This window comes from Anoplopoma fimbria, chromosome 3 (genome assembly GCF_027596085.1).
Source record: "Anoplopoma fimbria isolate UVic2021 breed Golden Eagle Sablefish chromosome 3, Afim_UVic_2022, whole genome shotgun sequence".
In the NCBI taxonomy this organism is placed as follows: domain Eukaryota; kingdom Metazoa; phylum Chordata; class Actinopteri; order Perciformes; family Anoplopomatidae; genus Anoplopoma; species Anoplopoma fimbria.
Window position 1 is genome coordinate 78,114 of NC_072451.1, and position 56,346 is coordinate 134,459.

The 56,346-nt window shown below is 42.5% G+C and overlaps 2 protein-coding genes across 3 annotated transcripts; both read left to right on the top strand.

The window, feature by feature from the left end:
* Positions 1-7,847: 7,847 nt before the first annotated feature.
* On the top strand, positions 7,848-20,979 carry LOC129115995 (cadherin-7-like). The gene is made up of 11 exons (XM_054627143.1): positions 7,848-8,081; positions 8,382-8,676; positions 9,487-9,606; positions 10,634-10,801; positions 12,295-12,482; positions 13,530-13,780; positions 13,866-14,002; positions 14,339-14,460; positions 15,525-15,642; positions 16,190-16,435; positions 20,441-20,979. Exons 1-11 carry the CDS (start codon positions 7,848-7,850, stop codon positions 20,977-20,979), a joined length of 2,418 nt encoding a protein of 805 aa, XP_054483118.1.
* An 11,453-nt stretch (positions 20,980-32,432) lies between these two features.
* Positions 32,433-50,933, top strand: dnajc1 (DnaJ (Hsp40) homolog, subfamily C, member 1). Of its 2 annotated transcripts, XM_054596425.1 has the most exons (13): positions 32,433-32,634; positions 33,854-33,955; positions 34,981-35,027; positions 36,253-36,418; positions 36,515-36,612; positions 36,689-36,782; positions 42,302-42,386; positions 43,162-43,325; positions 43,471-43,590; positions 44,477-44,525; positions 46,548-46,954; positions 50,573-50,647; positions 50,724-50,933. In XM_054596425.1, the coding sequence occupies exons 1-12, from the start codon at positions 32,485-32,487 to the stop codon at positions 50,639-50,641; spliced, it is 1,551 nt and encodes a 516-aa protein (XP_054452400.1). In that variant the 5' UTR covers positions 32,433-32,484; the 3' UTR covers positions 50,642-50,647; positions 50,724-50,933. The 2 variants fall into 2 exon arrangements, with proteins under 2 accessions (XP_054452400.1, XP_054452399.1); XM_054596424.1 differs by having other exon boundaries at positions 50,573-50,933.
* Positions 50,934-56,346: the final 5,413 nt, after the last annotated feature.

The following is a 56,346-nucleotide window of genomic DNA, read 5'->3' on the forward strand; positions in this document are numbered from 1 at the left end:
AAAGCTAGAGTAGGAGTCCTCTGTTATATGGAGACAGACTAAAGTTAGAGTAGGAGTCCTCTGTTATATGGAGACAGACTAAAGTTAGAGTAGGAGTCCTCTGTTATATGGAGACAGACTAAAGTTAGAGTAGGAGTCCTCTGTTATATGGAGACAGACTAAAGCTAGAGTAGGAGTCCTCTGTTATATGGAGACAGACTAAAGCTAGAGTAGGAGTCCTCTGTTATATGTTTATAGTTTGACATGATTGGACTGTGATCAATAATCTATGTCACCACTAGATGTCAGTGTAACACATGTTAACCAAATTTAGTTTAGATTATGTAATGACGCCTGTGGCCTGCAGGAGGCGCCAGATTATACCTACGACTGATTTAAATCAACACAAGGTTTGTTTTAATGCTGATGAGAGAAAATAACATCAGATGATTCACTTCAGTCTGCATCTGTTAAATAGAGCAGAAACCGCACACACACACACACACACACACACACACACACACACACACACACACACACACACACACACACACACACACACACACACACACACACATTATATTACACAGACACACACTTTTCTGTTTCTAGACAAACAACATTAATGTCTAATTAACCCTGAAAACACTTCTGATGACACATCTGTGGTTCAACTTGAGCCTGCAGGTGTGTTAGTGTGTTAGTGTGTGGGTGTGGGTGTGTGTGTTTGTGTGTGCACGTGTGGGTGTGTGTGTGCTTGTGTGTGTGCTTGCCTGCAGCTGTAGATGATTCACTTCCTGTTAACACCTGAGATCAGATCTGCTGCAGGCTGTCAGAGCCCAGAACACCTGAGACTCATCAGCCTGAACTCTCGGTGGATCTGATCTCTGATGTTCTGCCCAACAACACAACTGAGACTGAGAGAGGCTTTGAACAACACACCCTCAGATGATCACAACCAATCAGCTGTCTCATGATCCACAACATGGATCAGGTCACAGATCTGATCAGATGTATGTCCCACAGTGGGAGTTCAGTAAACTTATCACTACCTTTCTCTGCTTATGATTGTTTTAGATATCAAAACATTTGTGTGCTGGACTCTAGTGTCTCTGGTGGATTCTCTGTTTCTGGTGGCCTCGGGGTCTCTGGCGGCCTGAGGTTTATTTGTTATCTCTCGTGTCTCAGGTAGACTCTCTGGTGGACTATCTGGTAGACTCTGGTGTCTCTGGAGGTCTCTCTGGTGGACTCTCTGGTGATCTCTCTGTTGGTCTCTCTCGTGGACTCTGGAGTCTCTGGTGGTCTCTGGTGATCTCTCTTGTGGACTCTCTGGTGGTCTCTCTGGTGGACTCTCTGTTGGTCTCTCTGGTGGACTCTCTGGTGTTCTCTCTGGTGGACTCTGGGGTCTCTGGTGGTCTCTCTGGTGGACTCTGTGGTGGACTCTGGTGTCTCTGGTGGTCTCTGGTGGACTCTGGTGTCTCTGGTGTCTTTGATGTATCTGGAGGTCTCTCTGGTGGTCTCTCTGGTGGACTCTCTGGTGGTCTCTCTGGTGGTCTCTCTGGTGTTCTCTCTGGTGGTCTCTGGTGGTCACTCTGGTGACTCTGATCTACAGCAGCACAGAGGACGTCCCGGTCCTTCAGCCTCAGGTGAGTCCGATCTGGTATCTGGTTTAACATCTTGTGAAACAGCAGCTCTCAGTCAGATAACCACTAGAACAGTTCTTCACCTTGACTTATTTTAAAAAGAGTGAACATGGTGGATCTGATTCAACAGAGAATAAAAACAACAGCAGCAGTTTGTTTCCAATAATTGATCAGCTGACTCTCTTCACAGATCAATAATTCAGTAAGATAAGATAAGATAAGATAATCCTTTATTAGTCCCGCAGCGGGGAAATTTGCAGGCTTACAGCAGCATAGGGTAAAGTAACGGTAAAGGGAAAGAAGTTAATCAATGGCCTTGATGATCATCGTTGTCCTTTCACTTTAAAAGGTCAGTGACAGTCGGACCGAAGCTGTCTAGAAGAAGATCCCTGTGAAGGTCTTCTTCTCCTCTCTCGTGTTGGAGCTGAACCTCCTGCAGCTCGTCTGGTATTTGTCCGTCTGTCGGTCTGTCCAGTTAAAGGTCAGGATCTCGTCTCACACTGAGTCCTGCTGAGTCAAGTCCTCCTTCAGGTTCTCAGCCCAGGATGTGAGCTAATACGACCTGGTCTGGAATCTGAAGTGATTCTATCCGTTTTAAATGTCCTCATAGAGACAGGAGACATGTTTAAATATGGAGATTTTAGATAATAATAATAATAACAAAAATAATAATAATAATAATAATAATAATAATAAAAGAAGAAATGAGACCAATCACATGCTTTGTTTCCTCACCAGCACGTGTGCAGCCGTCACTCACTCTCACTCAGAGTCCCTCCAGTCACATGTCCAGCTGTTTCAACAGCCTCATTCAAAATGTCCAGCAGGTTTGGTGAAGTTTGGACAAACATTGATTTATGGACACATTCTCCCCGGGCTCATGCACACGCTGACATCTGTCTAGTGTTTTTAAAATGTTCTACACATGTGGTTCAACATCGTCATCAATCATATCCTGAGTTTGTACTGATCAGAAGAACTGTTTAGGAGATAGATTTGCATTTGTGGTTCCCTTAGTGGTGGCTTCAGGTCATCAAATCTTCAAATCCTGATGATTGTTCACACTGGTGTTGGACCAGATCAGTATAACAACAAATCAAAGTTCAGGACAGAACCAGTTACTGACATTGGGTTTTTTTTTTTGGTTTTTTTTTTAATTATATTTTTATTGGAAAATCACATTACAATACTACAGTCAGGGAAATACAATTTACCTTTTTCCTTCTTTTTTTTTTAAACATATGCATATGCACACGGCCACATATACACACATAAACAACCAAAATACCCCCAAAAAAAAAAAAAAAAAAAAAAACACTCTGATAGGAATATAGAAGAAAACAATTAAATTGAATTACAGAGTACCGTGTAATAAATAAAGAACAACCACCCACCCCCGCCCCCACTCAGCTCAACATGACCAACACACATATTACTGGTTATTTATGCAATACAAAAGATACAACAATAACAGACACCCAATCAATTAGGTAGTACCTTTAAATTAGTGAAATAGGAAATAAAGGGTTGCCATTTGGAGAAAAATTTGACTGTACATCCTCTTAACGTGTACTTAATTTTCTCAAGTCTCAAAAAAAACATGACATCTTTGAGCCACTGGGAGATAGAAGGATATTTAACAGACTTCCAATGTAACAATAAGGAACGTCTTGCTAGTAAGGATGTGAAAGCTATAATGTCCTTTTGTGTAGGGTTAAGTGCAAGTGTAGGGTCAGGAATCCCAAATATAGCAATCAGAGGACAAGGTTGGAGATTAACCCCAAGAATAGAGGACATAATAGCAAAATAACCCACCCAGAAACCATTCAGATCAGGACAAAAAAAAAACATGTGGCTAAGATGACAAGGAGAGCCATGGCATTTATCACATTTGTCTTCCACTTCCGGAAATATTTCAGATAGTCTAGACTTGGAAAAATGTACCCTGTGTAAGACCTTAAATTGAATAAGTCCAAGCCGAGCACAAGAGGTGGTAGATCGTATCCTCTCTATGGCCTGTTCCCAGGACTCCTCATGTATTTGTATTCCCAGCTCCCTTTCCCATGTACACTTAAGTTTAACATTGGTTTTAATGCAGACTCTGAATCCGTGGCTGGAGCAGATCCCGTGCAGATCCCAGAGCTAATCCCAGAGCAGATCCCAGATCAAATCCCGTGCAGATCCCAGATCAGATCCCAGATCAGATCCCAGAGCAGACCCTGTGCAGATCCCAGAGCAGATCCCAGGGCAGATCCCAGAGACTGAAGTTGCTATAAAATAAATAATGTTTTTAAATAAAACATGATTTTTATAAAGTAATGAAGAGAACTATACTTTAGGATCCTGACGAGACTGGATGATCACCCCCCTCCCTCCCTCCCTCCCCCAGTGAGTAGGGTCTTTGTAACAGCGACAGCAGAATACTAGCAGAGAGAGAGACGAGTCCTCTGTTTTCCTCGGAGCTGCTGCTGGACTTCTTCTTCCTTTTAGTAGAAAGTCTGAGTGATTACTGATCAATAATCAGGAACCTGCTGATCAACAAAAGCAAAAGACGGTAATAATCCTCTTTTTCACAATAATCCTGTTATTTATGGGATGATTTTCACCAAAAGAAATGCTGTGTTTCAGTTGTGTTTATTATGTTATTAAAGTTTCTGATGATTTATTCTATTATTGTCTACAAACAAAAGTTAGTTAGTTGGTTAGTTAGTCCTGATGGATGGTAGCCTCTGCAATCAGTGTATGAATGGGTGTGAATACATGAATGACATGTGTAACTAACTGCTTTAACAAAACGATTGGTTACAAAGTTGGTCAGTTGGTTAGTTGGTTAGTTGGTTAGTTGGTTAGTTAGTTGTTTGGTTAGTTGGTCTGTTGGTTAGTGTTGTAGCAGAAAACCAATGAAGAGACGAAGTTCTTGGAGTTTGCAACCAGCGGGGATATTTTATTGCAGACGAGCTTACAACTAAATTCAACACGTTAGTCCTTACATTATCTCTTATATACCTTTAATCTCCCCTCCCTTCCATCACTTTCAGCCAATCACGTCTCGTCAATTGGACCATGACAAAGCACATCTGGCCTTTCACTCACGTACTGTTTTTCTTCGTTAATTGTCAATCAATCATATATGCTTCATTACATACCAATACAGAACATTTGAATTCATGAAACATTTCGGATAACATCACGCAATACTAAGGTTCACTTTCATATAAGGGCGAAAAACCTGCAGGTTGCTTTACAGGAAAAACTCCCCTATGGTCCTTCCCCGCCGAGCGAACCACCTTTCTGGCATGATGTGAACCTGTTTTTGCTTACAAACATGCATTAACTGATACATCACACATTTTAGTTCATGCAAAATATTGACCATATACCGACTCGTTAAGTGCAGAATACATGACAAAACTCAGTTAAATGTGTATAGGCTATAACACTGGTCTATTGACTATATGAATCATGAATATGAATTGTGAATTATGAATATATTTTGTAGAGATACAGCGGGTAAAATAAGTATTGAACTCAGTAAATCTATTTCTAAAGGTGCTATTGACATGACATTTTCACCAGATGTCGGTAACAACCCAAGTAATCCATACATACAAAGAAAACCAAACAAATAAGTTCATAAATTAAGTTATGTGTAATAAAATGGAATGACACAGGGAAAAAGTATTGAACACGCTTACTGAAATGTATTTAATACTTGGTACAGAAGCCTTTGTTGGTAATGACAGCTTCAAGACGCCTCCTGTGTGGAGAAACTAGTGGCATGCATTGCTCAGGTGTGATTTTGGCCCATTCTTCCACACAAACAGTCTTCAGATCTTGAAGGTTCCGTGGGCCTCTTCTATGAACTCTGATCTTTAGTTCTTTCCATAGAGTTTCTATTGGATTCAAGTCAGGTGATTGGCTGTGCCATTCTAGCAGCTTTATTTCTTTTCTCTGAAATTGAGAGTTTCCTTGGCTGTGTGTTTGGGATCATTGTCTTGCTTCATCATCCTGGTAGATGGCAGCAGATTTGTATCCTTCCTTCAATTATATTAAGTTTGCCAGGGCCGTATGCTGAAAAATAGCCCCACACCATGATGTTCCCACCTCCAAACTTCACTGTTGGTATGGTGTTTTTGGGGTGAGTGCATTACTTATTGTTTTCTTTGAAACAATTGTACCTGCTAATTCCAGGTCTTTCTGAAGCTCTGCACAAGTGGTCCTTGGCTCTTGGACAACTCTTCTGATAATTCTTTTCACTCCTCTGTCAGAAATCTTGCGAGGAGCACCTGGTCGTGGCCGGTTTATGGTGAAATGATGTTCTTTCCACTTCCGGATTATGGCCCCAACAGTGCTCACTGGAACATTCAGAAGTTTAGAAATCCTTCTGTAACCAATGCCATCAGTATGTTCTGCAACAATAAGGTTGTGAAGGTCTTGAGAGAGCTCTTTGCTTTTACCCATCATGAGATGTTTCTTGTGTGACACCTTGGTAATGAGACACCTTTTTATAGGCCATCAGTTGGGACTGAACCAGCTGATATTAATGCACTGACAAGGGGCAGGATTGCTTTCTAATTACTGATAGATTTCAGCTGGTGTCTTGGCTTTCCATGCCTTTTTGCACCTCCCTTTCTTCATGTGTTCAATACTTTTTCCCTGTGTCATTCCATTTTATTACACATAACTTAATTTCTGAACATATTTGTTTGGTTTTCTTTGTATGTATGGATTACTTGTGTTGTTACCAACATCTGGTGAAAATGTCATGTCAATAGCACCTTTAGAAATATATTTACTGAGAAAAATGGTGACGTGTTCAATACTTATTTTACCCGCTGTATCTGATTACCTGTTATTCAATCTATAGTGACACAGTTTTACACAGCCTTGATCTATGTTGTACTGCTGTGTCTCTTTTCAAATGTTCACTTCATCCTCCCGGACAGATAATAAAACATGTGACGTGGTGATCTTGGACATGTATGTTCCTTCAACAAAGTTCAGGCTCCTGTCTTTATGCTAAGATGCCTCCTGGTCCTGTTTCCTCCATCTCATCTGAGTCCTCCAAACAGGTCCGGTTGTCCAATCACCATTAGAGCGACTGGGCCTTAGTCCCTCACTCACTCGTCGTCATCATGTTCATCATCTGAGCCAGTTGGAGATTAATCATGACACCCATCTGTCTTTCCACACTCCTCTGGCACTGCCTCCTCAGGATGGGTACGGTGCAACATGCCAATAGAAAAACTAGAATCAAAACTATTAATACACTAATGCCTGCTTTTACCAATACGGCTCTCCATTTTCCCAACATTTGGTCTAGCCAATCCCATAACCATCCCAGTTAGTTGGTTGTTTGGGTTAGTTAGTTAGTTAGTTAGTTAGTTAGTTAGTTAGTTAGTTAGTTAGTTAGTTAGTTAGTTAGTTAGTTAGTTAGTTAGTTAGTTAGTTGGGTGGGTGGGTGGGTGGGTGGGTTGGTTGGTTGGTAACCTTCAATCAGTGTATGAATGGGTGTGAATATGTGAATGACACAGTAAAATAACTATATTTCTCCTTTTTCTTCTGTTTCTCTCTAACTCCTTTATCACCTCCTCCTGTGTCCACCATTATTGTTCTTCCTCCTGGATCTGGAAGGTCTCATTTGCTTTTTTAGGTGGAACTGTTTCTTTCCTCAAATCGGACTCCTTGTTGGACAGTTTTAACATCTCTTCGTTGGACAGTTTTAACGTCTCTTCGTTGGACAGTTTGACGTCTCTTCGTTGGACAGTTTGACATCTCTTCGTTGGACAGTTTTAATGTCTCTTCGTTGGACAGTTTGACATCTCTTCGTTGGACAGTTTGACGTCTCTTCGTTGGACAGTTTGACGTCTCTTCGTTGGACAGTTTTAACATCTCTTCATTGGACAGTTTTAACGTCTCTTCATTGGACAGTTTGACGTCTCTTCATTGGACAGTTTTAACGTCTCTTCGTTGGACAATTTGACATCTCTTCGTTGGACAGTTTGACGTCTCTTCATTGGACAGTTTGACGTCTCTTCGTTGGGCAGTTTTAACGTCTCTTAATTGGACAGTTTGACGTCTCTTCGTTGGGCAGTTTTAACGTCTCTTCATTGGACAGTTTGACGTCTCTTCATTGGACAGTTTTAACGTCTCTTCGTTGGACAGTTTGACATATCTTCGTTGGTGTCTGTCTCTACAAAGATGATCTCTCTCTGGTGTCTGAGCATGCTCAGTGTGTTAGTGCTGTCACTATGGGAGGAGCCAGGCTGTGAGGCGATGACCCTGAACTCCGTCCTCCTTCGTCAGGTGTCAGGAAGAGGATGTGATATAGGACAAAGACGAGGAAAAGGAGCAGCAGGAGGTGTCCACTGCTACCAGAGGAGGAGGAGGAGCTGGGTGTGGAACCAGTTCTTCGTCCTGGAGGAGTACACCGGAGATGAGCCGCTGTATGTTGGGAAGGTACAAAAACACTCTAACATTGATTCTAAAAGTCTCTGATGGTTAACTTGGTTATATCTTATGATTCTAAAAGTCTCTGATGGTTTACTTGGTTATTTCCTATGGTTTACTTGGTTATTTCCTATGGTTCTAAAGGTCTCTGGTGGTTTACTTGGTTATTTCCTATGGTGCTAAAGGTCTCTGGTGGTTTACCTGGTTATTTCCTATGGTTCTAAAGGTCTCTGGTGGTTTACTTGGTTATCTCTGACAGTTTACAATGTTTTTGTTGACGATTTCCATGGTTGCCTCTGGTCCCTGCAGATCCACTCCGACATGGATAAAGGTGACGGCCAGGTGAGGTACGTCCTGAATGGTGAAGGAGCGATGTCAATCTTCACCATCGATGAGAACACAGGAGACATTCATGCCACCAAGAGGCTGGACCGGGAACAGCAGGCATACTACACCCTGAGAGCGCAAGCTCGAGACCAAAATACCAACCTGCCTGTCGAACCTGAGTCCCAGTTTGTCATCAAAGTCCAGGACATCAATGACAATGAGCCCAGGTTCTTGGACGGACCATACACCGCCAGAGTGGCTGAGAGGTCTCCAGTAGGTGAGTCTGAACACCTGCAGACTAAATGTGTGGTTTTGTTTGGCAGAGTTAACCTGTTGACACTGATCTAGAACTTTATCAGATGAGAAGATATGAAGTGATCAGGCACTCAACTGTTCCCAATATAAACATTTCTGTAATGTAGGTGAAAGGAAACAAGAACACAAACATCTTCAGTAGATTTTCTAGAACCTTTACAACAATGACTTCAGTTGACTAAATGTCCAATGGATTGTTTACTTTTATCTTATTTAGAGATGTTTCCAGCCTGCATGGCATTATGGTCGAGGTCCTCCAGAAATGCTCTCATCTCAAGTTTTCTGCATGCAGTATAAATGTGTTGTTTCCACCTATTCTAAATGGTTTGTGCACGATGGGCTCCCTTAACAGTCTTAAGATTGGATTAATGTGTAAACCCATGATTTCCCCATAGCAGACATTTCATTGTAGTGAGACCATTTTTTAAAACTTGATGTCACTGAATAAAATGTGTCGGTGTTGAAGAGGGTGGAGCAGAACATGAATCCTCTATTGTGACGGCGTACAGCAAACATACAGCAAAAACTGACAGAAGAGATGAAACTGGATTCATTTGAGAAAGATTGGCTTCTCATATTAAAGAAGAAACATTGTAGTCTGTTCATGAAATAGAATTGACTTACTTGAACTTAGTGGAAGCTTGTGGAGGACTCTGAATGAGTGCACAGGCAGAGTATGCGTGGGCTTTAAATGAGATGCTTCCATGTTTTTAAGGAGGTACTTTGTAAGTTAAATAATTTTATTTTTACTGATGAAGATGTTTCTCTGCAGGTACGTCGGTGGTGACGGTGATGGCAACAGATGCTGATGATCCCACTTATGGAAACTCTGCCAGACTGGTTTACAGCATCCAGCAGGGTCAGCCATACTTCTCTGTGGAGCCAAAGACCGGTTAGCACAGCACCTGAACACAACAGCTGAACACACCTGAGCGCACCTTAACACACCTTAACACAACACCTGAGTACAACACCTGAACATACCTGAACACACCTGAAAACAACACCTGAACACACCTGAACACAACACCTGAACACCTGTGTGTGTGTGTGTGTGTGTGTGTGTGTGTGTGTGTGTGTGTGCGTGTGCGTGTGTCTGTATGCGTGTGCGCGCGTGTGTGTGTGTCTGTCTGTGTCTGTCTGTGTGTGTGTGTGTGTGTGTGTGTGTGTCTGTGTGCATGTGTGTGTGTCTGTGTCTGTGTCTGTCTGTGTGTGTGTGTGTGTGTGTGCGTGTCTGTGTGTCTGTCTGTGTGTGTGTGTGTGTGTGTGTCGCGTGTCGGTGTGTGTGTCTGTGTGTGTCTGTGTCTGTGTGTGTGTGTGTGTCTGTGTGTGTGTGTGTGTGTGTCTGTGTGTGTGTGTGTCTGTGTCTGTGTGTGTGTGTGTGTGTGTCTGTGTGTGTGTGTGTGTGTCTGTGTGTGTGTGTGTGTGTGTGTGTGTGTGTGTGTGTGTCTGTCTGTCTGTCTGTGTGTGTGTGTGTGTGTGTGTGTGTGTGTGTGTGTGTGTGTGTGTGTGTGTGTGTGTGTGTGTGTGTGTCTGTGTGTGAGCTTTAGGCTCAGTCTCCTTCACTCTAAATGCTCCTTTTATTTTAGCTCACAGTTTCATTAGTCAGAGGTCACATGATGTTTTCCAGCTCACTGAAAGACATGTTAGAGATCAACCTTCAGTTGAGGAATGATGTATAAAATCACTGTGTGTGTATATATATATATATATATGTATATGTATATATATACATATATATATGTATATATATACATATATATATGTATATATATATATATATATATGTATATATATACATATATATATGTATATATATATGTATATATATACATATATATATATATATATATATAGAGAGAGAGAGAGATAGATGTACATAAAACATGTATTGAACCTGAGTCTCATCTGTCCTGCAGGTGTAGTGCGGACGGCTCTACCTGACATGGACCGGGAGATGCGGGACCGTTACCTGCTGGTCATCCAGGCCAAAGACATGAAAGGTCAGATGGGCGGTCTGTCAGGAACCACTTCGGTCACGGTGATGCTGACCGACGTCAACGACAACCCGCCTCGCTTCCCCCGCAGTGAGTCTGACCTTTACATATGACATCGTAGAAACCCGGACAGGTGACGCGTTACACCTCTGTGTCTCCCCACATTGACTTTATGTGGACGGGCCACAGAGGCATATTAATTCAGTTTTCAAATGTATTTATTCAGCCCAATATCACAAATGACAAATTTGCCTCAGAAGGCTCTACAATCTGTCCAACATATGATATCCTCTGTACCAGGACCCTCACATCGGCACAGGAAAAACTCCCCCAAAAAAGGAAGAAACCTGAGGTAGAGCAACAGAGGAGGGACCCTCCTATCAGGAATACAATATAATATAAATGTAGAATAGATGTCATGTGACCAGGATGAACAAGGACTCAAGGATCATTTACTGTCATTATGCAGCGCAGGGAAGCACACAAAATGCAATTGAAGCCCATTTTCAACACAAGAACAACATGACAAACCAAACCAAAACAGTAGAACATTCCTGGACTACATTTTTTAATTTGTGTCGTAATAAATGTAAACAGCAGCAATAAAAACACTTCTCTGTGCAGATAATATGGCCGACATCTGAAGCATTAAAAACATGAAAGCTACCGGCTGCCGCACATACATGCAAGTCATTCATATGATATAAATGATTATAATAAATATAATAATGGTGCCAGTCTGTATACGTGTGTACCTGTATACACCTGTGTACCTGTGTGTTTACCTGTGTATACCTGTATGTACCTGTATAAACCTGTGTACCTCTGTTTAACTGTGTACCTCTGTGTGTACCTGTGTGTTTACCTCTGTACCTGCGTGTGAGCCTGTGTACCTGTGTGTTTACCTGTGTATACCTGTATACACCTGTGTGAGCCTGTGTTTTTACCTGTGTATACCAGTGTGTACCTGTATACACCTGTTAACCTGTGTGTTTACCTGTGTATACCTGTTTGTACCTGTCTACACCTGTGTACCTGTGTGGGAGCCTGTATACCTCTGTGTTTACCTGTGTGGGAGCCTGTGTACCTGTGTTTTTACCTGTGTATACTTGTATGTACCTGTTTACACCTGTCAACCTGTGTGTTTACCTGTGTATACCTGTGTGTACCTGTATACACCTGTGTGTTTACCTGTGTATAGCTGTGTGTACCTGTATACACCTGTTAACCTGTGTGTGTACCTGTATGTACCTGTGTGTTTACCTGTGTGTACCTGTATACACCTGTGTGTACCTGTATGTACCTGTGTGTGACCCTGTGTACATATGTGTATACTTTTATTTACCTGTGTATACCTGTGTATAACTCTGTGTACCTGTGTATCCCTGTGTGTATACTTGTGTGTATACTTGTGTACCTGTGTGTATACTTGTGTGTATACTTGTGTACCTGTGTGTATACTTGTGTATAACTGTGTGTACCTGTGTGTATAACTGTGTATACCTGTATGTATAACTGTGTATACCTGTGTGTATACCTGTGTATAACAGTGTGTGCCTGTGCATGTACCTGTGTCCCTACAGAGAGCTACCAGTTCAGGGTTCCAGAGTCGGTTCTGGTTTCAACAGTGGTCGCAAAGATCAAAGCTCTGGATCTGGATGTTGGTCCAAATGCTGAGATGGACTACAGGATCCTGGATGGAGATGGACTGGGAACGTTCAGGATCATCTCTGATCCAAACACACAAGAAGGACTGGTCACACTGCACAAGGTACTGGTCCATTTCCAGCGTTGGCTGGTCACACTGCACAAGGTACTGGTACATTGGGAGAAGTTTCTGTGTTTCCTTTAAGAAGATACTGGTTTCCTTTTTGCAGGTACTGGTTTTCTTGTAGCGGGTATTGGTTTTCTTGTAGCAGGCGCTAGTTTTCTTGTAGGATGTACTGGTTTTCTAATTGGAGCAACTGGTTTCCTTGTAAAAGGTATTTGTTTCCCTGTAGGAGGTACTGTTCCCTTGTACCAGGTACTGGTTTCCTTGCGGAAGATACTGGTTCCCTCCAAGCAGGTACTGGTTTTCTTGTTGCAGGTACTGGTTTCTTTGTAGGAATTACTGGTTTCCTTGCATAAGATACTAGTTTTTGTTGCAACAGGTACAGGTTTACATGTAACATACTGTTTTTTTCTTGTAGGATGTATTTGTCTCCTCGTTGGAGGTACTGGTTTCCCTAGGAGATGGTATTTGCCACATTATAGAAGGAACTGGTTTCCTTATAGCAGGTACTGGGCATGTTGCAGAAGTGACCGGTGATCAGTTTCTTAATGTCCACTTCTTCTTAAGGACGATCATTCTCGTTTTGGTTTGATGTGCTTTTACTCCATGGATTTCAACAAGCAACCCTCTGATTCCAGCTCTCAGAACATCCAAACATCAGAACATCTGAGCTCTGAGCTCTCTGCCTGTTTGATCATTGCGTTAGTCTGCACACTGCTCCAGCAGCTTCCTGGATTATTTTGGTGTTTTCTGTGACGGTCCCAGTGGAGAGTCCTCTTCTGTGAACAGCTGCTGTTTGTTTTACATTTAGAGTTATGTCAGGGATGCATTGAACACAACATCTGTTTTCCCAATTCAAAAGCAGAATCCTCTCTACTCTGTTTGGTTAAGAATCGTTAGACATATTTTAGTTGTGTAAGTCATGTCCTTTTAAATCACACTTGAAGAACTCTGTATGAGACGTTTTATCTCCACATGTTGAGATAATCAGAGAATAGAACATCTACAAGCTTTGTTCTTTTGCCCTCCCCTCTCTCCTTCCTCCAGACTCTGGATTTTGAAACCAAGTCAAGCTTCACGCTGTGCATCGAGGCGTCCAATCGTTACGTGGACACTCGTTTCCTGTCCATGAGTCCGTTCAGTGACGTGGTGACAATCCGACTGCTTGTTGAGAATATGGACGAGCCTCCAGTCTTCTCTTCTGTCGGTTCGATGCTGATCTCAGAGGCAGCTGCAGTGGGAACTGATGTGGGATCAGTTTCAGCTCACGACCCCGACACCACAAGCAGCCCTGTCACGTATGAAACATCGTAGTTTACACAGAGTCCACAGCAGTAATGATGTTTTAACGTTAGTAAATCCTTTACCACTGTGTGTCTGCAGGTACTCTATAGACAGGAAGTCAGATGTGGACCGTTACTTTAATATTGACAGAAGTTCAGGTGTCATCACAACAGCCAGACCTCTGGACAGAGAGATCATCGCTGTGCACAACATCACCATCCACGCCACAGAGAGCTGTAAATCTTCATGCTAAGCTAAACTAGTTGTCCCCCCTGGTTCCAGTCTTCATGCTAAGCTAAGCTAGTTGCCCCCCCTGGTTCCAGTCTTCATGCTAAGCTAAGCTAGTTGTCCCCCCTGGTTCCAGTCTTCATGCTAAGCTAAGCTAGTTGTACCCCTGGTTCCAGTCTTCATGCTAAGCTAAGCTAGTTGTCCCCCTGGTTCCAGTCTTCATGCTAAGCTAAGCTAGTTGTCCTCCCTTGGTTCCAGTCTTCATGCTAAGCTAAGCTAATCAGGTGCTAACTGTAGCTTCATGTGGACTAGCTGACAGGTGTGTCTCTGTGTGTCTGTGTCAGTGGATCAGTCTCAGGTGGGGAAAACTACGGTTCTAGTCTCTGTGACAGACGTTAATGACAACGCTCCAAGCTTCGCCGTCGAGTATGAAACATTCGTCTGTGAGAATGCCGAACCTGGGCAGGTAGGAATCTACATCTGGTGCTGTTTGTTACAACATAAACCTTTTTACTGCAGCGTTTATAACTGATGTCAAATAATAACATTATCCTCCTATTGCTTGAAGGATTTGCTTCACTACATTGAACATAGTAGTAGTCTTTTATCTAAAGGTTGTTTTATTCTCTTTTTGAGAATACATGGGAGAAACACGGATCCATGTGTTAAACAAAGCAGCCTTGTATTAGAGGAGAAACTCCCCAAAAATATAAAACTTAAACTGTATAACATGCGGACTGTAGGAGCCGGGAATTTAACCGCCAGCCTTGTGGTTATAGGATAAATATAAATATAAATATATATATAAATATATATTTATATATATTTATATATACAGAGACACAGAACAGAGCTGTGAACAAACTGTTTAAAAATTATGCTAAACTCTTATTTGCTGTTTACCTAACACTTTTAAGCGTAAAGGGAAGTAAATGCTGCTGCAGATGTGTGACTCATTCAGTGCCTTTGAGCTGCTGTCACATGACCATTATCAGTCCGTCACATGACCATTATCAGTCTGTCACATGACCATTATCAGTCTGTCACATGACCGAACTCAATCTGTCACATGACCGGAGTCAGTCTGTCACATGACCATTATCAGTCTGTCACATGACCGGAGTCCTTCTGTCACATGACCATTATCAGTCTGTCAAATTACCAGGAGCACTAGGCCTGTTTGAGATGAGCTGTGGCTTCAACAGTAGCTGATTGCAGTCCAGCAGCTTGGAGTTGGCTTGACAAAGGTGGAGGACTAGGTTTCTGGTTAGGTGGTCTGGCTCATCTTAAACAAGCCTACTACGATGTCACATGACCAGGATCATTGATGAAATATGTATTGATAGTTTCAGATCATACTTACATGACTCCATGGTGATGATGTGAGCAGGACTCAGATGGATTTCCTCTATGTTGCAGCTTTAAATCTCTGCATGAACTCAGGATTAAACTGTAAGTGAGTTAAAACAAACAGTGTCATTTTGTGCCAGCTGACCTTTTCTTTTATGTGTTTGAACTTTGACCTCTCAGATCATTGAGACCCTGAGCGCTGTGGATCGTGATGAACCAGAGAACGGACATCACTTCCTGTTCTCTCTGACCACCAAGACTGCTGGGAACCTCAAATTCACCCTGAGAGACAATAAAGGTGCAGTCTACCACGAAAACCAAACTAATCATAAATGTCTAAAATAACGAAGCCCCAGATACATGAGCATGTAACTCTGTGACGGCTGGATGGAGTCGACACAAAGCTCTTCACTTTCTTCTCTGTGACCTGAGAACGATGTTAAGCGATGTTCTCAGGATGTTCTGCTACACCAGGGCGCTTTTACCAAACTAGAAACATAAGGGACAAAATAACCCTGAGGAACCCTACCAGTGAGAACTGATGCTGTCATCAGGATGATCATGTTGCTGTGTGTCTGCTGGACGTGTCTGTAGGCCGCTGGTTGATCACACGTTAACACTCCTTTAAACGTTGAAGAAGAGAACCAGCAGCAGGAGACCGATGTTAAAGAAAGGCTTCTCTGGTTGACTATTATATGATTAATATTATTTATCAATATTATGTCATTTTCTGGATAAAAGTCTGAAAATGGGTCGAGTTGAGTCAGTTATTTTAAAGTTCTGCAGGTTCTTCAACCTGGTGGCGTCCCTCAGCTGTTAACATCTGTCCGTCCGTCTGTCCTCAGACAACACGGCGTCCGTTCTTACTCAGTCTGGTTTCCTGCAGCGAGATCAGCCGGTCCACTTCCTGCCCGTCGTGATTTCAGACAGCGGCCGTCCGTCTCTGAGCGGAACCAACACGCTGTCCATCACCGTCTGCGACTGCGACGCTGACGGAAACCGACGCTCCTGCAGCCAAAAGACTTCACCGCTACTGATCGGACTCAGTGCTGCTGCCGCCACCACCCTCACCTGTGTCCTCTCACTGCTGGGTGAGACCTGAGACACAATCAGGACGGCACCCACTGAAATGACAGCACCCACTATAATGACAGCACCCACCACCATTATTCTGGGAGGATAATACCATTATTCTGCGAGGGTGCTACCATTATTCTGGGAGGGCGCTACCATTATTCTGCGAGGGTGCTATGATTATTCTAGGAGGGTGCTACCATTATTCTGAGAGGGTGCTACCATTATTCTGGGAGGGCGCTACCATTATTCTGCGAGGGTGCTATGATTATTCTAGGAGGGTGCTACCATTATTCTGCGAGGGTGCTATGATTATTCTAGGAGGGTGCTACCATTATTCTAGGAGGGTGCTACCATTATTCTGAGAGGGTGCTACCATTTTTCTAGGAGGGTGCTACCATTATTCTGAGAGGGTGCTACCATTATTCTGGGAGGGTGCTACCATTATTCTGCGAGGGTGCTACCATTATTCTAGGAGGGTGCTACCATTATTCTGAGAGGGTGCTACCATTATTCTAGGAGGGTGCTACCATTATTCTTGGAGGGTGCTACCATTATTGTGACCCACTGAAATGACAGCACCCACTATAATGACAGCACCCACCACCATTATTCTGAGAGGGTGCTACCATTATTCTAGGAGGGTGCTACCATTATTCTGGGAGGGTGCTACCATTATTCTTGGAGGGTGCTACCATTATTGTGACCCACTGGAATGACAGCACCCACTATAATGACAGCACCCACCACCATTATTCTGGGAGGGTGCTATGATTTTTCTGAGAGGATGCTACCATTATTCTTGGAGGGTGCTACCATTATTTTGGGAGGGTGCTATCATCATTCTAGGAGGGTGCTATCATTATTCTGGGAGGGTGCTATCATTATTCTTGGAGGGTGCTACCATTATTTTGGGAGGGTGCTATCATTATTCTGGGAGGGTGCTACCATTATTAGATTAGATTAGATTAGAAAAACTTTATTTATCCCAAAATGGGCAATTTCGTTCACAGTTTCCCGTCTCACATAATAAATTACTTAATAAAATAAATACAATAAATAGCAATAGGAGATAGACAAAAACATATATCAAAGGCAGTCCAACACACACATTTAACTCACAATTCATTTCAACCCGTCAGTAACAACCACCCTGCCCCCGGAAACACCCAGCAACACTGGTGTGCTCTCCACCTACTCCTGACTTTTGTCATCATTTAGTAACCTGATGGTTGCAGGGATAAAAGAGTGGGAGTACCTCATTGTTCTTGTCCTGATTGAACAGTAGCGCCGCCCTGAAGGCATTAGTTTAAATTCTTTACTGAGGACATGGTCAGGCTGACTGATAATGCATTTAGCTTTCTGGACTGCTTGTTTGTTCCACAATGAACTTATGCTCTTGAGCTGGATGCCAGTGATCTTAGAGCAGATCTTCACAATTTTATTTAAACTATTCATGTCCTTCACTGACAGACTTTTAGTCCAGCATATGAATGAAAAAGTTAAAAGACTCTCAATAAAAGATTGGTAAAAAATTCTCAAAATAACTTTAGAGACACTGAAAGAGTTCAGCATTCTCAACAGGTGAACTCTTTGTTGTCCCTTTTTAACAATTACCTCAGTATTTGGATGAAATTTAAGCTGGTTATCAAATACTGTGCCTAGATATTTGTAGGTGTCTACAAGTTGGACTTCCTCCCCATGGATGACACTTGGTTTGAGCGCTCCCTTCACTTTCCTAAAATCTATGACTAGCTCCTTTGTTTTTTCTACATTTAGATCTAAGAAGTTGTTATCACACCAATTAACAAACGATGTCAAAGCAAGGCCATGGCTGCAATGTGGACCTTGGAAAAGGGACAGCAACGCAGTGTCGTCTGAGAATTTAGCTAGATAACTTCCCTGTTGAGAGGACCTACAGCTATCTGTGTACAAAATGAACAACAGGGGTGAGAGTACGCACCCTTGAGGTGAACCAGTATTCGATGTAATGGCCTGGGACAAGTGTCCATTTACAGAGACCCTCTGAGTTCTGTCTGTTAAGAAGTTTAAAAGCAACAACAGTATCTGATGGGGTAACTCAAACTCAGCAGCTAGTCTCTCAATTAAAATATGTGGCTGCATCTTATTGAAAGCAGAAGAAAAGTCTGCAAATAACAATCTAGCATGAGATCCAGGCTTTTCTAAATGTTTATACATTGTGTCTAAAAGGAAGAGTTTTGCATCATCTACACCTTTCCCAGTTTGATATGCAAACTGCAATGGGTCAAGTTTACCACTGACCAGGGACATGATTTCATCCTTAATAATTTTTTCAAAAATTTTCATTACTAAGGATGTAAGTGCTACTGGTCTGAAGTCTTTTAGCTCTTTGGGATTTTTTGATTTCGCTACTGGTATTATAGTGGAGCTCTTCCATATCTGAGGTATCTGGCCTTTCTTAGCACACATATTAAAGAGTGGAGTAAATACCACACTGAGCTGGTCAGCACAGTAACGCAGTGTGCGTTATCCTAGGAGGGTGCTACCATTATTCTGAGAGGGTGCTACCATTATTCTAGGAGGGTGCTACCATTATTCTGAGAGGGTGCTACCATTATTCTGGGAGGGTGCTACCATTATTCTGCGAGGGTGCTATGATTATTCTAGGAGGGTGCTACCATTATTCTGAGAGGGTGCTACCATTATTCTAGGAGGGTGCTACCATTATTCTAGGAGGGTGCTACCATTATTCTGGGAGGGTGCTATCATTATTCTTGGAGGGTGCTACCATTATTGTGACCCACTGAAATGACAGCACCCACTATAATGACAGCACCCACCACCATTATTCTGGGAGGGTGCTATCATTATTCTGAGAGGGTGCTACCATTATTCTTGGTGGGTGCTATCATTATTCTAGGAGGGTGCTATCATTATTCTGGGAGGGTGCTATCATTATTCTTGGAGGGTGCTACCATTATTTTGGGAGGGTGCTATCATTATTCTGGGAGGGTGCTACCATTATCCTAGGAGGGTGCTATCATTATTCTGGGAGGGTGCTACCATTATTCTAGGAGGGTGCTATCATTATTCTAGGAGGGTGTTACCATTATTCTGGGAGGGTGCTACCATTATTCTGCGAGGGTGCTATGATTATTCTAGGAGGGTGCTATCATTATTCTAGGAGGGTGCTACCATTATTCTAGGAGGGTGCTCCCATTATTCTGGGAGGGTGCTACCATTATTCTGCGAGGGTGCTATGATTATTCTAGGAGGGTGCTATCATTATTCTAGGAGGGTGCTACCATTATTCTGGGAGGGTGCTACCATTATTCTGCGAGGGTGCTATGATTATTCTAGGAGGGTGCTACCATTATTCTAGGAGGGTGCTACCATTATTCTGGGAGTGTGCTACCATTATTCTGGGAGGGTGCTACCATTATTCTAGTAGGGTGCTACCATTATCCTGGGAGGGTGCTAGCATTATTCTAGGAGGGTGCTAGCATTATTCTGAGAGGGTGCTAGCATTATTCTAGGAGGGTGCTACCATTATTCTAGGAGGGTGCTACCATTATTCTGGGAGGGTGCTACCATTATTCTAGTAGGGTGCTACCATTATTCTGGGAGTGTGCTACCATTATTCTGGGAGGGTGCTACCATTATTTCGGGAGGGTGCTACCATTATTCTGGGAGTGTGCTACCATTATTCTAGTTGGGTGCTACCATTATTCTGGGAGGGTGCTACCATTATTCTAGTTGGGTGCTACCATTATTCTGGGAGGGTGCTAGCATTATTCTAGGAGGGTGCTAGCATTATTCTGAGAGGGTGCTAGCATTATTCTAGGAGGGTGCTACCATTATTCTAGGAGGGTGCTACCATTATTCTGGGAGGGTGCTACCATTATTCTGGGAGGGTGCTACCATTATTCTAGTAGGGTGCTACCATCATTGTGACACACAGTCATGATAGCACCCAAATACTGACTACCAACCACCTACAGGCACCTCTCGATTCGCTCCACTCTTTCCTGCTTCCATAGGTGTTGTCATGGTGACGGTTGCCCTGAGACACAGGAGGAGGGAGCCCATGATGGACGATGAGCGAGACATTCGTGAGAACATCGTTCGTTATGATGATGAAGGAGGAGGTGAGGAGGACACCAAGGCCTTCGACATGTTCGCTCTGAGACACCTTAACGAAACAAAACAAACGTGCCAAGACCCTGGCATCCACCCGCCGGGACTTCTCACCAAAACACTGGAGTATGAGATGGATAAGAACCGGCTGTTCCAGGACTTCATCAGGGACAGACTGCAGAAGGCAGACCTTGACCTGACGGCGCCCCCCTACGATTCTCTGCAGACCTATGCCTTCGAGGGCAGCGGGTCGGCCTCCGAGGTACTCAGCCCATTAAACTCGTTAAACTTGTTTAACTCATGGAGCTCATTAGATTCGTTAGATTCCTTAGATTCATTAGAGTCCGAGCAGAACTACGACTTCTTGAAAGAGTGGGGGCCGAGGTTCAGGAAGCTAGCAGACCTTTATGTACACAATGAGGAAGGCGAGTTTGCCTCATAGCCCTCAGACTGCAGCAATCACAAGGGGACACTTGGACAGGTGTGCCAATACTACAGGTACAGGTTGAACTTCCTGTTTATCTCTCTGTGCTGTCTTTATCTTTGTTGTCTGAACTGGATATGGATCAGGATAACATGTGGATCAGGATCACAATCCATCTCAGGTCACCAGATCTAAAGCTGCCTTGCTGAGGCAGAGACAGGAGTTTTCGTAACACCCAGCATGCTGTGGTTGGAGGAAACCGAAGTGAACACAAACTGAGTAACACAGAGCTCAGAACTAAAACCTGAGGATCCTCCCTGATGTCGGCCATGTTTGTAGTCCCATGAGAGACAGCAACATTTAAACCAATGCACCACTTGGTCATCATTAACATTCACCATCATTAATTTTTAAATGCACTATGGATGAAACCGAAAACATCCTTATTAGGAGGCATAATTCTGTTTTGGACAGAAACCCTTACTTGAATAGAGTTTGTCCGCATCGAGTTTGTGTTTGTACTAATATTTTAGTGTTACTGTTTTTCAGTTGCTAACAAGCATAGGTCAATACTGAAGACACTTTTTCAGTCTGCATTACCAACATGCATCAAAGCCAATCAGTTAATCTCAACTCCAAAACTCACTGAAACCACAAAACACACAAAAGTTATCCAAATAAAAACACTGTCAATTATTATCAGTCATAAAGGAAACATTATCACTCATAAAGGAAACATTATATTCATAAAGGAAACATCACTCATAAAGGAAACATTATATTCATAAAGGAAACATCACTCATAAAGGAAACATTATATTCATAAAGGAAACATTATATTCATAAAGGAAACAGCACTCATAAAGGAAACATTATATTCATAAAGGAAACATCACTCATAAAGGAAACATTATATTCATAAAGGAAACATTATATTCATAAAGGAAACATTATATTCATAAAGGAAACAGCACTCATAAAGGAAACATTATATTCATAAAGGAAACATTATCACTCATAAAGGAAACATTATCACTCATAAAGGAAACATTATATTCATAAAGGGAACATTATCACTCATAAAGGAAACATTATCACTCATAAAGGAAACATTATATTCATAAAGGAAACATTATATTCATAAAGGAAACAGCACTCATAAAGGAAACATTATATTCATAAAGGAAACATTATCACTCATAAAGGAAACATCACTCATAAAGGAAACATTATATTCATAAAGGGAACATTATATTCATAAAGGAAACATTATCACTCATAAAGGAAACATTATATTCATAAAGGAAACATTATATTCATAAAGGAAACATCACTCATAAAGGAAACATTATATTCATAAAGGAAACATTATCACTCATAAAGGAAACATTATCACTCATGTAGCGGGTATTAATGACTACGTTAAAATAAAAATATTGCTTACGTAAAAATTGCGGGGCACCACTTCGGAATAGAAGAAACAAATAAAAATATGATCAATAATTTGGTAACAAATTATCCAGTCTCGACTTGGCGATAAATGGGTAATTTATTAAAAAGGTAATATAATGAATGTACAACAGGATTATTAATTAAAGAACAATACAAAACATGAATGAATGGATTTCAGATAATCAGGCAATATTATATCAAATAGTTAAGGAAAGTTGCGGGCTCCTCTTTCTCTGGCCCCTGCTCTATCCGGTCAATCTATATTATTATTCAGAGCTTCTATATCTCCTACACATTACATTACAGTCATTTAGCAGACGCTTTCATCCAAAGCGACTTACAATAAGTGTATTCAACATAGGTATTCAAGAGAACTACTAGTCACCAGAAGTCATAAGTGCATCTCCTTTCTTAAACAAGCATCTAAAAGCATAAACCAGAGCAAAAGTATAGTGCAGAAGCAAGTTACTACGAAAACAATAAGTGCAACAAACTAATACGAATGCAATAAGTGCTACGAGGAAGGCTCAGGGTAGTACTTCTTGAAGAGATGAGTTTTCAGCCTGTGCCGAAAGATGGGCAGTGACTCTGCTGTCCTGACGTCAGTGGGGAGTTCATTCCACCACTGTGGGGCCAGGACAGAAAAAAGCCGTGACCGGGTCGATCGGCCGCTTGACCATGGCCTGGAGATAGGAAGGAGCTGTTCCTTTCACTGCCCTGTAGGCTAGCACCAGAGTCTTAAACTGTCTTACAGGGAGCCAGTGTAGAGAACGGAGAAGGGAAGTTGTGTGGGAGAACTTGGGTCATTGAACACCAGACGAGCTGCAGCTTTCTGGACGAGCTCCAGAGGTCTGATGGCCGACACCGGGGCTCTGGCAAGTAGTGAGTTGCAGTAGTCCAGGCGGGAGATGACCAGAGCCTGGATGAGCACCTGCGCCGTCTCGTCAGTGAGGAAGGGGAGAATCTTCCTTATGTTGTAGAGCAGGAATCTGCAGGAGCGTGTGACCGATGCAATGTTTGCTGAGAACGACAGTTGGTCGTCCAGGGTCACACCCAGATTCCTCGCAGTCCGAGTTGGCGTCACCACGGTATCATCAATGGTGATGGACAGGTCTCAGCGGGGCAAGCCTTCCCCGGGAGGAACAGTAGCTCGGTTTTGTCCAGGTTGAGCTTCAGGTGGTGTGTCGCCATCCACGTCGAGATGTCAGCCAAGCACGTAGCAATGCGTGCCTCCACTTGGGTGTCACCGGGGGGAAATGACAAGACCAGCTGGGTGTCATCGGCATAACAATGGTGAGAGAAGTCATGCGAGTGAATAACAGAACCCAGAGATGTTGCGTAGAGCGAGAAGAGAAGGGGGCCCAGAACTGAACCTTGTGGAACCCCCGTAGTCAGCATGCATGGTTCCGACACGGCCCCCCTCCATGTCACCTGGTAGGATCGACCTGTCAGGTAGGGTGCAAACAGGGAGAGTGCAGAGCCTGAGACGCCCACCCCCTCGAGGGTGGAGAGGAGGATCTGGTGGTTCACTCCGCTGTCCTCAGGACAGAGGAGAGAGAGTTCGCTCTCGCGGCATGAAGCGACTCTGTCACCGCAAGGAGGGCTGTCTCTGTCGAGTGACCCACCTTGAACCCGGACTGGTGGGGGTCCAAGAGGTTGTTCTGGTGGAGGTAGGAAGACAGTTGGTTAAAGACAGCACGTTCAAGTGATTTGGATAGAAAGGGTAGAAGAGAAACCGGTCTGAAGTTCTTGACATCAGAGGGGTCAAGTGATGGTTTCTTCAGAAGGGGGGTGACTCTGGCAGTCTTGAAAGCCAAGGGAAAACATCCCGAAACAAGAGATGTGTTGATGAGGTGGGTGAGGAAAGGAAGGAGTTCAGTCGCAATAGACTGAAGAAGAGGGGAGGGGATCAGGTCAAGGGAGCACGTGGTGGGGCGGTTAGATGTAACTAGGTCGAGGACCTCGTTAGGGGAGAGGGGCGCAAGATAGGGTAAGATGGGGCATGGAGAGGGAAGGGGGAGCTGAGGGGGAAGAGCTGGAGAGGGTAGAGAGGGAGAGGGTGGACAGGGAGAGGGGCGCTGAGAGAAGGAGGATCTGATATCGTTTACTTTCTTGTCAAAGAAGTTGGCGAAATCATCAGGGAGAAGGGAGGAAGTAGGAGGTGGGGGTTGGAGGAGTAAAGAGAAAGTTTTGAAGAGTTTTTTAGGATTGGAAGCAGAGGTTAGGATTTTAGAGTGGAGGAAAGCCGCTTTAGCAGTAGCTAGAGAGGAGGAAAAAGTGGAAAGAAGAGATTGGAAGTTAAGAAGGTCCTCCGGGAGTTTGCCTTTTCTCCATTTACGCTCAGCTGCTCTTAGGCTCCGTCTATCAGTACGCACTGAGTCCCACAGCCATGGGGCAGGAGGAGTTAGGCGTGCAGGCCTGGAGGTGAAGGGACAGAGGTTGTCCAGAGAGGAGGAAAGGGTGGAGAGGAGAAGATCAGTAGCAGTATCGGGGGATAGGAGAGAGAAGGATTCAGGGTCAGGAATAATGGTAGCACAATGGTAGTTCCACTCACCATGTGGGTAGGTGGAGGAAGTAAGGGGGGAGAGGAGAGGGAGAGGGAGTAGGACATGAAGTAGTGGTCCGAGAGCTGGAGGGGAGTGACAGAGAGGTTAGCGGTAGAACAGTGTCTAGTGAAGATAAGATCCAGCTGGTTGCCGGCCTTGTGGGTAGGAGGAGAAGAGGAATGGTAAAGGTCAAAGGAGGAGAGGAAGGAAAGCAGAGGTTCTAACTTATCAGTCTGGATGTTGAAGTCGCCGAGCATGATGAGTGCGGAGCCATCGTCATGGAAGTGCGAGACTAGTGTGTCAAGCTCCTCCAGGAACTCACCAAGAGGGCCTGGTGGGCGGTACACAACAGCAATGGTGAGCTTGACTGGATAAGTGACAGTAACAGCATGAAATTCGAAAGAGGAAGGGGAGAACTGTGGAACAGAGACAAGAGAGTATTTCCATTTTGGGGAAATTAGCAGGCCAGTGCCACCACCTTGCCTCGCAGCTCTGGGAGTGTGAGAGAAGGAGTTCACATCTGACAGAGCTGCGGGTGTGGTGGTGTTTTCTGGTGTGATCCAGGTCTCAGTTAGAGCAAGAGAGTTGAGGGAGAGCAAGGATGCGTAGCCTGAGATGAACTCAGCTTTCGGCACTGCCGACTGACAATTCCAAAGCCCCCCTGACACCACCTGCTCACCATGAGCTGAGAGAATGGGATGGATGAGATTAGTGGGGTCACGGCACCTGGGAGTGACCCACTGTCTACGTGACCAACGGACAGAAATAGGATGCAAACACATGGTAGTCAATATAATCAAATTACTGACCCGCAAGTACACGCTCGAGAAGTCTTTGCTTGAAGAAGTCTGGCTTGAAAAAGTCGCCCTAGCCTTCGTTTGCCCGACGCTTGAAAGCTGACGTTTCCAGTCACCAGCAGTGGTTAAAGACCTACCTACTGATTGCTCATTACACCAACTCTGGATCACAGTACAGTTGAAATGTTCCTACTTTGTGCCGAGGGGTCCGGATGCCTTTTGCGGGTCTCTGCCGTTGAGGGTGGAGTTGAGGGTTCACGGACCTGTGGCTCTCAGCTGGCTCTCCGCTGGCTCTCCGATGTCTCCGGGGTTCTCACTCCGTCAGCAGGCAAAAGTCTCTGAATTCTTTGTGTCTTGCTTCAAGATGGGTGTTGGATCCGGTCCGGTGTGTGGAGCGGGATGGAGCTCTGAATAGTTCGCTAACTGAGGCTACTCGCTGATATTCTCTAACTAATCTCGTTTGGCCTAAACGATAATAATTAAAGTTGATATCTCACGAGGTCAACAGATGTTCACTAAAAATAAGGCTTGCTTGAAAGAATAATTCTAAGATGCTCCAAGGAGTTTGAGGAGGAAAAATACTGGCAAAATTGCTGTTTCTAAAAATAAAATAACGGTCACGTGTTAGGATCTCCGTCAGACTAAAAACAAACGTACACCTAACATAAACGAACAACGAAAACACAAGAGGACAAGAAAAATAAGAGAGCGAACAAAGGAAATCTCCTGGTTTTATCCGTTCAGGATAGGTGTCGGGTCCCAGGGTGTGGCTTGATTTTATGGCTTTGTTTTTGCCAAGATTTCGGATTCCTTTGTTTCCTAGTTTCGGTGTGTTCTGGTTTGGTAGCTTAACTAATCTAACATTTTAATAAATATCCCACATACTTTTCTTCACTATGAGTTTAACAGACCTTACACACTTGTACGGATACAGAGATGGAATTTCAGTTACATACATTGGGTATACAGGATTAACAGAGGTCATGCGTGTCAGATATGTGTTATTTCCAAGTGACCACTGGAGGGCAGTATGGTCACATGATGAATCCAATCTAAAATATCTGACAATGATTTTAACTCTGTTTTCCACTCCACAATTATGGGAAAAAGATGTGTCATCCTGAACTCAAATGATATTCATAAAGGAAACATCACTCATAAAGGAAACATTATATTCATAAGGGAAACATTATATTCATAAAGGAAACATTATCACTCATAAAGGAAACATTATATTCATAAGGGAAATATTATATTCATAAAGGAAACATTGTATTCATATATATATATATATATATATATATATATATATATATATATATATTAATTTACTTGTGCAAAATAAAGTTTTGAAACAAAAAACAAAGTCCTGAAATTCCAAATCTCTCAAAGAGAGGAGGATTTACTCCTGTGTTGTTCTTCTTCTTCTCCTTCTTCTTCTTCTTCTTCTTCTTCTTCTTCTTCTTCTTCTTCTTCTTCTTCTCTTTCTTCTTCTTCTCCTCCTTCTTCTTCTTCTCCTCCTTCTTCTTCTTCTTCTTCTTCTTCTTCTTCTTCTTCTTCTTCTTCTTCTTCTTCTTCTTCTTCTTCTTCTTCTTCTTCTTCTCCTTCTTCTTCTTCTTCTTCATTGTGATTGGTAAAGACATTAAACAGGATATCTGGTTGGGTTTCAGCGGTGTTTGGAATAATTCTTTTTTATTTTATTGTAAGTATTCCTCAGAGATTTTAAATGCATGAAAAGTGCCATCATTCTATTTTAAACGAGTTTCTAACAGTTTTCTAAACAGTGTGTTAACATTTGAGAAAAGTAATGCAGATAGAAAGTGTTGAGCAGGTGGTGGAGTGTGAATGAAAAAAGATTCAACGTTTGGTCCATATAGACTTCTGTTTCACTGACTGTGTGAAGACTTTTGACTCAAACATGTTAGCAATCCAAAACAACTCTGAAAATAAAGTTATTATGAAAACAGAAAGCAATGTTTCAGTACATGTCATTCACGCATTCATGGTTTATGTGTACTTAACGGAAGGTCATTTAATGCATAATGTGACATGTGATGGTTTATGTGTACTGAATGAAAGGTCATTTAATACATAATGTGACATGTGATGGTTTATGTGTACTGAATGCACTGTAGCCAGGCTGACAGAGAGTCACAGCTCTGTTGAGCCGTGTATTCCTATAAACCTCAGTAGTAGTGACTTCATGAACTTCTTTAATGATAAGATTCTAACTATTAGAGATAAATGTATAATCTACTGCCCTCAACCAGTACCGATCGATCCATAGCTGTAGAACCTGAAATATATTTAGATGGCTTTTCTCCCATCGACCTTCAACAATTGACTTTAACTATTTCTAAGTCTAAACCTTCCACCTGTCTCTTAGACCCGATTCCGACTAGGCTGCTTAAGGAAGTTTTACCTTTAATTAGCAATTCTTTATTAGAAATTATCAATCTGTCTTTACTAATGGGCCATGTACCACAGGCCTTCAAACTAGCTGTAATTAAACCTCTTCTTAAGAAACCTACTCTTGATCCAGAGGTGTTGGCTAACTATAGACCTATATCTAACTATAGACTATATCTAACTATAGACTATATCTAACTATAGACCTATATCTAACCTTAGACCTATATCTAACTATAGACCTATATCTAACTATAGACTATATCTAACTATAGACCTATATCTAACTATAGACTATATCTAACTATAGACCTATATCTAACCTTCCGTTCCTCTCCAAGATCCTTGAGAAAGCAGTAGCAAATCAGCTCTGTGACTTTATGCATAACAATAGTTTATTTGAGGATTTTCAGTCAGGATTTAGAGTGAATCATAGCACAGAGGCGGCACTGGTGAAAATTACCAATGACCTTCTAATAGCTTCAGACAAAGGACTTGTCTCTGTACTTGTATTGCTAGACCTTAGTGCTGCATTTGATACCATTGATCACCAAATCCTATTACAGAGATTGGAGCATCTTATAGGCATTAAAGGAACCGCACTCAGCTGGTTTAAGTCGTATTTATCAGACCGATCTCAGTTTGTATATGTAAACAATGAAAGCTCGATGAAAACCAGGGTTAGTCACGGAGTTCCACAGGGGTCTGTTCTTGGACCTATTTTATTTACCTTATATATGCTTCCCTTGGGGAATATTATCAGAAAACACTCAGTAAACTTTCATTGTTATGCAGATGATACCCAGTTATATCTATCAATTAAGCCAGACGAAACTAACCAGTTCTCTAAACTTCAAGCATGTCTTACGGACATAAAAACCTGGATGACCTGTAACTTTTTAATGTTAAACTCTGAAAAAACAGAAGTTATCCTACTAGGCCCAGATCACCTTCGAATTCAATTATCTAACGATATAGTTTCTCTAGATGGCATTGCTCTAGCATTCAGCACTACCGTTAAGAACCTCGGAGTTATCTTTGATCAGGATCTGTCTTTTAACTCTTATATAAAACAGATCTCAAGGACAGCCTTTTTTCATTTACGTAACATTGCGAAAATCAGGCAAATCCTGTCTCAAAGCGATGCAGAAAAACTAGTTCATGCATTTGTTACCTCTAGACTAGATTACTGTAACTCCTTATTATCAGGCTGCTCTAATAGGTCTCTTAGATATTTACAGTTGATCCAGAATGCTGCAGCACGTGTTCTAACAAAAACTAAGAAAATAGATCATATTACTCCAGTATTAGCTTCTCTGCACTGGCTCCCTGTTAAATCAAGAATAGAATTTAAAATTCTTCTACTTACCTACAAAGCTCTAACTGGCCAGGCACCGTCTTATCTTAAGGAACTTATAGTTCCATATTACCCAACAAGAGAGCTGCGATCAATCAATGCAGGGTTACTTGTGGTTCCTAGAGTATATAAAAGTAGGATGGGAGCCAGAGCCTTCAGTTATCAGGCTCCTCTTCTGTGGAACCAGGTTCCAGTTTCAGTCCGGGGGGCCGACACACTCACCACTTTCAAGAGCAGGCTTAAGACCTTCCTTTTTGATAGCGCTTATAGTTAGGGCTGGTTCAGGTTCTCCTTGGTCCAGCCCCTAGATATGCTGCTATATGCCTAGACAGCCGGGGACTACCTAGGATACGCTGAGCTCCTCTCTCCTCTTCTCTCCCTCCATCTTTATGTATTAATCTCCTATTTATGCACATTACTGATTTTGCTTCTTCCCCGGAGTTCTTGTGCTTTCTCGCCTCGCAGGTTCCCAGGAATCGGGGTTATATTTGGACTGTCATCGTGCCACCTACTGAAGCCCTGCTGACACCCACTACTACTACCACTATCATTATTAGTCACATTACTATTATTATTGCCTGTACTATTACGCTTATTGACTTGCTTGTACCCTGGAGTCTTTGTGCTTTCTCGCTTCGCAGGCTTCTATAAATCGTGGCTGTACCTGGACCGTGGATGTGCATCCTGCTACGGCCCTGCTGACACCGACTGCTACCACCATTATTATTATTACTAGTCACATTACTATTACTATTACCTGTACCATTAAGCATTTTAGCTTTACTTCCACCCTGAAGCCCTTTTGCTTTCTCGTTCTGCAGGTTTCCATGAATCGTTGTGGTACCTGGACCGTAGTCGTGCCTCCTGCTGTGAGCCGACTGACACCCACTGCTACTTCGATTATTATTATTAAATCACATTACTATCCCTATTTTCATGACTATAATTCTACTGTAATAATTGCTGCTGTTATTATAAGTAGTCTTATTATATGAATCATTTATGCCATATACATTGAATGTGTTGTATCTCTGTTATGCTGTTCATTCTGTACACATGACATCTATTGCATTCTGTCCATCCTGGGAGAAGGATCCCTCCTCTGTCGTTCTCCCAGAGGTTTCTTCCTTTTTTCTCCCTGTTTAAGGGGTTTTTAGGGGAGTTTTCCTGTGCCGATGTGAGGGAAGGACATATGATGTGAGGGTCTAAGGACAGAGGATGTGAGGGTCTAAGGACAGAGGATGTGAGGGAAGGACAGAGGATGTGAGGGTCTAAGGACAGAGGATGTGAGGGTCTAAGGACAGAGGATGTGAGGGTGTAAGGACAGAGGAGGTGAGGGTCTAAGGACAGAGGATGTGAGGGTGTAAGGACAGAGGATGTGTGGGTGTAAGGACAGAGGAGGTGAGGGTCTAAGGACAGAGGATGTGAGGGTGTAAGGACAGAGGAGGTGAGGGTGTAAGGACAGAGGATGTGAGGGTGTAAGGACAGAGGAGGTGAGGGTGTAAGGACAGAGGATGTGAGGGTGTAAGGACAGAGGAGGTGAGGGTGTAAGGACAGAGGAGGTGAGGGTGTAAGGACAGAGGAGGTGAGGGTGTAAGGACAGAGGATGTGAGGGTGTAAGGACAGAGGATGTGAGGGTCTAAGGACAGAGGAGGTGAGGGTGTAAGGACAGAGGATGTGAGGGTGTAAGGACAGAGGATGTGAGGGTCTAAGGACAGAGGAGGTGAGGGTGTAAGGACAGAGGATGTGAGGGTGTAAGGACAGAGGATGTGAGGGTCTAAGGACAGAGGAGGTGAGGGTCTAAGGACAGAGGATGTGAGGGTGTAAGGACAGAGGATGTGAGGGTCTAAGGACAGAGGAGGTGAGGGTGTAAGGACAGAGGATGTGAGGGTCTAAGGACAGAGGATGTCTCATGTGCACAGATTGTAAAGCCCTCTGAGGCAAATTTGTAATTTGTGATTCTGGGCTATACTAAATAAACTGAATTGAATTGAATTGAATTGAATGAAATGTCGTTTAATACATAATGTGACATGTGATGCTTTATGTGTACTGGTTTGTGATGGTTTGTACTGGTTTGTACTGGTTTGTGATGGTGATGGTTTGTACTGGTTTGTGATGGTTTGTACTGGTTTGTACTGGTTTGTACTGGTTTGTGATGGTTTGTACTGGTTTGTGATGGTTTGTACTGGTTTGTACTGGTTTGTGATGGTTTGTACTGGTTTTGATGGTTTGTGATGGTTTGTGTTTGTACTGGTTTGTGATGGTTTGTGATGGTTTGTGATGGTTTGTACTGGTTTGTGATGGTTTGTACTGGTTTGTACTGGTTTGTGATGGTTTGTACTGGTTTGTGATGGTTTGTACTGGTTTGTGATGGTTTGTGATGGTTTGTACTGGTTTGTACTGGTTTGTGCTGGTTTGTGATGGTTTGTACCGGTTTGTACTGGTTTGTGATGGTTTGTGATGGTTTGTGATGGTTTGTACTGGTTTGTGATGGTTTGTACTGGTTTGTGATGGTTTGTATGGTTTGTACTGGTTTGTGATGGTTTGTACTGGTTTGTGATGGTTTGTGATGGTTTGTACTGGTTTGTGATGGTTTGTACTGGTTTGTACTGGTTTGTGATGGTTTGTACTGGTTTGTACTGGTTTGTGATGGTTTGTACCGGTTTGTACTGGTTTGTGATGGTTTGTGATGGTTTGTGATGGTTTGTACTGGTTTGTGATGGTTTGTACTGGTTTGTGATGGTTTGTACCGGTTTGTACCGGTTTGTGATGGTTTGTACTGGTTTGTGATGGTTTGTGATGTTTGTACTGGTTTGTACTGGTTTGTGATGGTTTGCAGTCCCGCCGTGTGATCAGAGGACTTTTATTTTGACAGGGGAGACCCGGAAGTGGCCGGCACTACTTCCGGGTCCCTCTGGTCGTGGTTCCGGTCTCTGGTCGTGGTCCGGGTCTCTGTGTGATGGCGGTCCCTGCTGGTCCGTGCCGGTCCCTGCTGGTCTGTCTGGTGTTGCTGGTCTCCCCTCTGACGGCCTGGGACGCGGATCTGGAGCTGCTGGACCTGGTGGAGGAGATCCCGCAGAACTTCTACCAGTTCCTGTCCCTGGACCAGGTCTGTGCTAAGCTAGCTGCTAAGCTAGCTGCTAGCCGTCTCCATGGTTACGAGCACCGGCCGCTAGCCGCGTGCTAAGTAGGAGTCAGTGCCACGTGCACACAGAGGAGCTAAGCTAGGTAGCAGCTGTAGCAGACCAGTGCTCCCAGTGCTCCAGTGCACGCTGGTCAAACTGGTTCATCTCAGACCAGGCACTGGAGCTAACTCATGCTAACGGCTAGCTCAGGCTAACAGCAGCTAACGACTGTAACCCGGATGTAGTTTCTCTTATTCAGAATCAGCTTTAACCGGGTTAGTGTGTTCTGAACCGGGTTAGTGTGTTCTGAACCGGGTTAGTCTGGTCTGAACCGGGTTAGTTAGGTCTGAACCGGGTTAGTGTGTTCTGAACTGGGTTAGTGTGTTCTGAACCGGGTTAGTCTGGTCTGAACCGGGTTAGTTAGGTACAAAGTGACTGTAAGACCGAATATTTAAATTATTCTGCTGATTTAAGATATTTCATATCTGAGAGGTCAGTGGGTCTTTATTGACCGCAGATAAAACTGTCTGTCTGACCGTCTGACTTACTGACTGACTGTCTGTCTCTCTGTCTGACTGACTGACTGTCTCTCTGTCTGACTGTCTGTCTCTCTGTCTGTCTGACTGACTGACTGTCTCTCTGTCTGACTGTCTCTCTGACTGACTGACTGACTGTCTCTCTGTCTGACTGTCTGTCTCTGTCTGACTGACTGACTGTCTCTCTGTCTGACTGTCTCTCTGACTGACTGTCTGGCTGACTGTCTGACTGACTGACTGTCTCTCTGTCTGACTGTCTCTCTGACTGACTGACTGACTGTCTCTCTGTCTGACTGACTGTCTCTCTGTCTGACTGTCTGTCTCTCTGTCTGACTGACTGACTGTCTCTCTGTCTGACTGTCTCTCTGACTGACTGACTGACTGTCTCTCTGTCTGACTGTCTGTCTCTGTCTGACTGACTGACTGTCTCTCTGTCTGACTGTCTCTCTGACTGACTGTCTGGCTGACTGTCTGTCTGACTGTCTCTCTGTCTGACTGTCTCTGACTGACGGTCTGTCTTGTCTGTCTGTCTGTCTGTCTCTCTGTCTGACTGTCTGTCTCTCTGTCTGTCTGACTGTCTGTCTGTCTCTCTGACTGACTGTCTCTCTGACTGTCTGTCTCTCTGTCTGTCTGACTGTCTGTCTGACTGTCTGTCTGTCTGTCTCAGGATGCTTCAGCAGCAGAGATCAAGAAGGCGTATCGACGTCTGTCTCTCTCTCTGCATCCGGACAAGAACAAAGATGAAAACGCTGAAACCCAGTTCAGACAAGTGAGTATTATATACAAAGTACACTAAAGTACACTACACACAACACTGAGGATGTAACTAAAGTACACTAAAGTACACTACACACAACACTGAGGATGTAACTAAAGTACACTAAAGTACACTACACACAACACTGAGGATGTAACTAAAGTACACTAAAGTACACTACACACAACACTGAGGATGTAACTAAAGTACACTACACGCAACACTGAGGATGTAACTAAAGTACACTAAAGTACACTACACACAACACTGAGGATGTAACTAAAGTACACTAAAGTACACTACACACAACACTGAGGATGTAACTAAAGTACACTAAAGTACACTACACACAACACTGAGGATGTAACTAAAGTACACTACACACAACACTGAGGATGTAACTAAAGTACATTAAAGTACACTAAAGTACACTACACGCAACACTGAGGATGTAACTAAAGTACACTAAAGTACACTACACGCAACACTGAGGATGTAACTAAAGTACACTACACACAACACTGAGGATGTAACTACTACACAACTAATGTAACTAAAGTACACACACACTGAGGCACACTGAGGATGTAACTAAAGTACACTACACAACACTGAGGATGTAACTAAAGTACACTACACAACACTGAGGATGTAACTAAAGTACACTACACAACACTGAGGATGTAACTAAAGTACACTACACAACACTGAGGATGTAACTAAAGTACACTACACAACACTGAGGATGTACACAACACTAAGGATGTAACAGTACACTACACAACACTGAGGATGTAACTAAAGTACACTACACAACACTGAGGATGTAACTAAAGTACACTACAGTACACAACACTGAGGATGTAAGTCATGAACTTAAATCTAAAGCCTTACAGCAGAGGTAAAACTACTGCTGTCAACAATCAATCACTTAACATTTGGATTAATCCTCCATCTATAAACCAAAAAGTGTTTCTGAAGCTGAGCTCATCAGAACTTCAGGTTTAGACGATGCAGTCTTTGTCCTTGTTTTTTAGCTGGTGGCCATATATGAAGTCCTGAAGGACGAGGAGAGACGAAGCAAGTGAGTCTGCATCACCACACACATGTCCAGACCTCTGTAGCTAGCCCTTAGACCTCCTTAGACCCCTGTAGGTAGCCCTTAGACCTCCTTAGACCCCTGTAGGTAGCCCTTAGACCTCCTTAGACCCCCCTTAGACCTCCTTAGACCCCTGTAGGTAGCCCTTAGACCCCTGTAGCTAGCCCTTAGACCTCCTTAGACCCCTGTAGGTAGCCCTTAGACCTCCTTAGACCCCTGTAGGTAGCCCTTAGACCCCTGTAGCTAGCCCTTAGACCTCCTTAGACCCCTGTAGGTAGCCCTTAGACCTCCTTAGACCCCTGTAGCTAACCCTTAGACCTCCTTAGACCCCTGTAGCTAGCCCTTAGACCTCCGTAGACCCCTGTAGCTAGCCCTTAGACCTCCTTAGACCCCTGTAGCTAACCCTTAGACCTCTGTAGCTAACCCTTAGACCTCCTTAGACATCTGTAGCTAGCCCTTAGACCTCTGTAGCTAGCCCTTAGACCTCCTTAGACCTCTGTAGCTAGCCCTTAGACCTCTGTAGCTAGCCCTTAGACCTCTGTAGCTAACCCTTAGACCTCCTTAGACCCCTGTAGCTAGCCCTTAGACCTCCTTAGACCCCTGTAGCTAGCCACTAGACCTCCTTAGACCTCTGTAGCTAGCCCTTAGACCTCCTTAGACCGCTGTAGCTTAGCCCGGGCGGCTGTGGCACATGAGGTAGAGCGCTTGTCCCGTAACCACAAGGTTGGTGGTTCAAGCCCCTCTACCGGCAACATGCCGAGGTGTCCTTGAGCGAGACACCTAACCCCAAGTTGCTCCCCGGGCGCTTCATTGCAGCCCACTGCTCCTCCGGGATGGGTTAAATGCAGAGAAATAATTTCCCCGTTGTGGGACTAATAAAGGATTGATTATTATTATTAGACCTCTGTAGCTAGCCCTTATACCTCTGTAGCTAGCCCATATACCTCTGTAGCTAGCCCTTAGACCTCCTTAGACCCCTGTAGCTAGCCACTAGACCTCCTTAGACCCCTGTAGCTAGCCGCTAAACCTCCTTAGACCCCTGTAGCTAGCCCTTAGACCTCCTTAGACCTCTGTAGCTAGTCCTTAGACCCCTGTAGCTAGCCCTTAGACCTCCTTAGGCCCCTGTAGGTATGCCTTAGAACTCCTTAGACCTCAGCAGCTATGTTTTTTATAATTATTGCTATATAAATTTAATGTGTACGTTGTGCAGGTATGATGATATCCTGGTGAACGGGCTTCCTGATTGGCGGCAACCAGTGTTCTACTACAGACGAGTGAGGAAGATGAGTAACGCTGAGCTGGCCTTCCTCCTCTTCCTCATCCTCACTGTGGGACACTACGCCGTCATTTGGTCCATATACCTGGAGAAACAGCTGGTGAGACAGCCAACATTAAAACACAGCAGGCACTCATAAACCCAATCAAAGTAGATCTAAGCATGTGGTATGATGATGAATCCTCCATGTTTCTAGGACGAGCTGCTGAGTAAGAAGAAGAAAGAGAAGAAGAAGAAGCTGAGCTCAAGACCTGCAGAGGATCTCAGGTGTATTGGCCAAGATCGCACCGACAGGTACAACTATGACATCACTAGACTTATTTTTGTTTTGTTTGTTTGTGTTTGTTATTGTTTGTGTTTGTTGTTTCAGAGTTCATGATCGGCCAAACTGGCAGGACATCCTCCCTCTGAAGCTGAGCATCTGGCTTTACCTGTCCATCAAAAACCTGCCACAGACCATCCAGGTACTCTACCTGTCCATCTCTTTACCTGTCCATCAAAAACCTGCCACAAATGTAAAGTAAGCTACAGCTTAATACACTGTCAGTTCCCACCCCTTTATCATTGATTAAGAAAGTGATCAATAAATCAGAACTGTATGCGTATCGGACATTTCATTCAGGTTAGTACAGTTTAAAAGTCCTTCACAGATGAATGAACAGGATGGATAGAACAATTGTTGACATGAAAAGACAAAAGCAATTCAGCTTTTGTCTTTTCTGTTGCTAACACAGGTACTTATACGATTTCACCATCTCAATGTCCTTTGCCTGGATGTTCTCTGATACCGGAGGACAGTGTTTACCCCCACCATCCTATGAAGTCCTGGTTCAGTTCTCTGTATTCCCCGCCGTCACCGGCCGAGATGAGGCCGACGATGCAGAGTCGTCAGAGAGCTTTTGCAGGTGGCAGGTAGCAGAGTTGTGTTTACAATACAATACAATACAATACAATACAACTTTATTTATCCCACTAGGGGCAATTTGTTTGAGCAGCTTGCATACAGACACAGTAACATACAAACAACAAATACACATACACAACTACGGAGCATTTAGTAGTCGAATTGCAGAGGGGATGAACGACTTGGAATGGCGGTTTGTTCTGCAAGCAGGTAAAGCGTAGCGACGCCCTGATGGCAATAGAGAGAATTCACTTTTAAGAGCATGACCAGAAGAAGCCAAAATACCTGCTGCTTTCTTAATGATTTGCCGATTGCAAAAAGAATTCAAGTCCCTTTGTTTAACTCCGGTGATCTTAGAACAGATGTTGACAATACTGTTCAGGCTGTTTCTGTCTTTTACTGTGAGGCTGTGAAACCAGCAGATAAAAGAAAAGCTCAGGAGACTCTCAATAAAAGATTGATAAAAACGACAGAGGATGACAGGACTTACAGAAAAGGAATTTAGTTTGCGGAGAAGGTGAATTCTCTGTTGCCCTCGCTTCACAATAGCCTCAGTGTTTACATCAAACTTAAGGTGATCATCGAAAATAGTTCCCAGATATTTATAAGATGTTACTATTTCCACCCTTTCCTTATGTATGATACACTCTTTGGCTGTATTCCTGTTCCGTCTAAAATCAATGATCAGTTCCTTGGTTTTAGAAACATTTAAGTCCAAGAAGTTATCATCACACCAAGAAATAAAATCAGTGAGAGCATTCCCGTGGTCTGATTCTGAGCCTTGGAGAAGGGACAATAACGCGGTATCGTCAGAAAATTTGACCAAATAGCTGCTGCCCTCCTGACTGCTCCTGCATCCGTCAGTATACATAATAAAGAGTAAGGGCGAAAGGACACACCCTTGTGGCGAGCCTGTGGACATAATTAGAGAATCGGAGAAACGGCCATTTACAGACACTCTCTGCACTCTGTCAGTCAAGAAGTCCAAAATCCATAACACAATCTGATGAGGTAATTTAAAATCATATAGCAACCGTTCTATTAAAAGATGCGGCTGCATCGTGTTGAATGCCGATGAAAAGTCTGCGAACAAGAGCCTGACATGGGCTTGCGGCTTTTCTAAATGTTTGTACAAGTTATTGAGTATTAAAAGCTTTGCGTCCTCAACACCTCTCCCTGACTGGTAAGCAAATTGAAGTGGATCAAGTTTTTCATCCACAATAGATAAAACAAGGTTTTTTAAAATTTTCTCTAAGATTTTCATTATTAATGATGTTAGCGCAACTGGTCTAAAATCATTAAGTTGCCTTGGATTAGTGATCTTTGGGACAGGTATCACAGTGGATGTTTTCCAGATAGCGGGGATTTGATTAGAATCAAGTGATCTCTGAAAGATATGGTGAAGGACACTACTAAGCTGGTCAGCACAGTAATGCAGCGTGATACACAGATGTGATCTGGACCAGGGGCCTTCCTGATGTTGACACGTTTTAGAAGATCTCTAACACATTCCTGACTGATGACAATATCACAATCAGAAGAGAGGGACTGTCTAAGGAGAGAGATATTGCTAGAAAAATCATGTTTTTCAAAACGGGAATAAAAATGGTTAAAAGTATTTGGGAGATCTGCATCACTTATTCCCTGGATGTTAAGAGGTTTCCTATCACTGTCACTGTTTCCCTGATTGATTGAGGACATGGATTTAATTCCCTTCCAAGCTGCCCGAAGATCACCACCACTGTACTTATGTTCCACCTTATCTTTATACAGTCTTTTAGCTTTTCTTATCTCATTCCTTACTTCCCTGGTCATTTCTTTCTTTTCCTGGCTATTTTCCCTGTATAAAAAATGCTTTTCTTCTTGTTTATGACATTTTTTAGTTCTTTAGTAACCCATGGTTTGTTATTAGGGAAGACTGTAATATTTTTACAGGGAATATTGGTGTCCACACAGAAGGATATGTAAGAAGAAACTGTTTGAGCCAGATCATTTAAGTCAGAGCATGAGCTATAGAATACATCCCAATCTGTACAATCAAAGCAAGCTTGTAGACTGGCAATGCTGGTTTCCGTCCAGCATTTAACTGATATAACTGTTTGCTCTTGTCGCTTACAGATGGGCTTGTAAATCGGCACAAGGAGTATACTATTGTGATAGGAGGCTCCAAAAGGAGGCATAGGCAGTGATCTGAAAGCGCCAGGTACTGAGCCATAGCACAAGTCAATAGTGGAGTTCTTCTTAGTAGTTGCACAGGTAACATACTGTTCATATGTTTTCAATGTCTTCTGAACCTGGCAATGATTAAAATCTCCTAAAATGAATTTTGGAGCGTCGGGGAAAAAGCGTCCAGTCTGTTGGTCACCTCCGCGATCAGCTGATTGGCTGACGCGACGTTCGCCCGCGGATGAATGTAAACAAGGGTGAAGAAAAGCTGGGGAAACTCCCTCGGCAAGTAGAAGGGGCGAATTGAGATGGATAGCAGCTCAAGGTCTGGGGTACATATTTTTTCCCGGACCACGACAGTATTACAGTACCTCTCATTAATGTAAAAACACACTCCGCCTCCGCGGGATTTGTTTGTTATGAGAGGCGACCGGTCCATACGGACAGGGTACCCGGCCGGTTATATGTAGATCCTCGTTAGGATCCGCGTCTCCCAGCCACGTCTCGGTAAAGGCCAGCAGGCATGTTTCTCTAAAGTCATGCTTACATCTAGCATGAGCCTCCAGTTCATCCATCTTGTTGCGAATGGATTGAACGTTTGAGAGAAGAATAGTTGGTAGCGCTGGGAGCCGGCGTCTGTCCCTTAGACCATATTTCCTCAGTCTGCGTTGAACGCCTCCCCTCCTTCCTCTCTTCCTCCGTTGTTTTTTGGACAATATTCCACTTGCTGCAGCCTGTAAGCTATTTATTCGCAGCGATCGGGGAATGTGCAGAATATTGTCACTTACTGCCAGTGGACGAAGGGCAAGAAGTAGCTCCCGGCTGTAGGTGATAGCCTCGCCGCCGCCAACATGCTGTCCACAGGCAAATCTGCTAAAAAGAGTCCAAAGTGCGGCAAATACCCCCAAGTCGAATCCCCTCATGATTAAAAACTCTTCCACGCAAGCTCCAAGGCGAAAGTTAAAAAAATAAAGTTATGGTTAAAAGGTGCACGCAGACAAACAGTCAAACACACAAGCTGCTCCCGGGTCGCACAGGTAACGTGAGCGCCCCCTCTAGGTCATGTCCAGGCCCGTCTGAAGTTTGAAGTCCGGAACGGTTCCTTGTGGGGCCCCTGTGCTGCAGGACACCAGGTCTGACTCACACTCCCTTATCCTCACATACTGTGGACGGTTAGCCAGGTAGTCCAGGATCCATGCAGTCAGCTGGTGTAGTCCAGGATCCATGCAGTGAGGTGGTGGTCCACCCCGGTCTGCTCCAGCTTGTCCCTCAGAAGCAAAGGCTGGATGGTGTTGAAGGCACTGGAGAAGTCGAAGAACATGACTCTCACAGTGCTTCCAGCCTTTTCCAGGTGAGAAAGGCATCTTTGTAGCAGGTAGATGACCGCGTCATCCACCCTGATAACAGATTGGTAGGCGAACTGAAGCGGGTCCATAGATGAGCTACCCAGAGGGCGGAGATGTACAAGGACCAGCCTCTCCAGGGTCTTCATCAGGTGGGATGTTAACGCCACCGGCCTGAAGCTGATGAGGTCCTTGGATCTGAGGGTCTTTGGGACTGGTACCACGCAGGATGTTTTACTCTCCCCAGCTTCAGGCTCAGGTTGAAGATGTGCTCCACTATCCCACACAGCTGGTCTGTGCAGGACTTGAGGAGCCTTGAGCTGGAGGAGGAGGGGCAATCTACAGGGGGTGCAGACGATGGGGGTTGCAGCAGCAGGGAGGTCTGGGTGGGGGGAGGGGAGGATGGCTGATCAAATCTGTGAAAGAATAAGTTCAGATCATTCACCCGCTTTTGGTCCCCCACAGGCTGTTGGTTGGGCCTTGTGGCCAGACATGGCCTTGAGGCTCTTCCAGACTCCGCTGATGTTGTTCTGCTGCAGCTGATCCTCCATCTTCATCCTGTAGTTGTTTTTCCTTCTCTGATCTTCCTCCTCAGCTCCCTCTGCACAGTCTTCAGCTCCTCCTTGTTTTTAAATGCCCTCTTCTTCTCCTTGAGGAGGGTCTTTATATCCGGATTGATCCAGGGTTTGCTGTTGGAGAAACACCGTACAGTCCTGGTGTTTACGCTGTTCTCCACACAGAAGTTAATGTAGTCCATGATGCAGTGAGTGAGACTGTCGATGTTCTCCCCATGGGCATCACTGAAAACTTCCCACACAGTTGAATCAAAACAGTCCTTCAGAGCCTCCTCTGCCTCATCGGACCATCGTTTCACTGTGCGAGTCACAGCTGGCTGCCTGTGAACCAGAGTTTTAGACAGGCAGGAATGTACCTCACCACTGTACCACACCAATACATGTACCACACCACTGTACCACACCAATACACCAACACATGTACCACACCAATACATGTACCACACCACTGTACCACACCAATACACCAACACATGTACCACACCAATACATGTACCACACCACTGTACCACACCAATACACCAACACATGTACCACACCAATACATGTACCACACCACTGTACCACACCAATACATGTACCACACCACTGTACCACACCAATACACCAACACATGTACCACACCAATACATGTACCACACCAATACTTAGGTTCTACTGTCAGCAACGGGTTCTACTGTCACTTTGAGTTATTATTGCAGCGGTTCCTCCACCTCTCCTACCTTGTCTACAGGTACACATCATTTGATCTTCACCATCTTCACCTCCCTCATCTTCACCACCTCACCACAACCCCCTCCGTTTCTCAGTCTTCCTCTCCGTAGCTGCCGTGATTCACAGTCTAGACCGTTGATCAGCAGCTCATTTCTATGATACCACGTTCTTGACCTGCGTTGACCTCCGCTTGTCAAAGGCGGAATGTGAGGCTGGTCCGGCTGCTCACACTTACAGGTTTAGCTGGGATTCAATACAGTAAATTGCACTGTGTGTTTCAGGAGGTGAAGCAGTACTATGAGGACTACCAGCTGATGAAACAGCAGCAGAGAGAAGAAGCTGAAGCTGAACAGGAAGTTGTCATAAGTAAATACTTTTTTTTTCATCATTTGTTTCAAGCAGCTTCCCTTTCTTTTCAAGTTTTTTCAAACTGTTGTTTTTATCATTAATGCTTTCACACAGAATGTGAATGTTATGTGGCAGTATTATTATTATGTGTCCAGATTTTTCTGAGCTTTGACACCACGAATTAAGACATCAACCAATAACGTTGTGCAGCACGGTTATCTGAACACCTCGACACAGTGTGTGCGTGCAGTCAAACTGCCGCACCGATAGCAGCACCGCACACAGCAGAAGAGAGACGAGCAGGGGAAATACTGAAGCACATGCATACCATAATACTGCCGCTTTGTGTCAACCACACTTTAAAGGGGGCTCTGGTATCTGGAGACCGGGAATGAGATCAGGCTGCACACGCTGCTTATTGTCTGGAGGTCACTCTACTAGACTAGAACAGAGAGAGATTGCTCAACTTCCTTTCAGACACATGGTCCATATCAAATAGAAAACTCTAAAACAACAACAAATACATACAATACAATACGAGAACACAACGGTATAGTCATTGCAGTACAAAAGTCACCAAAGGTTCAAAGACAAACAGACATGTGATCCAATGTTTCCACAAACGAGGAAAACCTTGTGTCACTCTGTTTTGGCACAAAGGTTTTCCTCTTGTTTGTGGAATAGTTTTTAGATCAGTCTAGACATTGTTTTAACGTTTAAGCACATCTCAGACTTTTTTTTCTGTCTAAGCTCTGAGATGTGTAATTTAACTTCCTGTCCATTGTCTGTTCAGGAGAGAAGAGGCCGAAGGTCAAGAAGCCCAAGGTGGAGTTTCCTGTTTACGAGCTGTCATCAGAGAACCTGAACTGCCAGGGTTACGACCCGGCCACGTCCATCGAGGAGATCGAAGACCAGATGGACGACTGGCTGCTGGACCGCGTAGCTGCAAAGAAGAAGGTCTGATAGTATTGATCCGTTATTACTCTGATAACAGAACATCTCACTGATCTTCATACATGTCATCAGAAATCCAGTCCAAATGTCCTGAGACTCGACCAAAGTGGACTACATGATGTCACTGTCTCTTTATTTATGTCCTCAGGCTGCAGACTGGACAGAGGACGAGCTCAGCCTCCTCAGCCGGTTGATGGTTAAATTCCCTGGAGGATCTCCGGGACGCTGGGAGAAGATCGCTCATGAGCTGGGAAGATCTGTGACTGATGTAAGCCTGTTTATACTGGTTTAAAACCAGTTAAGTTTGATCAAGCCTGAATCCTCAGTGTTTGGCTGAGACACAGAGATACACTCAGAGGTTCTTTGTGTCCCGTGAAGAGGTCGTCCTGATTGAGCTGCATGAGGCAGTTACTGACTGATATTTGCTATACTGATATTCTGTAACAAAGGTTTAATGCAGAGATGAAGATGCATCCATGTGTATTTTCTGGAGTAGTGAGATGATATTTGAGTGACTCTCAAAAACCAACACCAAGGTTTCCTCCACAAAGATAGCAATCAATACGGGTCCTGCTGCATCTCGTCTATTGGTCAGTTGACTTTGTAAATGAGAAACCATTCACGTAAATCTGCAGGATGACCACGTTAGTCACAAGATACCCCGGGACACTTTTTTAAACCTTTTCCAAGACCACCAAAGACATGTAGACTGGATGGAAAACCGAGTACAACCATGGGATCCCTGGAAGAGTAAACAGCTGGTCCTCTGATCCAGGACAGAATCCATATCAGTTCTTCTGAGTCTGAAGTTCAACAATCAGCCAGCGTGTCTTCAGCAGCCTGACGGAGGCCGTTCTCTTTAATAATAATAATAATAATAATAATCATAATCCATGTGAGGTTTTTTTCCTTAAGGATTGTAGACTCACTCTTGTTTGGTCCCCTCAGTTATGCAAACCCCTCCACCATGATAAGGTGGCAGCTCTCAAAGGGTCAGTAAACAAGATTCAAAGTGTTAATCGGACCGACTAGGAGTTTCCATTTTTCTGTTTTGCTGGGAACCAGACAGACAGCCAGACTCTGACAGAGAACACATATGAAATGTTTGACTGATCTAACACAAAAAACTGACGGAATCTGTTTTTCTTCAACAGGTGACGACTAAAGTCAAACAGGTGAAAAACAATGTGAGCCACACCTCAGGTAAACTCATCTGTGGTTCTACGGTCAGTATCAGGTTCTGTTGTCAGTATCATGTTTACCTGAGGTTCCACTGTCAGTATCAGGTTCTGTTGTCAGTATCATGTTTACCTGAGGTTCTACTGTCAGTATCAGGTTCCACGGTCAGTATCGTGTTTACCTGAGGTTCCACTGTCAGTATCAGGTTCCACGGTCAGTATCATGTTTACCTGAGGTTCCACTGTCAGTATCAGGTTCTGTTGTCAGTATCATGTTTACCTGAGGTTCTACTGTCAGTATCAGGTTCCACGGTCAGTATCGTGTTTACCTGAGGTTCCACTGTCAGTATCAGGTTCCACGGTCAGTATCAGGTTCCACGGTCAGTATCGTGTTTACCTGAGGTTCCACTGCCAGTATCAGGTTCTGTTGTCAGTATCATGTTTACCTGAGGTTCTACTGTCAGTATCAGGTTCCACGGTCAGTATCGTGTTTACCTGAGGTTCCACTGTCAGTATCAGGTTCCACGGTCAGTATCATGTTTACCTGAGGTTCCACTGTCAGTATCAGGTTCTGTTGTCAGTATCATGTTTACCTGAGGTTCTACTGTCAGTATCAGGTTCCACGGTCAGTATCGTGTTTACCTGAGGTTCCACTGTCAGTATCAGGTTCCACGGTCAGTATCAGGTTCCACGGTCAGTATCGTGTTTACCTGAGGTTCCACTGTCAGTATCAGGTTCCACGGTCAGTATCGTGTTTACCTGAGGTTCCACTGTCACTATCCGGTTCCACGGTCACTATCAGGTTCCACTGTCAGTATCCGGTTCTAGTGTCAGTATCAGGTTCTGTTGTCAGTATCATATTTACCTGAGCTTCCACTGTCTCTATCCGGTTCCACTGTCACTATCCGGTTCCACTGCCAGTATCAGGTTCCACGGTCAGTATCGTGTTTACCTGAGGTTCCACTGTCAGTATCAGGTTCCACGGTCAGTATCGTGTTTACCTGAGGTTCCACTGTCACTATCCGGTTCCACGGTCACTATCAGGTTCCACTGTCAGTATCCGGTTCTAGTGTCAGTATCAGGTTCTGTTGTCAGTATCATATTTACCTGAGCTTCCACTGTCTCTATCCGGTTCCACTGCCAGTATCAGGTTCCACGGTCAGTATCGTGTTTACCTGAGGTTCTACTGTCACTATCAGGTTCCACTGTTACTATCAGGTTCCACTGTCAGTATCATGTTTACCTGAAGTTCCACTGTCACTATCAGGTTCTAGTGTCAGTATCAGGTTCTGCTGTCAGTATCGTGTTTACCTGAGGTTCCACTGTCACTATCAGGTTCTAGTGTCAGTATCAGGTTCTGCTGTCAGTATCGTGTTTACCTGAGGTTCCACTGTCACTATCAGGTTCCACTGTCGGTATCAGGTTCTAGTGTCAGTATCATATTTACCTGAGGTTCCACTGTCTCTGTCCGGTTCCACTGTCACTATCTGGTTCCACTGCCAGTATCAGGTTCCACGGTCAGTATCGTGTTTACCTGAGGTTCTACTGTAACTATCAGGTTCCACTGTTACTATCAGGTTCCACTGTCAGTATCATGTTTACCTGAAGTTCCACTGTCACTATCAGGTTCTAGTGTCAGTATCAGGTTTACCTGAGGTTCCACTGTCACTATCAGGTTCCACTGTCAGTATCAGGTTCTTGTGTCAGTATCGTGTTAACCTGAGCTTCCACGGTCAGTATCAGGTTCCACGCTCAGTATCAGGTTCCACGCTCAGTATCAGGTTCTACTGTCTGTATCGTGTTTACCTGAGGTTCCACTGTCAGTATCAGGTTCCACTCTCAGTATCAGGTTCTACTGTCACTAAGATGTTCTACTGTCACTATGAGGTTCCACTGTCAGTATCAGGTTCTACTGTCACTAAGATGTTCTACTGTCACTATGAGGTTCCACTGTCAGTATCATGTTAACCTGAGGTTTTACTGTCAGTTTCAGGTTCTTTCAAGGTTCTACCGTCAGGTCTGGTTAACCTTGGTGTCTGTGTTTTAGGTCTGGTGAAGCTGTCAGATCTGAAGGGACCTCTGCTTCCTGTGAGGTCACTTCCTGTTTCTGACAGTGTGATGACTCAGCGAGGGCCCTGTGAGGAGGAGCAGGACGAGGAGGAGGCGGAAGAAGAAGCAGCTCCTGCTGTCAGGAGGAGAACCAGGAAGGCAGCAGCAGCAGACGGGGGGGAGGTGAAAGTCAGAGGCCGGAGGCAGAGGGATTTTGACCCAGCGGCATCAGTGGAGGAGGAGGAGGAGGAGGAGGCGGAGCCTCAGGAGATCAGAGAGAAGGCGGACCCGACGGTCTGGACTCAAAACCAACAGAAACTGCTGGAACTCGCTCTGCAACAGTTTCCCAGAGGAACAGCAGAACGCTGGGACCGCATCGCCAAGGTGGTCCCCGGGAAGACCAAGGTGAGGACTGGGACAGGACACAGCGTCTACCTGTAGGGGCACTAACAGGCTTTCATTTAGGATCATCTGGGGTTTCTGATCATAAGGTTGATTAGCTGATTAACTTTATTAAACCAATGATGGGACAGAAGCAGCATGCACAACACCGACCCTAACAACACACCTAAGATTAACCAGAGAGCGTGAACCTCCGCCATGGACTATCTGCTCCAAAATCTATCAGGTTCTTTCTTGAGCTAAGCTACAACCCTCCACCAAGTTTCATTAAAATCGGGCGGCTGTGGCGTAGTGGAGAGCAAGGTAGTTCTCCAATCAGAGGGTCGGTGGTTCGATACCCGGCTTCGGCAGTCGATGTGTCCTTGGGCAAGACACTTAACCCCAAGTTGCTCCTGAAGGCTTGCCATCGGTGTGGACTGGATGATGAATGTTAGTTAGAGTCTGATGGTGGCACCTTGATGGTAGCCTGTCATCAGTGTGTGAATGGGTGAATGATATGTAACATACTACTGACTGTAAGTCGCTTTGGAGAAAAGCGTCTGCTAAACGACTGTAATGTAATGTAATGTAATGGGAAAGAAGTTCTCCCGTCATCCTGCTGACAAACAAAGCAAACGAAAACGAAGTAATGGATCAAATATAGAGGTGATGATCAGACCATGAGGGTTAGGGTTAAAAGGTTTAGGTGATGCTATATTCACTGAATACTGAAACTAGTGTTTGACGCTGGTCAGCACAGGATCACTGGAGATAACTTATTGGATCCAGTCATTTGGAGTCGTGTAGTGACAGCCTGATGAATGTAAGGGTCGGTGCAGACCACAAGATTTTTGCCTGTTTCAAAGATGTTCTTTTCAAAACCTTGCACAAAATCCTCTTTCAAGACGTAATTTCCTGCAAGTGACTTCTCCGTGTATCGCGATCATTCCCCCCGTCGCAGACCCAGACCTGTACGCATTTTGAGTAGCAGGCACTTTTTTTCAACACCATCTTCATGGATGAAAAACACAGCTGAGCCAATCAAGACATCGAGCTGGGATAGATTCTTCTCCTACCAATAAGGACTCTCTACCAATAAAACACTGCATATAAACTGGTTTTCCTACTACCTTGCAGACAGGACACATTTTGTACAGGTTCAGAAAGCTCCACAGTCCATCACAGAGTTCCACAGGTTCAACAGTCTACCTCATCCCTCTTGGCAACATCTTCTGGCACTATGGTATTCACTTCCATTGTTACGCTGACGATACACAGCTTTGTGTTTCCTCTAAGCCCACTTCTACTCTCCCCTCCAGTACCCTTGTACCCTCACTGCCTGTCTCAATGATCTACAGACGTGGATGACAACCAACCACCTTAAATTCAACAGCAGTAAAACTGAGCTTTTCCTCACTGGCACCAAATCCACACTTGAAAAAACTAACATCTGTTCACTCCCCATCGCTGGAATCACCGTACCGGTCTCCACAAAGGTTAAGAGCCTTGACGACACTCTTTCTTTCTCCAGTCACATAAACAACATCTCCCGAAACATCTCCAGACTACGCCCGCTCTAACACGACACTCAACAGAGAATCTAGTGAACACATCCAGAGCTCTGCAGCACAGATTATCACAGGCCAAAGTCTACTGACCACATCACTCCCATGTTGATCCAACTTCACTGGCTCCCCGTGTCACAAAGGACTAACTTTAAAATCTTATTGTTAACTTTCAAAGCTCTTCACAACTTAGCCCCCACTTACCTCACAGACCTCCTCCAGACCTACACCCCTTCCTGCGCCCTGCGGTCTTTATCTGCAGGTCTACTGGTTCTGCCAGCTGTCAACCTCAGCACAGTGGGTGCCAGGGCCTTCTCCTATGCTGCACCCAAACTCTGGAACTCACTTCCCCTCACATCCGTATACTGAACTCCACTACAGAATTCAAAACTGCTCTTAAAACCCATCTTTTTAAAATAGCTTACTCACTCTAACTACTTCAACAAGGAAAATCATTTCTGCTGCTTGTATCTGCAATCTCATTGTCACCTTCACTCCTGAAAGCTCATGACCATAGGTAAGGGTCTGAACATAGATGGACAGGTAAAATGAGAGCTTTGCCTTCTGGCTCAGCTTCCTCTTCACCACAACAGTGTGGTACAACGCCTTCATCCCTGCTGATGCCTATCTTCATTTTAGCCTCACTAAAGAACAAGACCCAGGGTTACTTGAACATCCTTACTTGGAGCAGTGACTAACCCACCTAGAGGATGCAATCAACTGTTTTCCGGCAGAGAGAACTGACTCATCTCGACCGCTTCACACTCTACAAACTGCCCCAGTGCTGCTGAAGGTCACGTTCTGAAGGAGCCAACAGAACAACATAATCTGCAAAGAGCAGAGATGCAAATCTGAGGTCCTCAAACTGGACTCCCTCCTCCCACGGCCGCACCTTGAAATCCTGTCTATTAAATTCTTCAACAGAATTGGTGAAGAGGGACGACCGTGGTGGAGGCAACACACACTGGAGACGTGTTTGACTTTGTGCCGAGTTTAAAGACACAGCTCTCATTTTGGTCATACAAGGACTGGATGGCTCGTAGCGACTACAGGTACCCGTACTTCCACGGTACCCCCTATAGGACTCCCCGAGGGACACGGTTGAAAAACTTTATCCAAGTCCACAAAACACATGTAGACTACATTGGCAAACTCCCATGACCCTCCAAAAGACCTGCAAGGGTAAAGAGCTGGTCCACTGGTCAACGGCCAGGACAGAATCCTCATTGCTCCTCTTGGATCTGAGGTTCAACAATTGGTCAGAGCCTCCTTTCCATTAACCTTGAATAAACTTTTCTGGGGAGGCTGAGCAGTGTGATACCCTGATAATTGGGGGTAGTTGGAGTCAGTCATTACTATAAACCTGAACCAGCCCTAACTATAAACCTGTAGGAAAGATCCTGATTAAAGAACTCCAGATTATTTGCAGTGGTGCTTCACGGAAGGCTTGAAGTTTAGCGATCTTGTTGGTTTCTTGGGTCTGAGGACAGAGGGTGTGAGGGTCTGAGGACAGAGGATGTTGTATGTGTAGAGATTGTAAAGCTCTCTGAGACAGATTTGTGATTTTGGGCTATATAAAATACATTGAATTGAATAACAATGAAAGTTTATTGAGTGTTTTCTGATAATATTCCCTAAAGGAAGCATATATAAGGTGAATAAAACTGGTCCAAGAACAGACCCTTGTGGAACTCCGTGACTGACCCTGGTTTTCATCGAGGTTTCATTGTTTACACATACAAACTGAGATCGGTCTGATAAATACGACTTAAACCAGCTGAGTGCGGTTCCTTTAATGCCTATTAGATGCTCCAATCTCTGTAATAGGATTTGATGGTCACTGGTATCGAATGCAGCACTAACAATACAGAAGAATAAGTGCAGATACAAGTCCTTATACAATTTGAAGGTCATTAACTACTTTCACCAGTGCTGTCTCTGTGCTATGATAACATTAATATTAACACACCTGGCCAAGCTTAGCCTTCTTAGCATTCTGATTGATTAACTGATTGATTGCTTAATGGATGATATTTAACTGACCCGTGTGTTGTTGTTTTTTTGTTTGTTTTTTCAGGAGGAGTGTATGATTCGTTATAAGATGTTGGCGGAGCTCGTTCAGAAGAAGAAACAGGCTAAAAGCTGATTAAAGGTAATGATCACTGACTGGCCTACTGCTGTGACCTCTGACCTCTTAAATGTCAGCAATGTTTTATTTTTCTCTCCAGGTGAGCTGCCTCCTGATTGGACTGAATTATTTTGTTTTTGTCATATGTTACGTGGCATCTCACCTTCTCAGGTGTTTTATAATTGATGTGTCAAAGGAAGCTGGAAACTAGTTTTAACCTACCTGACCTCTGACCTCATAGCTTCATGTGCCTTAACTCCATACAGCATGCTGTCAATCAACCTCTGTTAAACTTATCAATAAAAGGTATTTATTATCTCCTGTGGTTTGTTTTTCATTGTGTCAGTCTGCTGATGAATAACTTCAGAGAATCATTTACCCTATACATGATCAATAAATAATTTATTACATGTTAACATGATTATACACAATCAATAAATCATTTATCACATGTTCATCCTCTGTAATTAAATCAATCATCACATGTTCATCCTCTATAATTAAATCATTCATCACATGTTCATCCTCTATAAATAAATCATTCATCACATGTTCATCCTCTATAATTAAATCATTCATCACATGTTCATCCTCTATAATTAAATCATTCATCACATGTTCATCCTCTATAATTAAATCATTTATCACATGTTCATCCTCTATAATTAAATCATTCATCACATGTTCATCCTCTATAGTTAAATCATTCATCACATGTTCATCCTCTATTACTAAATCATTCATCACATGTTCATCCTCTATAATTAAATCATTCATCACATGTTCATCCTCTATAGTTAAATCATTTATCACATGTTCATCCTCTATAGTTAAATCATTTATCACATGTTCATCCTCTATAATTAAATCATTCATCACATGTTCATCTATAATTAAATCATTCATCACATGTTCACATGTTCATCCTCTATAATTAAATCATTTATCACATGTTCATCCTCTATAATTAAATCATTCATCACATGTTCATCCTCTATAGTTAAATCATTCATCACATGTTCATCCTCTATAGTTAAATCATTCATCACATGTTCATCCTCTATAGTTAAATCATTCATCACATGTTCATCCTCTATAGTTAAATCATTCATCACATGTTCATCCTCTATAACTAAATCATTCATCACATGTTCATCCTCTATAGTTAAATCATTCATCACATGTTCATCCTCTAGTTAAATCATTCATCACATGTTCATCCTCTATAATTAAATCATTTATCACATGTTCATCCTCTATAATTAAATCATCACATGTTCATCCTCTATAGTTAAATCATTCATCACATGTTCATCCTCTATAATTAAATCATTCATCACATGTTCATCCTCTATAATTAAATCATTTATCACATGTTCATCCTCTATTACTAAATCATTCATCACATGTTCATCCTCTATAATTAAATCATTCATCACATGTTCATCCTCTATAATTAAATCATTCATCACATGTTCATCTATAATTAAATCATTCATCACATGTTCACATGTTCATCCTCTATAATTAAATCATTCATCACATGTTCATCCTCTATAGTTAAATCATTCATCACATGTTCATCCTCTATAGTTAAATCATTCATCACATGTTCATCCTCTATAGTTAAATCATTCATCACATGTTCATCCTCTATAATTAAATCATTCATCACATGTTCATCCTCTATAGTTAAATCATTCATCACATGTTCATCCTCTATAGTTAAATCATTCATCACATGTTCATCCTCTATAGTTAAATCATTCATCACATGTTCATCCTCTATAATTAAATCATTTATCACATGTTCATCCTCTATAGTTAAATCATTCATCACATGTTCATCCTCTATAATTAAATCATTTATCACATGTTCATCCTCTATAGTTAAATCATTCATCACATGTTCATCCTCTATAGTTAAATCATTCATCACATGTTCATCCTCTATAGTTAAATCATTCATCACATGTTCATCCTCTATAGTTAAATCATTCATCACATGTTCATCCTCTATAGTTAAATCATTCATCACATGTTCATCCTCTATAATTAAATCATTCATCACATGTTCACATGTTCATCCTCTATAATTAAATCATTCATCACATGTTCATCCTCTATAATTAAATCATTCATCACATGTTCATCCTCTATAGTTAAATCATTCATCACATGTTCATCCTCTATAGTTAAATCATTCATCACATGTTCATCCTCTATAATTAAATCATTCATCACATGTTCACATGTTCATCCTCTATAATTAAATCATTCATCACATGTTCATCCTCTATAATTAAATCATTCATCACATGTTCATCCTCTATAGTTAAATCATTCATCACATGTTCATCCTCTATAGTTAAATCATTTATCACATGTTCATCCTCTATAGTTAAATCATTCATCACATGTTCATCCTCTATAGTTAAATCATTCATCACATGTTCATCCTCTATAGTTAAATCATTCATCACATGTTCATCCTCTATAGTTAAATCATTCATCACATGTTCATCCTCTATAGTTAAATCATTCATCACATGTTCACATGTTCATCCTCTATAATTAAATCATTCATCACATGTTCATCCTCTATAGTTAAATCATTTATCACATGTTCATCCTCTATAGTTAAATCATTCATCACATGTTCATCCTCTATAGTTAAATCATTCATCACATGTTCATCCTCTATAGTTAAATCATTCATCACATGTTCATCCTCTATAATTAAATCATTCATCACATGTTCATCCTCTATAGTTAAATCATTCATCACATGTTCATCCTCTATAGTTAAATCATTCATCACATGTTCATCCTCTATAGTTAAATCATTCATCACATGTTCATCCTCTATAGTTAAATCATTCATCACATGTTCATCCTCTATAGTTAAATCATTCATCACATGTTCATCCTCTATAATTAAATCATTTATCACATGTTCATCCTCTATAGTTAAATCATTCATCACATGTTCATCCTCTATAATTAAATCATTTATCACATGTTCATCCTCTATAGTTAAATCATTCATCACATGTTCATCCTCTATAGTTAAATCATTCATCACATGTTCATCCTCTATAGTTAAATCATTCATCACATGTTCATCCTCTATAGTTAAATCATTCATCACATGTTCATCCTCTATAGTTAAATCATTCATCACATGTTCACATGTTCATCCTCTATAGTTAAATCATTCATCACATGTTCATCCTCTATAGTTAAATCATTCATCACATGTTCATCCTCTATAGTTAAATCATTCATCACATGTTCATCCTCTATAGTTAAATCATTCATTAAATCATTCATCACATGTTCATCCTCTATAATTAAATCATTCATCACATGTTCATCCTCTATAGTTAAATCATTCATCACATGTTCATCCTCTATAGTTAAATCATTCATCACATGTTCATCCTCTATAGTTAAATCATTCATCACATGTTCATCCTCTATAGTTAAATCTCTATAGTTAAATCATTCATCACATGTTCATCCTCTATAGTTAAATCATTCATCACATGTTCATCCTCTATAGTTAAATCATTCATCACATGTTCATCCTCTATAGTTAAATCATTCATCACATGTTCATCTATAATTAAATCATTCATCATGTTCATCCTCTATAGTTAAATCATTCATCACATGTTCATCCTCTATAGTTAAATCATTCATCACATGTTCATCCTCTATAGTTAAATCATTCATCACATGTTCATCCTCTATAGTTAAATCATTCATCACATGTTCATCCTCTATAGTTAAATCATTCATCACATGTTCATCCTCTATAGTTAAATCATTCATCACATGTTCATCCTCTATAGTTAAATCATTTATCACATGTTCATCCTCTATAGTTAAATCATTCATCACATGTTCATCCTCTATAGTTAAATCATTCATCACATGTTCATCCTCTATAGTTAAATCATTCATCACATGTTCATCCTCTATAGTTAAATCATTCATCACATGTTCATCCTCTATAGTTAAATCATTCATCACATGTTCACATGTTCATCCTCTATAGTTAAATCATTCATCACATGTTCATCCTCTATAGTTAAATCATTCATCACATGTTCATCCTCTATAGTTAAATCATTCATCACATGTTCATCCTCTATAGTTAAATCATTCATCACATGTTCATCCTCTATAGTTAAATCATTCATCACATGTTCATCCTCTATAGTTAAATCATTCATCACATGTTCATCCTCTATAGTTAAATCATTCATCACATGTTCATCCTCTATAGTTAAATCATTCATCACATGTTCATCCTCTATAATTAAATCATTCATCACATGTTCATCCTCTATAATTAAATCATTCATCACATGTTCATCCTCTATAATTAAATCATTCATCACATGTTCATCCTCTATAGTTAAATCATTCATCACATGTTCATCCTCTATAGTTAAATCATTTATCATGTTCATCCTCTATAGTTAAATCATTCATCACATGTTCATCCTCATTATAGTTAAATCATTCATCACATGTTCATCCTCTATAGTTAAATCATTCATCACATGTTCATCCTCTATAGTTAAATCATTCATCACATGTTCATCCTCTATAGTTAAATCATTCATCACATGTTCACATGTTCATCCTCTATAATTAAATCATTCATCACATGTTCATCCTCTATAGTTAAATCATTCATCACATGTTCATCCTCTATAGTTAAATCATTCATCACATGTTCATCCTCTATAGTTAAATCATTCATCACATGTTCATCCTCTATAGTTAAATCATTCATCACATGTTCATCCTCTATAGTTAAATCATTCATCACATGTTCATCCTCTATAGTTAAATCATTCATCACATGTTCATCCTCTATAGTTAAATCATTCATCACATGTTCATCCTCTATAGTTAAATCATTCATCACATGTTCATCCTCTATAGTTAAATCATTCATCACATGTTCACATGTTCATCCTCTATAGTTAAATCATTCATCACATGTTCATCCTCTATAGTTAAATCATTCATCACATGTTCATCCTCTATAGTTAAATCATTCATCACATGTTCACATGTTCATCCTCTATAGTTAAATCATTCATCACATGTTCATCCTCTATAATTAAATCATTCATCACATGTTCATCCTCTATAGTTAAATCATTCATCACATGTTCATCCTCTATAGTTAAATCATTTATCACATGTTCATCCTCTATAGTTAAATCATTCATCACATGTTCATCCTCTATAATTAAATCATTCATCACATGTTCACATGTTCATCCTCTATAATTAAATCATTCATCACATGTTCATCCTCTATAATTAAATCATTCATCACATGTTCATCCTCTATAGTTAAATCATTCATCACATGTTCATCCTCTATAGTTAAATCATTCATCACATGTTCATCCTCTATAATTAAATCATTCATCACATGTTCACATGTTCATCCTCTATAATTAAATCATTCATCACATGTTCATCCTCTATAATTAAATCATTCATCACATGTTCATCCTCTATAGTTAAATCAATCTATAGTTAAATCATTCATCACATGTTCATCCTCTATAGTTAAATCATTCATCACATGTTCATCCTCTATAGTTAAATCATTCATCACATGTTCATCCTCTATAGTTAAATCATTCATCACATGTTCATCCTCTATAGTTAAATCATTCATCCTCTAT

What these genes read in the sequence shown, in the direction of transcription:
- dnajc1 (XM_054596424.1), top strand. Translation starts at nt 32,485, where the DNA reads ATGGCGGTCCCTGCTGGTCCGTGCCGGTCCCTGCTGGTCTGTCTGGTG. An exon ending in GGCCAAGATCGCACCGACAG is followed by an intron (nt 36,613 to 36,688) that starts GTACAACTATGA and finishes TTGTTGTTTCAG; the next exon opens with AGTTCATGATCGGCCAAACT. An exon ending in TGGGAAGATCTGTGACTGAT is followed by an intron (nt 43,591 to 44,476) that starts GTAAGCCTGTTT and finishes TTTCTTCAACAG; the next exon opens with GTGACGACTAAAGTCAAACA.
- LOC129115995 (XM_054627143.1), top strand. Translation starts at nt 7,848, where the DNA reads ATGCTCAGTGTGTTAGTGCTGTCACTATGGGAGGAGCCAGGCTGTGAG. An exon ending in CTCTGTGGAGCCAAAGACCG is followed by an intron (nt 9,607 to 10,633) that starts GTTAGCACAGCA and finishes TCTGTCCTGCAG; the next exon opens with GTGTAGTGCGGACGGCTCTA. An exon ending in AGAATGCCGAACCTGGGCAG is followed by an intron (nt 14,461 to 15,524) that starts GTAGGAATCTAC and finishes TTGACCTCTCAG; the next exon opens with ATCATTGAGACCCTGAGCGC.